This window comes from Schistocerca cancellata, chromosome 5 (assembly GCF_023864275.1).
Source record: "Schistocerca cancellata isolate TAMUIC-IGC-003103 chromosome 5, iqSchCanc2.1, whole genome shotgun sequence".
Lineage (NCBI taxonomy): Eukaryota > Metazoa > Arthropoda > Insecta > Orthoptera > Acrididae > Schistocerca > Schistocerca cancellata.
Window position 1 is genome coordinate 103200659 of NC_064630.1, and position 72089 is coordinate 103272747.

The 72089-nt window shown below is 43.7% G+C and overlaps 1 protein-coding gene, 1 long non-coding RNA gene and 1 other non-coding gene across 3 annotated transcripts; 2 read left to right on the forward strand and 1 right to left on the reverse strand.

Annotated features, from left to right (window-relative positions):
* Positions 1-27836: 27836 nt before the first annotated feature.
* LOC126188385 (uncharacterized) lies at positions 27837-50497 on the forward strand. Its single transcript, XM_049929985.1, has 6 exons — positions 27837-27866; positions 32972-33033; positions 36146-36193; positions 37108-37170; positions 44246-44293; positions 50434-50497. Exons 1-6 carry the CDS (start codon positions 27840-27842, stop codon positions 50495-50497), a joined length of 312 nt encoding a protein of 103 aa, XP_049785942.1. The 5' UTR covers positions 27837-27839.
* Positions 50498-52848: 2351 nt separating this feature from the next.
* Positions 52849-58781, forward strand: LOC126188931 (uncharacterized). The gene is made up of 3 exons (XR_007537879.1): positions 52849-52924; positions 55965-55997; positions 58700-58781. It is a non-coding gene; the product is annotated as an uncharacterized LOC126188931 (long non-coding RNA).
* Trnat-ugu (transfer RNA threonine (anticodon UGU)) lies at positions 53309-53382 on the reverse strand. The gene has a single exon. It is a non-coding gene; the product is annotated as a tRNA-Thr (tRNA).
* Positions 58782-72089: the final 13308 nt, after the last annotated feature.

Sequence of the window (72089 nt, forward strand, 5' to 3'; positions counted from 1 at the left end):
TTAAACCTAACTAACCTAAGGACATCACACACATCCATGCCCGAGGCAGGATTCGAACCTGCGACCGTAGCAGTCGCGCGGTTCCGGACTGAGCGCCTAGAACCGCGATACCACCGCGGCCGTCTGTATCTGCTTCAGAAATTACATACATTCGTAAAGCGAACATTGGAGAAGCAGTTCTGGTTGAAAAGGATTTGCTGCTGTGTACATCGACGAAACTGTTAAACGATTCTGGAAACATTTCCAGTGCTGTTCTTGGTGTAAGAACGCAAGGTAGATATGGAACAGGTGTAGTGGTAGAATGCGAGGTACGCTGATTTTAGGAATGCTAGTGTCTTACTCAGGCTGTACTGTGTTCACGTTTAGATTCATTGAAACACAAGCGAGAACAGTAAATGAGCGGCTTCGTCTGTCTGAGTTCTACGACGATTCAGTTGCCTTGGGTTAAAAATCCCCCGTTCACGAAGCGTCACAACTAGAAAACATCCGTCAGGAAGGTGGAGACTTGTAAGGGTATCGTTATCTCTACAGTTCCTCTGCCTGAATAGCATTATGCCTACCTGCAACAGCAGTAAAAGAAAAGTAATGATCATACAATTTTTAATCATCGACTGCTTTTACACAAAATATCGTTTGAAAGTACTACAGGACTGTACTAAATGTACCCATATTGTAAGCAATAAAACTTTATTGAAATTACTGTCCCACTAACTTACATTCTTCATGCATGAGTAACATTTATTTCTCTTCGTTGATGTACATTGTACTCACACGGAGATTGAAAGAAAGACGCTTCATTCAATCACCAGTGTGCATTTTCCTTCTGTTTGCGTTTGTTTACTGTCAAAACCCGCAACTAAACGAGGTTCCTCACTGAATTTACCTGCACTGTGTGCCAGCATAGGAGAGTCAAAGATTTGTGTTAAATTTTTAATGACATAGTGGCTCTCTGTGATACGAGTACGTATTGTAACAGGTTTTGAGGAGAGGAAGTAGATCACAGAATAAGAAGTATATGGTCCTATTTTAAAACGCGTAATGCTGTTCATATATTCGTAAAGAGCAAAGTTAAAAAAATTATTTAAACAGAAAACTTTAATATAACACGTTTATAAAACGGACATCCAGATTCCTAACTACATAGCGATAGTTGAAGTAAATGGTTGTAGCTCCGTCATAAGTTGCATTAAGAGGTGTCTTTCTTTATGGTGACTAGTTTAGAACAACTGTGTCCATTTTCAAACCATCCGTATAGTAAGTATGACAATACACGCATAGCCAACTTAACAACAGTAAATAGCCCACATAGGATGGACATTAGAGTTCTGTAATGTCCATGCTATGTGGTCTATTTAGTGTTGAGTAGGCCAAAGTGCCGCTTTGATCATCACTACAGGGTCACTTTTTGTACATACGCTGTCGCCTATACTGTCACACGATGGTTTGAAAATGGACACAGATATCTGAAACTAGTCACCATCAAGAAATAAGAAAAGTATTTCTCAATACAACTTATGAAGGAGCTGCAACCATTTATTTCAATCATAAATAAATTTGCGAACGTATTTTTCACCTGCACCATGTTGCAAGTTCGTACACAGCGATAGTCCTGAAAATCTGTGCTTCTACATTTTTAATACATATGACAATATTTGTAAAATTCAAAACAAAAAACGTGGGACGCGTTGTATAAATAATCGATGCAGGTATAGTTCACGTAATCACTAAAAGTTTCATTGCACTGCAAATGAGACGAACTCTTTTGTGATTTTTTTCAGCAACAGAGCTACTCTCTCTCTCTACACTCCTTACTACTATCTACTGCATGTGACCGATGAACTCGTTTTAATTTTATATGCTTTGTCACAGCTATTCAAAATTCACAGGCACAAGTTTGCTGGGCTATATGTACGGAGTGAGGAATCTCTATGTGGCTAGGAGAAATTATTTTATACTTTATAGTCAATTTTAAAAACATATTATATTTAAAAAGTTTTTTATGTAAGTAATTATTTTCTGATTTTTAGTCTTGTGTGAAATGTTTGAATCGATTTCAAATACTTTGACGAGTTTGCAACACAGACGTGTAGTGAATTTCAGGTTTGTTTCAGATTCTCTTCGTCTGAATCAACCACTACATTGCTTTCCAGTACGTGTACCTTTTGAAAAGACAGTGAAGTCAAACATTAGAGAGATTCTACCGCACGCGGAGGCTTACAAGCAATCGTTCTTGCCACTAAACATTCTGGACTGGAACAGAAAAAGCGGCAAATAGCATTAGTACACTAAGAACCCTCCACCAAACATTAGACATCTATTTCGTTGTCATCCAGTTATGAGCTATGTGGAAAGATTCCAGTTTCTAGCTTATCGGGAAGTTAGTTTAAAATCAGTTGCAAAATTTGGACTGAAGTGACAGACAGAGAAGAAAGCGACCTAATAAAAACATATTAGAATAATCACTCTGACTCATGTCCCCTATTTTACTTTTGGCAGAAAGGTTGTTTGAGGTGGTCAAGATAATGGCACTCTCTATACAGTGTACATACAGTAAGTAACATTTCGTTACTCACTACCCTTTCGAGTGTTGTTACTTTAATGGCTGGCAGTATCAATTATGATGAAGAGTGGGATCAATATGGCGCATGAAATTTCTTCCATGAAAGATTTCTCGTAGGTAACGCAGATTCTGTTTCGATTACCAGTCTGACCGACACTCTTAAATTGTTAAATGCAGTCAGCAAGTCATGTACACCGCAAAGAACTAAAACTTTCAGTCATTACAAGTTACAAAGTAAAACGTGATAAGGATATTACTTTGTACGCAGTAGTCACGTATGTGTCTCTGTCGTTCAAGACAAGACAGAGCTGACGTTTCTCGTTCTTTAAGAGCGGTTCTTCCTTTTCTGCATAGAGACGCCGAATTCTCATATTTACCTAGGCCTACATCAGCGAAGATGTAATGTGACCAGCTGTCGGTCCTGCTCTTACATTTTATCCGTACGGTTCCAATTACTGTCTCATTGAAGATGACAGAAATAGTTACATAGGTGGTACAGGACTCTAAAGTGAGTACTCTGAGATAAAAAAACTAAGAGTAGAAATGAATTCAGTTAGGTTGATCACTTCAAAAATACCCGGAATCGCTTAAGTTATTGTAAATTTGTTTTCACACAGATAAAATGTCAGAAAGTCCTTACTAAACGACATATAGTCTGTTTTAATACCTATATTAATTACAGAGATATCGTTTTTTAAATGGAGCTATATCAATTTATGTTGCTACTATTAAAGTTCTTCAAGAGACAAATTAAATGGCGTTTCACTCTTTAAAATTTGATCACTAGTTTCAGAGTAATTACGACGTTTAGAACTTAGGATTTATCCCTGTTGGACACAAAACCGATTGGTGTCTAATGCGTTCATGGTTTCGTACCCAAATAAGGAAGTATGTCACTTGGGATAAGAAGGAAAAAGAGTCTTGCACTACCAACATAAAAGGGACTCAGAGGAAGTTAGCTTTCGGTACCTCTACAAAAAATTAACCTCCTAAAGACAACGGCTCTATACTTTACCGCGAAACGTTATATCTAGGAATGCACATTAAACCTCCACAGATGGAGACCAAAAGTCAAATATCTGGGAGTAACTATGGACAGATAACTCTTATTCCATGACTACGTGCGAAGTCTGTGGTACGAAGCATTAGGGATGGCAATGCGACAGCTTCCCATTCTATAAGCACTGAGCATCCTACCTACGCAAATGTGCGATTATACCGGCGTGCTGTCCGATCGAAAATCTTGTATGATTGCACGTCCTGGGATCTGGTCAGCGACCACACAAAGGAGAGACATACAGGACGTGCAGAACAAGTGGACCCTGAGAGAATCCGGATACCCCAGAATAGTATATTCCCATGCAGAGACCAACGTGTGAACTTTAGACCACATGATACACCCAGCGAGACCCCTCGATATACCAAAGACTAGATCGTCTTAGGAATACAGCCAGACATGTCCAGAACGTCGGAGTAATCGTTGTAGTAACTTGGCACAGGTGTAAAATACCTCGTTCCCTGGTACAACAAGACAAAATACCAAAAAAAGGAAAATATACATAATTGAATAAAAAACAACATATGGTTAGACTTACGGAAGTCCTCAGGTATTAAAGTCCTCAAGAGACTAAGAAAAGAGGTTAAATCCCTTAACCTGCCACCTAGGAAGTATGGTTCACGGAAATGAAGGTACTTCCAACAATATTAAAAAAATGAAATCTAGACTTCATTTCGTCTGTGCGGTAAAAGAAAATAAAAGGAAAAAAAATAAAAGTATTACACAAACTAAATATTCTATTACATCAAGAAGGATGCGGAGTGTAGTGGTTCAAAATGTTAATTGAAGCCGGCCGAGGTGGCCGTGCGGTTCTAGGCGCTCAGTCCGGAACCGCGAGAGTGCTACGGACGCAGGTTCGAATCCTGCCTCGGGCATGGATGTGTGTGATGTCCTTAGATTAGTTAGGTTTAAGTAGTTCTAAGTTCTAGGGGACTGATGACTACAGATGTTAAGTGCCATAGTGCTCAGAGCCACTTGAATCATTTTTGTTAATTGGAACAACAACGTCTTTTGCCGTCTGAGCGACTTGAGGTAACTGACAACTAATTATTTGAATACATATTCTTAAGCATTGATCAATGTGTTAAAGAAATGTGCATTTTCTGTTTGTTACATTTCCAGCACACGAGCGCGTAACAACGCGGTCTGTTAGTTATCGATCGACGCGGCGTGCATCGCTACAAGGTATCAACCGACGACTAGCATCCGGAATAAGCCCACGATAGCTTGGTCAGGAACATCGACGCTTATTATTATCATCATCACCGTCGTCATCAGTGTTCTGTCCTAGGGCAGGTCTTCACGTCTAGTTCTCATACAATCCTGTCTTCGCTTTCTCTTAATTGTCTTCTATCCTTATATTACCGTCCATCTGGTATCATCTGGTATCATCATCATCATCATCATCATCATCATCTTCTTCTTCTTCTTCTTCTTTGATTCACTGATTCTTCCATAGCAACCATCAACAAACAATCTCTTCTCATTCAATATCCAAGCCATTTGAGTTTCTTCTTCCTGATTAAAATTTCTCTCTCTTCCTCCACTCTTCTCAACATCTCCTCCTTTCTCACTTCATCTACCCATTTCATCTCTCCCATTCTCCTCCAAATTGAATCTCAAATGCTTCTCTTACTGACTTTCCTATCCACGCACTGATAAAGAAGCCTCCTCGTCTTATTAAAACCTCCTTCACAGTCGCTATACGCGTTTTCACCTCCTGATTGCATCTCATGTCTGTCATTATGATTGCCAGATATTTGAAAGCGCTAACTTGTTCTTTATCATCCTGTCCTAACTTTATAGCTGTTCTTACTTTTGTTGAACTTATTATCTTAGATTTCGTCTTTTCTTATTAACTCTCATCCAGAAATTCCTCATTGGTCTTATTTAATTCTTTCAATACTCTAGCCATAGTTCTTTCTCTCTCTGCTGATAAGACTATATCATCCGCAAGTAGAATACATTCTATCCTCGTACCAACAAGCCGCACTCCTCTTTTACATTTCAAACATTTCTAAACAATATGTTCCAAATGTATCTTCAACAGTATTTGGGAAAGGCAGAGGGCTGACCTCATTCCCCCTCCAATTGTGCCTTCCTATGTTATATTATTATAATGAAATTATTTTAATTTTGTAAATAACGTTCCAGTTCTTTACGGGTCTTCGTCAAGTCTGTATGGTCTCTGTACCAAATGATTATACAGATATTACGAAGATATTGTACGTTAATGTGATGCTAATGATGCAGTGAATCTCGACTGCCGAGGAGGAAGTCAGCTGAAAATATTTTAAAGTTGGAGTATTCATTTATCCAGTAACGTATGATGTAATACTTTAAGATTAAACGTTTACTAATCTACTGCATATACAAAAAAGAAATGTCTGAAACATATTTGAGCCATGGTAAAATTTGCTGTTTTGAAGAGTGCGCTGCAGCGCGTAATGTGAAGCAGTCGCTCTCCGTGGCACCGCTGTGGCAATCGCAGCTTTGGTGTTTCCCTCTGGTGGGAAAGGGGAAAGGTAGCCTGTTCACGTGCATTTAAGGGGCGCTATGAGCTCGCTAGTTGGCCTCCTGCCCTGTCTTCCCTTTTCCTCTCCCGCCCCACGTGTCTCTTGCCTCTTCGTGAACCCACGGTTGCCCCTGCTCTCTTCATCCCGCCGCTTCCCCAGCTGCCCCATGCTCTCCCCTCCTTTTCCATCCTCTCTGACCTTTCCCTCGGCAGGTCCCACCTGGTAGTTTTACTCTTCGTCGTGTGTGCTCCAAGTGGGTTTTAAGTGTTTTGTTTCGGAGTGTTTTTAATACTGTGGCCAACTTTTAACCTGTGCATGCGCATTCAGTGTCTTCTCTGTGTTTCAAGAATCGCCAACTGTGTTTTTTAACTTTCTGGTAACTTTTTTAACTGTCCCCCATGAACGTCTACCTGTCGATGTATTTTTACCTCCATTTTCTCCCCTTACACTGTTTTATGTTCCCCTTTTTTATCTCCTTATGTATGTATCATTTTATTCTTGTTTTAGTTGTCGTGTCACTCGGCTGAAGAGCGGCGGATTGTGCCGCTGACAGCCCTCCCCTGCCCATATGCGGCAGGGGAATGAAATCACAATAAAGAAAAAAAAAACTCTCTAGTTGGCGAGTCTGGTCAGTTGGTCAGCCGGGTCAGTGTGGGGCAGTCAGTGTCTGTCTGTCGTCCGGAGTGCTAGTATGTGAGGCTGCCAGTCTGCTCGAGTTTGTTCAGGCAATGGTCATTGGCAGTTGGATCGATTGATCGGTTGGTCGGTCGCGCACTGGGACACAAGATGACTTGTCCGTCTTGAGCGTCGGCGCATGTGAGGTCGCCACGTCAGTCCAGTGGCCCGCGCTGTATAGCGAGGGGTAGTGGCTTCGCGGCCGACACGTGAGCAACAGGAGTCAACCCACGACATCGGTCTGGCCGGCGGGAGCTGCGACGCCGTGAGACGGGAGACCGGCACGCCATCCTGCGTCTGTTGAAGCGGCTGGCAGCGGACGGTTCGGGAGAGCGTTTTGGAGGTGCTGCACCAGGTCTTCACCAGACATCGCAGTTTATTAGAAGTGATTCATGATATGTTGTTGCACTTACTTGTTAAATTCTATTTGTTTTCTTGGTCAGTCTCTCGTCCCTAGCATGCTCGTCTGTCTCTCGTCCGCATTTGTTAGGCAGTTAGTGTCTGTCTGTCTATCGGTATGCGGTACGTTAATAGCTGCCTCTGTCATGTTTGTCGGATTCAGTGTTAATGAATTTATTGCTCAAGGTGTAAAGGCCGAATTCCTGAAATATGTTTTTATCTTGCCTATCATCTTGAGAGGCGGTATATGTGAAATGTAGAGTATGTTTGTATATTTTATGTAAGACTGCATTTCATGGGTTTTTATTTAAATGGTCATTTTAGTATATAAAGTCGCCACCCTTCCACCGTAAGAGTTTTTTTTTCTTTTTAAATCAAGTTGCACCTTCAGTGGCAAGTTAATTTTAATATTAGTGTTTGTACCATTTCCATCCCTCCTACGGGGTGCATAGTTTATGTGTTTGTGTGAGTTGTTAAAATTTTTAGTTTAAAGTAATCTCGTGTGTTGCAAATTTGCACCAGCGTAGTCTTTCAGAGGTGGTTGTGAGCGGTCGTGACTACGGCCGTGTTAAAAGGAAGTGGCAAGCTTCTCACCCCGAAAGCTCATACTGTTAAAAAAAATTATTATTTCTGTCTCTGAATAAATTGTAACTTGATATTTACAGGGTGCTTTCTGATTATAATTTTTAAATCTGTTTTTTTTTAATGGAAAGAGTTTTTAGGAATAAAATTTCCATTTGTTGAAATTTAATTTGTTTTCATTAGTTACCCACTGGCAACTACTTCCACACTCACATAGTGTGATTAAATGTGTTAATGTTCTTGATGAATCGTTAGTAAATAAATTAAATTCTTTAAGAAAAGATTTTGAAGGTAAATTCACGGTTCAATATTAATATTCACTCAAGAAACATCGCAAATAGTTCCAAGAATCAATATCGCTGGCAATGATATACGCTGACAGTGATGAATTGCACTGTCAATTTGTTCCACCAGTACGAGTATTTGAAGTCATAAGTCTTAAATATTAATATTAATGTCCTGTTTCGAATGGCAGTGCTAATCAGCCACAAAATGAAAGTTAATCGAAATGTAAACATACAAATTACACGAATTAACAGCAGAAAAGGGAAAAGTCATAGTTCCGATGTCTGTGGTGTTGCTGCTTATTGGAACGCACCGTTCTGCCAAAATTTCGAAGCAATCGGTAAAAAATGTTCGGAACTATATGATTTTGAATAAACTAACATTTATATTATTATTTGCCACTATTTCACTTTTGTAAGTAGACCCTCAGCTGCCTCGAGCTGAAGTGTTCCATCTGCCAGAGGTCACAGATCCGTATAATACGAACTTCCGTGTAAGTCACCAACCGATTTCGTGTTTCGTACAGATAAATGATTCTTTGCCATTCAGGACGAAAGCTTGCGAAAGAAAAAAAAAAAAACAAGTAAGTCTTAAGTTAGAAGCCGCAGTTTCTCCGTAACTACTAATCGGATTTTGAAGAGAGGAACGCCGATGAATTCGTCTTTCTTAGAATTACCACAAATCAGCAGAAAATTTTATAATTTGATCTGAAAAAGCGAAGTTGTCACCGGTATGTCTACAATTAATGTAGCTACGAAAAGAGGTTATACGCCATTTTGAAAGGACTCTTCTACCCCAGACGAAAAATGGCTCTGAGAACTATGAGACTTAACTTCTGAGGTCATCAGTCCCCTAGAACTTAGAATTACTTAAACCTAACTAACCTAAGGACATCACACACATCCATGCCCGAAGCAGGATTCGAACCTGCGACCGTAGCGGTCGCGCGGTTCCAGACTGTAGCGCCTAGAGCCGCTCGGCCACCCAGGCCGGCCCCGGACGAAACCGCGCGTAAAAAGCTAGTATATGCAGGGTGACCATAATTAAAGTTCCACTTTCAGAAAAGGAACGAAAATTTTACCAATAGGTGGCACTGTAAGCTGTCGGCTACAAATGACAGATAAATCACAGTACGAAGGCTATGGTTTCAGTTGCACGTAACATCGTCCGTACTGTTCAGCGTGCATGACTGCACAGGTTCAGCAGACAACAGTTGTGGCACTGTTAGTTAGGTAAGCCCATCCATAACGACATTATCGTCCCGCATCGGATCCTCAGGCAAAATGCCCATAAAATGCAAAATGACATCGGTTTCTAATTGTTGTGAGACTGGTGCAAGACATGTTCAATATGCTGTCTACCATTTTATGTCACAAATTGAAATCGAGAAACAGCATGCTTCACGAAAGTTCGGAGTGTCTTGGGGGTCACGTTTAGAGCGCATTGCGCAATGTGCACCTTCAGTTCAGTTACATTTGCAATTGGAACACTGAACACAACGTCTTTCAGATAACCCCGCAGCCAGGAGTCACACGGATTAAGATCAGGTAACCTGTACGGCGAGCTGTACGGAAATGACGACTGATAATACTAGCATTTCCGAAGTGTTTTTTGCAGCAGCCGCTTCACCGGCTATGCAATGTGCGGAGGAGCACCATCTTCCATAAATATGATCCTATCCACACACCCACGCTGTTGAAGGGTTGGGATGACGTCGGTGCGCAGAACACTCTCATAATGTTCATCTTTGACAGTAGAGGTAACAGTCCCCGGTAAACCATCAAGTGGAACTGTAGCCATACACGTTATACTTGAATAATGATGACAAAACCACGGGCTGTATTTGAATCTAACGTTGTTTATTCTTTTTTAAAACGTGCTGCCAGTTTCGCCCCACACAGTGTCTTCTTCAGGTCCCTGTATATGGAAACAAACATAACATGACAAGAGTATGAGAGTGCAGACAACATACCGTATTTACTCGAATCTAAGCCGCACATTTTTCCGGTTTTTGTAATCCAAAAAACCGCCTGCGGCTTAGAATCGAATGCAAAGTAAGCGGAAGTTCTGAAAAATGCCGCCACAACTAACTTCTGCCGTCGAATATATGTAGCGCTACACAGGCATGCTTTGCTGGCACAAAGATAAATACTGGCGACAAAACCTCTGCGTCAGTAAATAAATTAAAAAAAGGTGGAAGACGAGCTTTTTACCCCTCCCCGAGTTTCGACCACTGTATTTTCATACATTATCCAACGAAGTAAATACAAATTCAATGTTGTTCATCTTCGAATGTAGCAGCATTTCAATGTACAACGAAAATCCGACTGGCAAGACTATTTGGGATGTTTGTCAATATGGCCAGCTCTACGTTCTGAATTTTTTCCTACCTGTGAGAAGAGATGGTTGCTAATAGAAACTTTTATGAATTGCGAATCACATGCAGTATTCTCTTCAACATAAGAATAATACGAATATAAACATTTTGCCATGTATTCTTTCGTGTTTGCTGCTATCTCATTTAAATCCTGACTGCCTAATAATCTACGGAACTAGTGTGAGACAGCAGCAAGTACGGAAGAATATACATATCATGTCATGTTTATATTCGTATTATTCTTATGCCTAGAAATAAAGCACGGCAATTGACTAGATTTTAAAATCTAAGATGACTCAAATTTCTGTGCAGAATATAATGTACAAAAGAGGCGTCTGCAAAGATTTTTAAACGGAGAAAAATTTTAGCTAAATTCTCGTTCAGAACATCTATCATACACAGTCTATTATTTGGTTCTTGTTGATCATTAGCAAAGAAAGCAGCAGTGTAAGTAACAACAAATAGCAGCCTCTTGCCATTGTTTAGCTAATGAGACAATTCCTCTCTTTTTTTATTATTGTAAGCGGCGGTAACGCACACAAAAGCAAGCCATGCCACGAGCGGCGACAGGTCGTAAACACTTATTATCAGAATGCGACAAACAATGCATGACACAGTACAGTCACAGTCTAGCATAACAGTCGCGACACTTCGCCTCGATTTTGTTGCCTACCGCGCCAGGCAGCGCCCCAAGCGGTCAGTAACTTAAACTGAGTTCGGCGCGATCGTGACAGCGAATAGTGGTTGTTTATTTTGATTTCTACAATGGTTTTTACAAGCGGGAGCGTTTGTAGCGCAATAAATTGCAGCAACAACAGGAAGAAGACACAACAGTTGTCCTGTTTAGGTTTCCTAAGGATCCTGAGAGGTATATACCATCGTGTTACTAAACTCGTCAGGATTCACTTGCAAACTACATGTGTACTGATGATTAATGTTTCGTTTTAGGGGCAGAAAACGGCTGGTTAATAGCAGACGAGAAGACATTATGAAAAAAGACCCAGTTTACCTGCATAATAATATTAGGTTTTGTTCGCTACATTTCGAACAAAAACAGTTCCTGAACACAGACAATAATAAACTCGTGTGGAATGCAGTACCCACACTGTTTGACACCCCAAATAACCCACCTCAACTGACGATGAAGAGGAAACTGCCACAAAGATTCGACAATCCGTCTAAAGCTGTAAAACAGTCCTATGACACAGAAGCAGTATCAGTGCCAGATTCGTGTGAATCGTCAACACAGACCTGCTTTGATGATGAAGTGGTTAGATTGAGGGCAGTTATTCGTGTCTTACAAAAGCGTAATGTTTGGTATGTATTTCATTCACTTCTGTTGTAAGTCACTTAGTTTTCCTTGCTTCCTTCGTGTTCACCTTGTTCACTAACAGATTGTTTGAAAATTGTTCAAATATTTGGTTTTGGGTGAAATGTAATGTAATCAGCTCACTATAATGTTTTCAACGTATTACTCCCACTATTTGGCAGTTGCTTGTCCCACTTAGAATAATATAAAGATGAAGGTCGTACTTGTGGCAACAGGCGACAGAGACAAACACAGCAGGCCTACAGAACGATAAGTGAGCTGTCGATCGCCTTTGCATGTAGAGGTACATGTCTGTGCTCCTTACGTGTGAATCAGTGTGTTTATATTCTTATGGTATCACCGCGGTAAACTCCAATTCCATCCAACGTCACAAGTGTTTCTTCACGAGTGTGTTGTAGCTTGTTACTCGATTCATGGTTTTTGTCCATACTTGCACTTATTTTAGAATCATTGTTAGAAACATATATGCCTTCTGATACTATACAAACCCTTGGAGGCAAGAAAATAACTCAAATATTTCGTAAATTACGTAGGAAATGGATGCAAAACAAACATGCTTACGACGCGTCTGACGTTCACGTTACTCGCCGCTTGGAGCGCTAGCGTCGCTCCATCTGTCAAACGGTAACAACTTTAACAGCAGTGAGTGTCGCGACTGTTACGTTAGACTGTGGTACAGTAATGCATTTTCAGCCTAGAGTGACGTAAACATCTGTAACAAAGAGAACGGCACTAGTCAGATCAAAGAAAAATAAGCAATCGATTCAAACCAGACGAAGCACGCTTGACGCATAGCAATGGCTACCTGGTAAAGCTTAACTGCTAAGCTTACGACTCGAACCAAACTACTGTAGCTGTATCGTCATTTATCCTACCTAAATTGTGTCTCATATTACAATAGACCAACTTTGTTTCGATTTGGAGGTGCGGCCTAAAGCTTTTCTCTCCCCTTGAATTTCGAGTTTCATATTTCAGGTGCGGCTTAGATTCGGGAAAACTTTTTTTCCTTGATTTCAAGTCTCATTTCTCAGGTGCGGCTTAGAATCGAGCGCGGCTTAGATTCAAGTAAATACGGTAAATCATAGTTTGTGAGTAAAAGGAGATAATTCACATCATAAATTTAGATAAAAGAGATATGGTATTGTTATCCACACAAAACAAAATTAGCATCTGACTTATATTGCATTTTTTTATAGCAATGACATAAGGGACTTGAGAGGAACCCACACACACAAAGAGTTTTCGTAACTGTTTGTATGTGTAGGTTCCTCTCAAGGCCATTACGTCATTGGTGGAAAAAATTGCAATATAAGTTAGATGCTAATATTGTTTTGTGTGGATAGCAATACCAGATCTCTATTATGTAAATTTAAGATGCGGTTTATCATTTTTAGTCACTAACTTTGATTTATTTTGTCTGCGCTCTCATACTCTTCTGTCATGTTGCGTATGTTTCCATGTGCAGCAGCCTGAAGATGACACCATGTGGTGTCGAAACTGGCAGCACGTTTTAAAAAAGAATAAACGACGTTAGATTCAAATACAGCTGCTGGTTTTGTCATCATTATTCAATTAGTACAGGTAACAGGACCAGACGGACTCATCTCCTCGAAAAAATACCGCCCTCCTATAAACGATGCCGTCAACCCGCACCAGGCACTCAACTTTGCAAAATAAAGTGGTGGCGGTTGATGTGTGTACAGATTTTCCGTTGCCCGTATTCTGCAATTCTGCGTATTGACGTGTCTTTGCAAATGGGCTTCGCCTGTCCACAGAATGTTCCATGGCCAATCTTTGTCCACTACCATGCGATCAAGAAATTTCAGAGCGAACGTTTGTACGTCCGTCTTGTCGGCAGGTCAGCTGCAAGCAATTGCTGAACATGGGTGATTCTGTATGGATAGCAGTCCTGGACGTTTCGTAGCATTTTATGCAACGTGCTCTCAGGCATATCGAACGTTCGGGCGATTCCCCGTGCACTGCATTTTTCCACACTATCGCTCGATTCCTCCTGCTGTGCTGTGGTCTTGTATTCGACAGACATCGAATCAACAGCTTTCATCCCTCTGCCACATTGCACTTCGGAAGAACCTTTCTTTTTATGTAATCATTTTCTCCAGATCCTTAGGACACATCGGACCAGTGCCTTTTTTCATATCATTGAGTGCCCGGAACTTCTGCAGGACTACTGGCACACTGTCACTGTTCTTGTAATGGCTCTGAGCACTATGGGACTTAACATCTATGGTCATCAGTCCCCTAGAACTTAGAACTACTTAAACCTAACTAACCTAAGGACATCACACAACACCCAGTCATCACGAGGCAGAGAAAATCCCTGACCCCGCCGGGAATCGAACCCGGGAACCCGGGCGCGGGAAGCGAGAACGCTACCGCACGACCACGAGCTGCGGACTGTTCTTGTAAAAGAGCTTTGCTAGCAGCACGCGGTGCTTCATTGAGACAACCATGTTGGACGTCCCGTACGCAAACAGAGGAGCAGCTGTGTGCCGCGTGACTGTTGATGTGCAAATTTGACGCTTACAGGACCTTCTATTGATTAAATTTCCGTTTTTTTCTTTTTTTTTTTGTTATGTGACGTTTCACCTGCGTCAATAGTATGATGTTCAAATATGACGTCATTCGGAGCAGTGATTCTCTTTCTACAGTGTTTTGCAATCGGAACATTAACTATGGACACACTGTATACAGTAGTGGAAATCGGGACAAAGGCAGGGTTTCTCCAAAAGTAATAGTACAATGTCTGAAGCTTGTATGTAACGAATTTGTTAGTAAAGTAGTAGATACATGTAAGACAAACAATCATGACGGAATTACGTAGTTTCTTTCATAGCGCGAGTAACAAAATAAGGTGTTTGCTTTTCCTGGATGGAAATTGGTATAAACGCACCCACTGATCTGTTGTGTTAGTACAATGTTACTAGTTTGTCAAACCTCCTTTCCTCTTAATTATCTCAAAGATTCTCTTGGCAACTGATTTTGTTAGGGTCTGTAGTTCTTGCAGTGGAATTGTCGCCCATTCTTCACGTATCGCACTTCTCAGCTCACATATAGCCCTCCATTGCCTTCGGTGGCGGTAAGCACGCCTTGCAAGCCCCTAAATGTTTTCCACGGGGTTCAAACCTGGGCCAAGTGCAGGCCACGACCAGACGTCGATATTTTTATCTTCAAACCACTTTTTGGTTATAGCAGAAACATGCACAGATGCGCTACACTATGTGATCAAAAGTATCCAGACAACCCGAAATCACACGTTTTTCATATTAGGTGCACTGTGCTGCCACCTACTGCCAGGTACTCCACATCATCGACCTCAGTAGTCATTAGACTTCCAGAGAGAGCAGAATGCGGCGCTCCGCAGAACTCACGGACTACGAACGTGGTCAGGTGATTGGGTGTTACTTGTGTCATACGTCTGTACGCGAGATTTCCATACTCCTAAACATCCCTTGGTCCATTGTTTCCGATGTGATAGTGAAGTGGAAACGTGAAAGGATACGTACAGCACAAAAGCGCACAGGCCGATATCGTCTGTTGACTGACAGAGAACGCCGACAGTTGAAGAGGGTCGTTATGTGTAATAGGCAGACATATATTCAGACCATCACACAGGAATTCCAAACTGCATCAGTATCCAGTGCAAGTACTATGACAGTTAGGTGTGAGGTGAGAAAACTTGGATTTCATGGTCGAGCGGCTGTTCATGAGTCACACATCACGTCGGTAAAAGCCAAACGCCGCCTCACTTGGTGTAAGGAACGTAAACATTGGTCGGTTGAACAGTGTAAAAACGTTGTTTGGAGTGACGAATCACGGTACACAATGTGGCAATCACATGGCAGGGTGTGGGTATGGCGAATACCCGGTGAAGGGTTATGGTGTGGTCGTGTTTGCCTGTACAGCACAGGCCTACATTGATGTTTTAAGCACATTCTTGCTTCCCACTGTTGAAGAGCAATTCGGGAATGGCGACTGCACCTTTCAACACGATCGAGCACCTGTTCATAATGCACCGCCTGTGGCGGAGTGGTTACACGACAATAGCATATCTGTAATGGATTGGCCTGCAGAGAGTCCTGCCCTTAATCCTATAGAACACTTTTGAGGTTGGCTTGGAACGCCGACTTCGTGACAGGCCTCACCGACCAACATCGACACCGCTCCTCAATGCAGCACTCCGTGAAGAAGGGGCTGCTGTTCCCCAAGAAACTTTCCAGCACCTGGTTGAACGTATGCCTGTGAGAGTGGAAGCTGTCAGAAGGCTAAGGATGGGCCAACACCAAACTGAATTCCAGCATTACCGATGGAGGGCGCCACGAACTTGCCAAGTACTTTTGATCACATAATGTAACTTGTTAAAACCTTAGACTTTCGTGCAGTAGGTCATCATGAATTCTAATTAATTCTGTCTCTAGCATCTCATATACATGTTAGAGTACGTTCTAGTGTTCAACCAAGCAATTTGTGATTTACCTTTGGCGCAGAAGGCTACCCAAATCACACTTCCATCACCAAAATTTCTGCTCGTTGTGTCTTAGAGCCGATTTCTGATGTCATTTCTTGAATGCAAGATGTTTTTCATGTGACAAAATTTGTCTTACACACCTGGCAGTTACTAAATTAGGAATGGCCCTTGTTTTGCGTAATAGTAACTGTTTCGATGGATCAGACAATTCTCTGCTTTGTCCATACTTCCGTTATGTCCATATCGTGCGCCCAATCTAACGAAATTTTAAATCACTGCTCTTGAACGGTTCAACTTCTTGGCGGTTGACGTTTAGAGGGTCCCGTTTCCTTGTACGCACTTTATTTTTCCTTTTTCATCACGCAATAAATGTTTTCCACGTGGTAACAGTCGTTGTGTATGTACATGATAAGAACTGTCGCTAATGGTGTTTTCCTCTCATCTGCAGTAAACACGCGTACTCACACACTAACATAACCACAGAACCAACTGCTATTATATCGAGTTCCACCCTCTGCCTCTTAAATCGTCGATGTTTTGTAATATACTGCAATACTGAAATAAAATGCAATACCTCTTGACTGCATTTGTTTGTATACTGGAACACATAGTGCTGCATATACAGTGTGCAGAACTATTAAAACGGACAATGTTAATTTTCCACCAAATTTCCATGCTTTTACACTGATCCCCACTACTGTATAAATAATTATTTAAGTAAAAATATACTCTCGTCAGAATTTTTAAAATCAATCTAAAAATTTCACACACACATAACTAAAAAAGGAAAAATAATTATTTAAATAAAAATCAATTTTTAGTATAATTTTTATTTAAAACAGGGCAAAAATTATAAAACACTGCCTTATAAAAAAATAAAATATGTAAAAAAATAGTGCATCACAAAAATTCAGTAAATGAAGCAGGCAAAAAGGAATAGAAACGTCACAATAATGAGATCGACAGGAAGCGCAAAATGGCTAAGCAGGGATGGCTAGAAGACAAATGTAAGGATGTAGAGGCGCATATCACTAGAGGTAAGATAGATACTGCCCAACAGGAAAATTAAAGAGACCTTTGGAGAAAAGAGAACCACTTTCATGAATATCAAGAGCTCAGATGGAAACCCTGTTCTAAACAAAGAAGGGAAAGCAGAAAGGTGGAAGGAGTATATAGAAGGTTTATACAAGGGCCATGTTCTTGAGGACAATATTACAGAAATGGAAGAGAATGTAGATGTAGATGAAGATGAAATAGGTGATATTATACTGCGTGAAGAGTTTGACAGAGCACTGAAAGACCTAAGTCGAAACAAGGCCTCGGTAATAGAGAACATTCATTAGAACTACTGACAGCCTTGGGAGAGCCAGTTCTGACAAAACTCTACCATCTGGTGCTCAAGATGTATGAGACGGGCGAAATACCCTCAGACTTCAAGAAGAATATAATAATTCCAATCCTAAAAAAAGCAGGTGTTGACAGATGTGAAAATTACCGAATTATCAGTTTAATAAGTCACGGCTGCAAAATACTAACGCGAATTCTATACAGACGAATGGAAAAACTGGTAGAAGTCGACCTCGGGGAAGATCAGTTTGGATTCCGTAGAAATGTTGGAACACGTGAGGCAATACTGACCCTACGACTTATCTTAGAAAATAGATTAAGGAAAGGCAAACCTACGTTTCTAGCATTTGTAGACTTAGAGTAAGCTTTTGACAATATTGACTGGAATACTCTCTTTCAAATTCTGAAGGTGGCAGGGGTAAAATACAGGAGCGAAAGGCTATTTACAGTGTTTACAGAAACCAGATGGCACATCTTGACTAAAAGAAGGGATCGGCTGGTAGGGCATATTCTGAGGCATCAAGTGATCACCAGTTAAGTATTGGAGGGCAGCGTGGAGGGTAAAAATCGTAGAGGGAGACCAAGAGCCGGTCAGTGTGGCCGTGCGCTTCAGTCTGGAACCGCGTGACCGCTACGGTCGCAGGTTTGAATCCTGCCTCTGGCATGGATGTGTGTGATGTCCTTAGGTTAGTTAGGTTTAATTAGTTCTAAGTTCTAGGCGACTGATGACCTCAGAAGTTAAGTCGCATAGTGCTCAGAGCCATTTTTGAGACCAAGAGATGAATACACTAAACAGATTCAGAAGGGTGTAGGTTGCAGTAGATACTGCGAGATGAAGAACCTTGCACAGGATAGAGTAGCATGGAGAGCTGCATCAAACCAGTCTCTGGACTGAAGACCACAACAACAAGTTATCCTAACTCCATACAGAATTCTAATCAGATACGGATAGTCATGAAAATATGTGTTCGTTGATGTTTAATAGCTATGACAATAATTGTATGATTTATAACGAAAAACATGGGGTACTCGCAGTAGCTAATACCCTACTCAAAAGAATAAAGGGTCTCTTTTTTGAAACCCCGTAATTTCTCATTACTGCGACGCAGAAGCATAAAATTTGGTTCAAAGGTACCTAAAATTTTCCTCTGTAATAGTGCAGAAGCGTGGCCTCCAGCCACACCTCGACACTTCGAAGGGCAAAGCATCGACACATGTGAAAAAGAGGCCAGAACTCAGAAGTTCACGTGAGGCGTAAGCTATTGTGAATGTGTCACACGATGGGAAGGTCGTCGCACCGCCCTTAGCCACATCTCACCGCTTCCCTTGACGCTTTTTGCGATGATGGTCAGGACCGCGAGGTACAGCATTGGCATAAGGCCGTTTTATGATGTGTGACAGAGGAGAGGATTTAAGCTACACCGACGCTCAGAATCGACACGAAAAGGCCCCAGGAGGTGGCATACAGGGAGTCAATGAAACCACCTCTTCATTTTGGTCTTTCATTTACACATACTTTGCGGACAGTGTGGAGTGTGACGTGCAACAGAACGTCGTTGTTGACAACCTATAACGCTGCCGACACCCTCCGGATGATTCAACCCTTCTCTAAGGACATCGTGGGGCTGCAAGCACAATGAATGCGATCTGACCACTTAGGAGCATAGCGCGACCAGAGTGTTTATGTGGTGTACAGAGTGCAACCATAGAGACCGTTCAAAACCATTCGATGAAATATGAACGTGATGCAAAGTAGCAAGGAGAGTTTGTGCTTTTTCAATCCTCCTATTTTGCGCCCTTCTGTAGGGTGGTCAGAGTGCGGTGCTACATCGACACATGCATGAATAAAACGATAAAGGGTCTCTATAAGAGCTCCAATTCGGCAGTACCCTTGGTACCACCTGCGCACCTTTGTTGAGCTCTTTAGAAGTGTACCTGAACAGAGACAAGCTTTGCCTGATTCCCAGGAGCCTGCAGGTAGGCAACCTCTTAGACACCACTCAGATCTCACATGTCCAAAAGCAGGTGCTACGTTGTCAGTGTAGTGCCATTCAGTTGAACGGTTTCCAAGTGGTTGCCTGTTCACAGGTGTTCAGGAATCGATCAAGGATTATCTCTGTACATTTTTAAATACTAATATGGTGCCAAACTGAGGACTTGTGCCATTTTATTCATGCATAGGCCAATATCACACCCTCCTGTGGTCATGCAACATGAAGGTGTGAAAGAGGAGGGCTGTAAAGAAGCATAAAAACCTTCGTCGACTAGTTTTGAACGTATCAATATGAGAGAAGATAGGTTGATGTCGCGACTACTTAGATCTGAAGGTGATCCTGACTGATCGAAACATGTAATCTAATTAAAAATGTGCAACTGAGACAGAACAATAAATGCGAATTATCTTTTTGATAATGTTTCAACACGACTAACTCGTAATTCCCACTGATAAACAGCGTTGAGATTTCGTCAACCTTTGGTTCCATACTTTCCTTTACTCGACCAGCGTTTTACAGTGTTCGGACTTCTTTCGGACAGTTGCGGATTTTAGTCGCTACAGAGCTCGTTTCGCACAGTACAGCAAAGTACTTGGGACAGAGCATGCGAGAGATACACATGTGTAGACGTATGACAGCAACCGACTGTTACATCGAAATCACAGTTTCCAGCATTTTCTGTGATGATTAGTTCTCTTCCTCATTAACGAGGGTCAATTCTGCGTCAGCATTATAAATATTTTCCAAGCCAGTTTCATGTGTGGCAGTGCAGGAATATCTACATTATCATACACCGCTGAGATACAGAGAACAACACTGCTTCGATAAACCTGTTTTCAGAAAATGAAGACGAGACGACACAATGGTGAAATTCAGGAGTGGTTATGCTTCTGAATGTCAAAAACAGGACGTTTCGGTCGCACGGCATCAAATATGTGACTTCTACACGGATAGACACCTGTGTATCGCAAACCATCGTATTATCTGTGATTAAACACAGTATCCTCAAATTTTATCGTTGGGATCTTATATGGAAGGAGAATTTTTTAGATCTGCGGTTCTTCTTATAAAACAAATCAAGAATAAATTTTTAATGTAATTTCACAGAAATGAGTTGCAGAGAGTGAATAAATTACGGTACCAACTGAGAAACATCACACAATGCGTACAAACAGGATTAGTTACAGGCAGGTTCTCTATCACGGTTTGGATTACTACTTATCGAGCGCCTACTTCACCCAGAAATTTTGAATGTGCACCTCAAGTATATTTTAAGAAAGTACAAGTATGCATTCAAAGTGATGAATACATTTAATGCCCTGATAAAGCGATCTGACCTTTTTAAAACGATAAGAGGAAGCAAGCTCACGCAAAGTGCAATAAGGAGGATGTGGTGGTGAATGAGGGGGGGATTGGGGGGGGGGGTAGGTTACTCGGAAGCAAAACAACTGAACACTAAACACGTGTATGAACTTATTAAACATCTCTGTTATAACCAACACCTGTTGGAATCACATCTTATGGGTCCAATTCGTGCAAGGTAAGATGTCTTTATCAAGTGCTACCTACTTCGTCCAATAACCCATAAAATTTAGTCTGCTTGTTGAATGCAGTGATTCGCAATCACCTTGTCTCAGCACTCGCAGATCTCAGATTAATAGCTTCAACTGCGCATTGTTTGCTGAAAATTTTGATTTTGTCCATAACCGATGTGAGGTCATGGTTGTAAAAGTTAATGTTAAAATATCGACTCAATCACCTACTTTTTTACACTTCATCACATAAAAGCTGAATAGGGAATGCGTGTGCAATTTAACCGTGAATACAAGTTTAAGAGTAAGCAAGAAGCATACCACCGCTTGAAAAGCAATGAACATTCCATTATACTCGTAGATGTGAATACACGTGACGGAATGTGGTCTATCAGGAAAAAGTTAGTGAATACACTAGATCTAAATCTAATACACAAATCATATAATACAAACCATACAGTTGTCGCCAGAGTGGTGATACATGAACGTTGAGTAACAGAAGTTAACACTCCCTTCTAAGAAACATCTCAGGTTCACAGAGGAATAATACTGCAGACCCCCAAAAACTTGGAAACGAGTTTTAAGCAATTGACGTGGTTGGAAACCCAGGAACATTTTATTAATTATCATGAATTACTTTGAAATATTATTGTAAATTAAAATTAATAAAGGAATATTTATTTTGCAGGACTTCTGTATTGTATGCTCTTGAGTGCACATCAAAGGTGCGCAAAGGTCATACTGTGTCACTTACGTTATTTCTTATCTATGAATCATATCAACGTACACGGATACGGAATTGAATTTGATCAGCAACATCACATTTATTTAAAGTGACAATTTATGCAGTTCGTCTTACCTGAAAAGAATCACTGTTTGGAAAGAAATAATTGCTGTCCTATGAATTCAAGCAACTCCTAGTGTCAATAGCCTTCACATATAGTTACAGAACAATGGAGAATAGTGTTGTCTTTCAATAATCATTCACAATAAATCAGGTGTTTTTGCTTTTGGAATTAGCCAGTCGTCTTGCTGTGAGAATATAACTATTTTCTTGAGATTGTAATTTGGAACGGCAGCTACTACTTGCATTAACAGTGAATCAAGAGATAATTACGGAACGTAATACTAAAAATAATTTCTGGAAGTCATCGATACGTACATTTACGATAAAATTTGGCTGAACGGTTTTAAATTTTCTCAGCTCTTCTAAATTGGGAAAAAAGAATTTTCTCTTAAATTAGAGTTTTGGAGACTGATAATCAACTATTCATAAATATTTCTAGATGTACGACACTGAGATAACTCTAACGAATGTGCGTTTCCGACGTAGCGACACTCGGAAATCCAGTTAACCTAAACTGCCTGAATCCACTATATATCTGAAGATCAGAATTTGTTGTGAACACCGTACGAAATGAAGAGATTAGCATAGGACAGGGAAAGGTGGAAAAAGCATCAAACTAGTCGAGTGACTGAAAGACTTCCATGCGTCAGTCAGGGCTATACAGTTTCTAATAAACACAGAATTTATCTTCGAAAACGCTATGCACATATCCAAGGAGCACCTCCCAACACTTCGCCGTAGTCACATTTTAACATTTCAATGAATTCATTTCAAATAACTTAAGAAGCTATACGTAACGTTTATCCCGATAGTAAGGCTTAGATACAAAGACGATTTAAAAGACGGCCGTTTAAAGCGAGGTCCTTTCATTTATCGCAGGATTCCTCCACATTTGGCCAGTGATCTCTATATTATCTCAACATTGAACTCCAGCTGTGTGAACGTACCGGCCAAACGTGCTTGTATTTCGTTTCTTGCCTAATTACAACATGGCAGCACGAATTGTCACGAAAACGCAAAACAAAAACGCTTTTCTATTCTGCTCCCACATAACCGATTCATCGCATATTGATATACAGTTCAAAGCCAGAAATAAGTAAAGTTTTCTTTATCATGCGCAGACCGATGGAAATGTGTTTACCTAGTTACAACGTAGTGGACTATGCAGTAATCTGTAGGCATGTCGAAGTTTATTGCTCTGAGGTCAGAGATCTACAACCAGGTAGTAAGAGATGACTGCGCTCGACGCAAGTCACTTGTTTCAATTACATACATTCAGTCACGTTTCGCCTTTTTCCCATGGCCTCTTTCTGCCAGTACGAAGTATCGTTGACAAATCGAGAAAGTGCAGGACGCTCTTAGAGACAGCTAAGGGCTTTGAACGGCTTCGGTCAATGGAAACGCCGTGTGGCAGAATTCGTTCTGTTTACGCCCAGTCTTTCAAGTTTTCTTCGTCGTCCTGAGCTATGGCCTTGAGCACATTTTGTCTAGTGCGCATATGAGGGCATTTGACCAGCACGCATTGGTAAGATAGCAGCCTGCCGCAAGCCTTGTAAGTTAGCCTGTATAGCACCCTCAGAGCCATGTTAAAAATTCCTGCAAACTGTAGCAGATGTCTCACTATTTGGCCGCAGCGTTCTCTCCCCGTCTATATTTTAATCTTTGCTACAGTGGTTTATGGTTGTGAAAAGAGGACTGCGTTACACAACCATTGTTTTTCTTGTGTTAGACTCCTGCTTCCGTTTAATATTCTGTCGCAGGTTCTCGTTAATACATACTGCTGCAGTCGTTATGACACATTCCTGGGGTCAGATACATCACATGATCACACTGACAGAACCACAGGCACATAGACACAGGCAACAGAGTATGCACAATGTCGGCACTAGTACAGTGTATATCCACCTTTCGCAGCAATGCAGGCTGCTATTCTCCCATGGAGACGATCGTAGAGATGCTGGATGTAGTCCTGTGGAACGGCTTGCCATGCCATTTCAACCTGGCGCCTCAGTTGGACCAGCGTTCGAGCTGGACGTGCAGACCGCGTGAGACGACGCTTCATCCAGTCCCAAACATGCTCAATGGGGGACAGATCCGGAGATCTTGCTGGCCAGGGTAGTTGACTTACACCTTCTAGAGCACGTTGGGTGGCACGGGATACATGCGGACGTGCACTGTCCTGTTGGAACAGCAAGTTCCCTTGCCGGTCTAGGAATGGTAGAACGATGGGTTCGATGACGGTTTGGATGTACCGTGCACTATTCAGTGTCACCTCGACGATCACCAGTGGTGTACGGCCAGTGTAGGAGATCGCTCCCCACACCATGATGCCGGGTGTTGGCCCTGTGTGCCTCGGTCGTATGCAGTTCTGATTGTGGCGCTCACCTGCACGGCGCCAAACACGCATACGACCATCATTGGCACCAAGGCAGAAGCGACTCTCATCGCTGAAGACGACACGTCTCCATTCGTCCCTCCATTCACGCCTGTCGCGACACCACTGGAGGCGGGCTGCACGATGTTGGGGCGTGAGCGGAAGGCGGCCTAACGGTGTGCGGGACCGTAGCCCAGCTTCATGGAGACGGTTGCGAATGGTCCTCGCCGATACCCCAGGAGTAACAGTGTCCCTAATTTGCTGGGAAGTGGCGGTGCGGTCCCCTACGGCACTGCGTAGGATCCTACGGTCTTGGCGTGCATCCGTGCGTCGCTGCGGTCCGGTCCCAGGTCGACGGGCACGTGCACCTTCCGCCGACCACTGGCGACAACATCGATGTACTGTGGAGACCTCACGCCCCACGTGTTGAGCAATTCGGCGGTACGTCCACCCGGCCTCCCGCATGCCCACTATACGCCCTCGCTCAAAGTCCGTCAACTGCACATACGGTTCACGTCCACGCTGTCGCGGCATGCTACCAGTGTTAAAGACTGCGATGGAGCTCCGTATGCCACGGCAAACTGGCTGACACTGACGGCGGCGGTGCACAAATGCTGCGCAGCTAGCGCCATTCGACGGCTAACACCGCGGTTCCTGGTGTGTCCGCTGTGCCGTGCGTGTGATCATTGCTTGTACAGCCCTCTCGCAGTGTCCGGAGCAAGTATGGCGGGTCTGACACACCGGTGTCAATGTGTTCTTTTTTCCATTTCCAGGAGTGTACATCTCATAAATAGGGTTTTATTTAAATTGATTGCTGAAACAAGTGCCCTGTAGTTGGCTGTTTTCACATCAGGTCTCGAGTTCCATTACACAACGTATCTGTATGGTGCAAAAAGTGACAGTTGTCAGTCAACCACATGAGCAATAAAGGAATCCGCTAAAATTTCCGTTACACTGTAAATCATACAAGGTTATGAATTCAACAAAATACTTAGGGATTACAGTCACGAATAACTTATATCTGAATGACAGCCAACGGCCTTGCCTCAGTGGTAACACGGCTTCCCGTCACATCACCGACGTTAAGCGCTGTCGGGCTTGGATATCAACTGGATGGGTCACCGTCCGTGTCTGCTGTTGGTAAGAGGGGTGCACTCAGCCATCGTGAGGACAATTGAGGAACTACTTGATTGAGAAGTAGTAGCACAATGGCTGGGAGAGCATCTTTTGACGCCTAAGGGCTAAGGACGACACGGCGTCCCATTGGTACCGGTGGGCCTTTAAGGCCTGTTCAGATGGTGTTTGTTTTTTATATTGGAATGATCACATAGATAATCCTGTGAGGAAAGCGAACCAAAAACTGTGATTTATTGGCAGAATACTTACAGAACGCAACTAAAGAGACTACCTACACGCCTTTGTGCGTCCTCTTCTGGGTTCTTGTTGCACAGTGTGGGTTCCATATCAGACAGGACTGTCGGAAGACATCGAAAAAGTTAAAAAAATAGCAGCTTGTTTTCTATTACCGCTAAATAGGGGTAAGAGTGCCACAGATATGATAAGCAAACTGGGATGGCAGTAATTAAATCAAAGGCGTTTTTCATTATGGCATGGTTTTCTCACGAAATTTCAGTAATCAACTTTCTCCACTGAATGTGAAAATATTTTATTGCCGCCACGCTACATATGAAGGAACGATCATCATAATAAAATAAGAGAAGCCAGAGCTTGCAAGGGAAGATTTAAGCGTTCGTTTATCCCGCTTCTTTTCGAGAGTGGAACGGTAGAGAAGTACACAACTGGCCATTAAAATTGCTACACCAAGAAGAAATGCAGATGATAAACGGGTATTCATTGGACAAATGTATTATACTAGAACTGACATGTGATTACATTTTCACGCCATTTGGGTGCATAGATCCTGAGAAATCAGTACCCAGAACAACCACCTCTGGCCGTAATAACGGCCTTGATACGCCTGGGCATTGAGTCAAACAGAGCTTGGATGGTGTGTACAGGTACAGGTGCCAATGCAGCTTCAACACGATACCACAGTTCATCAAAAGTAGTGACTGGCGTATTGTGACGAGCCAGTTATTCGGCCATCATCGACCAGACGTTTTCAATTGGTGAGAGATGTGGAGAATGTGCTGGCCAGGGCAGCAGCCGAACATTTTCTGTATCCAGAAAGGCCCGTACACGATCTGCAACATGCGGTCGTGCATTATCCAGCTGAAATGTAGGGTTTCGCAGGGATCGAATGAAGGGTAGAGTCACGGGTCGTAACACGTGTGAAATGTAACGTCCACTGTTCAAAGTGCCGCTTCCAATGTGCGTTCACCGCGATGTCGCCAAGCACGGATGCGACCATCATGATGCTGTAAACAGAACCTGGATTCATCCGAAAAATTGACGTTTTGCCATTCGTGCACCCAGGTTCGTCGTTGGGTACACCATCGCAGGCGCTCCTGTCTGTGATGCAGCGTCAAGGGTAACCGCAGCCATGGTCTCCGAGCTGATAGTCCATGCTGCTGCAAACGTCGTCGAACTGTTCGTGCAGATGGTTGTTGTCTTGCAGACATCCCCATCTGTTGACTCAGGGATCGAGACGTGGCTGCACGATCCGTTACAGCCATGCGGATAAGATGCCTGTCATCTCGACCGCTAGTGATACGAGGCCGTTGGGATCCAGCACGGCGTTCCGTATTACTCTCCTGCACCTACCGATTCCATATTCTGCTAACAGTCATTGGATCTCGACCAACGCGAGCAGCAATGTCGCGATACGATAAACCGCAATCGCGATAGGCTACAATCCGTCCTTTATCAAAATCGGAAACGTGGTGGTACGCATTTCTCCTCCTTACACGAGGCATCAAAACAACGTTTCACCAGGCAACGCCGGTCAACTGCTGTTTGTCTATGAGAAATCGGTTGGAAACTTTCCTCGTGTCAGCACGTTGTAGGTGTTGCCACCGGCGCCAACCTTGTGTGAATGCTCTGAAAAGCGAATCATTTGCATATCACAGCATCTTCTTCCTGACGGTTAAATTTCGCGTCTGTAGCACGTCATCTTCGTGGTGTAGCAGTTTTAATGGCCAGTAGTGTAGCTTGAAGGTCGTGCGATGAACCCTTTACCAGACACTTAATTTTGAACTGCAGAGCAATAACGTAGATAGTGGAACAGATAGAGAAGCAGCTGGGGAACTGGAGCAGCTGTCGCAAACACTTGCAGAGAGGTGCCAGACCTTGGTGAGGGGCACAGGACAGGCATTTCAGAGGCCGGTGCCTGGTTCGTTAACGCCTCCCGTGTCTCGAACACGTAAGACAAGCAAGGCCACGCGTTAGCGCCCCGGTCGCAAATGCATGGGGCGGGCGCCGCCTGATACGTGGGTGTTCCCCACTGTCCAGGGACGGCGCGTGGAGCTATAAAAACCGTCGGCAGCCCAAAGCCAGCAGCACACCACTACTGGACAACATGGCTGCCACACGAGCTCTCCTTCTGGTAAGCGATACACCTATTCCTCATAGACTAACTATCTACATCTTCTGATCTACATTCCGCAAAGCCCGCTATGCAGGGCGAAGGTTACATTGTACATCGTGCCAGTATTATCGATTTTCTGTCTTGTTCCACTCGCGTACTGAGACGGGGAAAAATGACTATCTGCATGCATCTGTACGTGTCATCATCTCTCTTATTCTCATGGTGGCAGCTTGATGGTGCCAAATTCTTCTTCGAATACGCGTTCTCTAAATTCACTCAACAGAGAACTACGTCGTCTTTGTTCGAAGGATTCCAATTTAATTTCTCCGAGCATTTGTAACACTTTAGCGACCTGTTAAGGGCCTAGCAGCGCATCTTTAATTTCGATCGATGAAAAACCGGGACAATAGAAATGGTCACACAAGAGCAGCCTACATGATTTTCTTTACCGATGAATTGCGTTTCCCCAGAACCTTTGGAACAAATCTAAGTTTACCATTCTTTTTCCCTAATACTGATTTTACGTGATTTGATATCCCCTCTTAGTACTACCCCTGAATACTTGTACTGCGATGTGAAGTGTTTAAGATGTTCACTATTAATCATCTAATCCAACAGTAGTGGATTCCTTCTCTTGGTTACAGACATTATCTAAAATTAACCCACATTTAACATTCGTTACACCAAGTGAAAAATTTGGCCAATTTTTTCCTACAATTCCTTAGGATCGTACAACACCTTCATCAGCCAACAATCTTACAAGCCTAGTGCTCCTGGTGCCATCTGATAAATTATTTAAGCGGTCCTATTCTACGTCTGCATCTGTCCCGTTGAGGCGAGTGCCGACGACTACTTTATCAGTGTCATTTCCTGCTTTTCCTTTTCCCGTCGCATATAGTCGCGGAAAGGATTGCTCGTAACCGTCTATGTGGGCTGGAATCTTTCTAATTTTATTGCCGGCCGGTGTGGCCGAGCGGTTCTAGGCGCTTCAGTCTGGAACCGCGCGACCGCTACGGTCGCAGGTTCGAATCCTGCCTCGGGCATGGATGTGTGTGGTGTCCTTAGGTTAGTTAGGTTTAAGTAGTTCTAAGTTCTAGGGGACTGATGTCCTCACATGCTGACTCCCGTCTGCAGCTCTTGGTCGTGCGGTAGCGTTCTTGCTTCCCACGCCTGGGTTCCCACGTTCGATTCCCGGCGGGGTCAGGGATTTTCTCTGCCTCGTGATGACTGGGTGTTGTGTGATGTCCTTAGGTTAGTTAGGTTTAAGTAGTTCTAAGTTATAGGGGACTGATGGCCATAGATGTTAAGTCCCATAGTGCTCAGAGCCATTTGAATAATTTTATCTTGATGGTCTTTTCGCGAGATACACTTAGGAGGATGCAATATATTGGACGACTCTTATAGAAACGTACGCTCACGGAACTTGAACACTAGACCGTACTGTATGCAGAACGCCTCTCTTGCATCGTCTGGCACGTAGATGATGAACATCTCTGCGACGTTTTTGCGCTCACTAAATGAAACTGCATTTAAACTTGTTCCTCTTAGGAACCTTTAATTAAACATGCTGCTCTTCTTTGGATATCTGTTTCCTCTGCCAGTCCCATCTGACACTGATCTTTTACTGACAAGCAATATTCAAGTATTTGCCGAACGGGTGTTTTATGAGATAGTTGTTTGTTGATGGACTACATTTCCTGAGGACTCTTCTACTGAGTCTCTGTCTGGCATCTGCCTTACTCGTGATTAATTTTATGCAGCCATCCCATTTCAGATCGCTCCGTAAGCATAGTCCTAGGCTTTTTTTTATGGAAGTAACTGATTCCAGTCATTGTTCTACAGTTGTGTAATCATACAATAAAGCTTGTTTCTGCCTAAGTACCAGAAATACGTGCCACTTGTTGAGGTCCAGTCTGCACTCTCTGCAACAAGAGTCGACTCTCTGTAGGTCTTCCAGCACTTCGCTACAATTTTCTAACGTCGCGATTTCTCTGTATACAACAGCATCCCCGAAAAGCATCATGGGACTTCCTTGCGACAAACGTGATGTCACTTTCGTTTCCATGGAACATTCGCCGTCCATGGGAACTTATTGGACTGTGTTACTTAAATGTTTCTCGAGCCAATCAGATATTTGAGAAGATATCCTTTGTGGTCGTGTCTTAATTAGTAGTCGACGATATGGTACAATGTCGGGCGTCTTTCGAAAATCTAGGAACACGGGATCTGCTCGTTCAGCAACATTTACTATTTCCAAGGTGACGTGAATGAAGAAGCGTGTTGGCTTTTCTCTGAAACCGTGCTGATTCTATGGGACAAGCTTGTTTGCCTCCAGGAATGTTGTAATGTTTGAGCTTAGGATTCAGGAGCGCACATGGATGTAACCGATACTGGTCCGTAATTCTGTACATCTGATCTCCCTATACGGAGGCTCCTATACTAACACTGCAACAGTAAACTATAACTTAGACAGCAAACTGCAGCTGTGTTAGAGGCCCAGGTTACTGCGCCACGAGGTTATCACGGGGATTTACGAGGCGAACCAGAGCTCCAGCCACAAAATTTCTCAGGTTGTTCAGGGAAGTTTTTTCAGTATCATGGTATAGGCAACCAATGGTCTCCGGTACTTGTTGCAAAATAACTACATTTGACGTGGTTTCTTACCCCCATGTGTCTTAGAATATGTACTGCACTGAATATATCTGAAGAGCAGTGCAAATTCGAAGGTATGCGCTGTGTGTCATGCTCAGAAATAAACTTGTCCCATTCACTCACGGTATTTTCTGCTGAAAATATTAATGTCGACTCTACTTGCATTTGGTACTGCTCGGTTCTGTCTAGGGTTTGTTTTCGCGGCAGTGTTAGTTGTACGTTAACAATTATATACAGTAGGCCTACTACCGATAGAGTTGCTGATGAAGATTTGGCCTACAGCACCTCACGTCTACCTTCAACGAATCCACGCCGGCCGCTGTGGCCGATAGGTTCTAGGCGCTTCAGCTCGGAACCGCGCTGCTGCTACGATCGCAGGTTCGAATCCTACCTCGGACATGGCTGTGTGTGATGTCCTTAGGTTAGTTAGATTTAAGTAGTTCCAAGTCTAAGGGACTGATGACCACAGGTGTTAAGTCCCATAGTGCTCAGAGCCATTTGAACCATTTTGAATGAATCCACTGGAAGAAAGCTAAGCTTAACTGTTCCCACAGAGATGGACCCGCATCACAGTACTTTATCGTTTAGGGGTTGTTGCATTACTCTGTGTTGAGTTGTACGTTTTGGTGATAGCAGATTATATGCTTTTTCACAGAACCAAAGTTAACTGCCGCAACAAGCAGAAAAAATAATATTTACATTATTACTCTACAACGAGCCACCAGAGGCCACGGTCCCTAACACCAAAATACCAGAAAAGTCCCTGAACAACCTTAGAAATTTTGTCAGCGGATTTCGGGTTCACCCTGTACAATGGAATTGTGCGCTAATCCTTCGAGGCACCCTATCCAGTTAATACGCTTCATTAACACGACTCTCCAAGGAATCAGCTCTTGAATTCCCCTTATGAATGTCACTGAATGGTTGTTTAGGTGCTTGAGACTGGCAACTAGTTCTCTGAGAAGTGCCTAGTTGTATACTTCGTGAAACCTAAAACCGTGGCATGCTTCGAGTAGGATTAATGACTCATAATTAGAGACGGTCATGTGAAACACATGTTTGGGAGGGAACAATACGTAGGACTTGAATTAGAATGAGTTCATAAACTCCTTAATGGGTAAAGCAGGCTGCGATTTATGTGTAGGTTGCTGGAAAATTGTAGTTCGTTTACGAAAGACTGAAAACCTCTTGTACGACCTGTTACCTGATTACTGCTCACGTTTATTAGACCACAACAGATAGGAATAACAGTGAACATACAACGTACACGAAGAAGAACGATGGGAATGGTCAGAGGATTCTTCTCCTGGCGACAGCTTAAAACAGAAATGTTGAGAAATTTTTGTTGGTAAACATCTGAAAAAAGACAATCACACATCTCGGTACAACCTTGGTAAAAAACTTGAAGAAACCTTTTTCAAGGGAGAAAGTTTGAATATTATGCAGCGAGGACACTTTAATCTTCGGAGGCGACAGATGACCTTGATATTTAAATAAACTCTAGAATTCGTCCTCTTCATAGCATTTTAGTTCGTTTCAACAAGTAGCCGGTTTAGCTTATAAAGGTATCAGTTCTTTAAAAAAGTGGTTCAAATGGCTCTGAGCACAATGGGACTTAACATCGGAGGTCATCAGTCCCCTAGAACTTAGAACTACTAAAACTTAACTAACCTAAGGACATCACACACATCTATGCCCGAGGCAGGATTCGAACCTGCGACAGTAGGGCTCGCGCGGTTCCAGACTGAAGCGCCTAGAACCGCTCGGCCACACCGGCCGGCTATCAGTTCTTTTAAAAAATGTGACTTGAGTGGAAGACACAGGCGCGTCTGAAACCATTATTGCTGAAGACGTCTCTGTTGGGTGATGATCAAAGGTCCAAACTATCACTGGTAAGTGAAAAATATGTAAAATCACATATATGATGATTACGAGGAACAATTTAAAACTGCACCAGACAGGATAAGTGCATTTCGCTGAAAGCTACCAAGTCTTTATTTATTTATTTTTTCAATTTTTATACATTTATTTATCATTTGTATTGGCTGTCGGTACGTGCCAATACTGCCGTCTCAGTAGTGGAAAGACGAGACGACAGAGCTCTTCGACATTCGGAATATTCATAAAGGTCAAACGGTACCCTGGAACGAAGTCACATTTGCTTAGATTTCTCATATAATGCCATGCAGGCGATTTTCGTGTCACTTATATGGGATAGGAAGATAAGGGAAACAGACCACCAGTACCCGAGTGGAGAAAATGTACGACCCGGCCGGGAATCGACCCAGGCACCTTGATGATGGTGTTTGAGGCATATTCGGTTCCTCTATTGCCTGGGAACCGCCCACGAATGTCAGGACAAATCCCTCTACGAGGTCCCATAAGCACACAGTCAGAATTGTTCGCTAGAAATTGACACACCATGTACAGAGTAAGCAGTTTCATCACACCACGTGTGTATTTGTCCACAGGTGGCGATCGGCGTCGCGGCGGTTTGCTTACTGGCGACAGCTGCTCCCGCTGAGGAAACAAGGTCAGTCTATGCTATGCTCACTTTCAGTCATACGATGACGTAAGAGAGAAGCTAGGCATATAAAAAAGAAGCAAGTTATGAGTCATCGTAAGATTTGTTGACTGCAGATCTAAGAGTTATGGAAGAGTAGACACATATTTTATAGATAATAGCCCATCGAGACAGTACAAAGGCTCACCTAGAAACATAACAGTCCAATGGGGGTGGATACCATTGAGATTGGGCTTACCGCAGCCTAGGGCTTGTTCCCAGAGAGAGAACTTTGCAAATTACAACAAATACGAATATTCTCTTTAATATTAAAAAGAAAAACACTTCCTAGTGTTCTGTAAAATTATGTTTATCCGTTCACGAGCCGGCTTTTGGCTTCTCAGGCATCTTCAGGTGACAACTGAATGTAGCAAACACAGTGCGACTTATACAGATATTATTTTTACAAAAGATACAAAAACATCAGAGTGTTTACATAGGAAAGTATTACAAAATGTTCAAATGTGTGTGAATTGCTAAGGGACTAAACTGCTGAGGTCATCGGTCCCTACACTTACACACTACTTAAACTAACCTATGCTATGAACAACGTACACACCCAAGCCCGAGAGAGGACTCGAACCTCCGGCAGGAGGGGCCGCGCAATCAGTGACTTGGCGCCTCTAAACGGGTGGCCACTCTGCGCGGCAAGCTGTTACAATAATTACATCAACTGAAAAGGGCGTAAACAATGTTTCGCAGGAGATACATTTAACACACTTTGAATCTAATATTTGATGATCATTTAATACCAGGCTGGCATTCTGCGTCATGTGTTCCTCGATTTCCAGTATTTTCAATAGGGTCATCTTTCAGCTGTTCTTGACAGAATGGTTTCTACGTCATATGAATGGTTTTCTGCTAAAATATGATGAGCAAAGGTCCTTATTAATAGCCAGCTTCTCTCACATTCACGTAGCCTAATTACCACAGCTCTGACCTTTGGTGATCATCTTTTATCAGAAAACCATTCATATGATGTAGAATGTGAAGTTTTACATTATGTCAAGAAAAGTAGAAAGGCGACCTTCTGGAAATACAGGAAATCAACAAAAACATGACAGAGAAAGTCAGCCTAGTATTAATTGGTCATACTCAGTTTCCATTTACCCTGTGTTAAATTAAGGTTTCGTTACAGTTCAAAATGTTCAAATGTGTGTGAATTGCTAAGGGACCAAACTGCTAAGGTCATCAGTCCCTAAGCTTACACACTACTTAACCTAAATTATCCTAAAGCTTACACACTACTTAACCTAAATTATCCTAAGGACAAAAACACACACCCGTGCCCAAAGGAGGACTCGAACCTCCGCCGTAACTAGCTGCACAGTCCATGACTGCAGCGCCTAAGACCGCTCGGCTAATCCCGCGCGGCCGTTACAGTACTGTATTCAAACTGTGAATTAATCTTATTCCTCATCATCTGTTAAACGTATCTGCACGAAAATCATTTTTAGTTAATGTAACTATTGTAATGCTTTCCTAAGTAAGCACTCTGTCATTTTTGTATCTTTTGTACAGTCGTGGACAAAACGAGCGAGACCCCTCGCCTTTTCGTTATGCTGATCCGCACAGCTTTAAAGTCTGCTGCACAGTATAACAGGCAAGGCGACGAAGTGCTACCAACGTACCATGCACATGCGTGAAATTGACGAACTATCCAAAATTGTCAGACTCTTTTCAATCATATGTAAGACTATACGAGGGTTGGAACTTAAATAGTGGCAACTATTTATTCACAACCAGTACAAAAGAGTTACATGTTTGCACCTGTTACTGTCTTTCAAAGTAGTCACCAGCGTTGTGTAGAACCCGTTGCCGTTACTCGCTAATAACAGTATTTTGTTATTTCGATAAACATCCTGAATGATTGTCACATAAGCGGTGACATAAAGGTAGAAAATTCATATTTTAGAGTCCAGAAAGCTCTATGCAACAGAAACTGCAGATCATTTTGCCATTTTCATTGAGAAATTGCCGGCTTATTCTTGTCTGAGGTAATAATAGAGGGCTGTTTGCCTGGGTTGTATGCTAGCGTAGTGAAAGGTGTTTGCTATTGCAAGCGGGGTCTCGTTTGTTTTCGGTTCTAATCTCGACGGAGGCAGATAGACTATCAGTAAGGCAATTTTAAGAAATTCTCGCGCCCTCAATACGTTTTATTGCTACATTTATGCTGTACTGGCACCCTGTGGATGTTAATATGAAACTCTTGTAGAATTTCATACTTGGTACTGACTTCCTTTTTCCGCTTCTGTGAATAATTGAATTGACGTTCGCGAGGCACTGAATGATTTTTAACTGAATTTCGTTATGAATCTTCACGCATTGCTAAATTTGCACACTTTCGTGGTAGGTCAGCAACGGTAATCCACTATGACTAGTCTGAAAGTTGACACAAACCGTTTCGCGGCCGAATGCGCGAAATATTTTGCTAATTCATAACGATCTGGGGTACTATGTCTTACTAGAACAGTTGTGTTATCTCGATAAGTTGAAGTTCATTTTTATTAGTGCAGTTCAGACTAATTAGCGTTTCTTCTTTCATTTCTATCTTATATTTACGTGTTGTGTTAAATACACTAATGAGCATTAATATAGCCTTACACATGATTGAAAACAGTCTGACAAAGTTCGGATAGTGTTTCAATTTCACGCCTGTGCGTAGTATGTTGGTAGCACTTCGTCGCCTTGCCTGTTATGCTGTGCAGCAGACTTTAAAGCTGTGCAGATCAGCATAACGAAAAGGCGAGGGGTCTCGCTCGTTTTGTCCACGACTGTACAAATAATATCTGTTTAAGTCGCACTTCATCTTTATCTGTGTTTGTGACAGAGAATGATGCCTGAGAAGCCGAGAGTCAGTTCCCTGCCTCTCTTTATGGTCCTCAAATCTTAGTTTCAGGTACCTGATGATGCTAGTAGCCGAAACGACGTAACAAATGAAGAAAATTTTAATAGCTTTCGAGACGATTTTATTCACAAACTATTCCATCTCATTTGTGTTTGTGATATAGAACTGTATTGGCTGCTTTGTTTACGTGCATTGTCGGTCTAAGATGTGACAACCCCTCGTGTCGTGTTGCAGGCCGGCGGAGGCAAGTGGCCCAGCCCTGACCGCAGCGGCACCGCCACAGTAAGTATGCCCTCACTCTCTCAATTTACTTACATTGTGTCAGTCAAAATTCTTGCTACTTATTTCTTGCTACTCTCCACCTCACTATGACTTTTACTAAAATTGAAATCATTCACTTCTCGCCTTATTATCAATGCAACGCCGCGAAAGCACATCTTTGCTTCGGCCCGCACGTCTTACACCTCTGCGAAGCATGCGTTCCTGATATGCGACCTACTAACTGACCACGCTCTTCGTGGAAAAACAGTTTATCGGCTCACCCGGATCAACACACTGCTTTGTCGTATTAGTGAACATGGTTATTAATAAACCCCGCTAGCCTCGCTTTAATCCACGAGATAAGGTTAAATAAAGTCCCTGCGCAGTAGCAATCCGATCGCCCTCTGATAAATCCAAGATCAAACCGCTAATTCTAACACACTAGACATGTAACTTTCTCTGCTACAACTCGAACTGGCTCTCTGTAACTCTCTAGGCAATCTCAGCGAAAAGAAAAAGTCTTGTGGGTAATAGTACAACGATATGTTGATCGAAGGGTCACTCGAAAAACAAACATTAATTTTATCGAAAATAAAAAAAAGATTTACTGTCATTCGATTGGGACATAAAGTCGTAGAGTGTGCCTGCGATTATTTAGTGAATACTGTACACAACTTTTTCACCGCTTTTTGGTCTCTGACATCAGACCACTTTGTGTTAAAACTTTTTTATTCGCGCGTTTCGGGGAAAGCCCATAGTCAGAATATCAGATCCTGAATTGCAGATCGCAGAGTGTGCCATACAAATCCATTGATACAACCAAACTATCTGCCTTTTTCTACGCAACGCTCTGAAAAAGGTTTTTGTTGTAATACGGAATAAATGTGCATACTTTCTGGCGTTTGTGGTCTAAAGGAAGTAAATGTTTCTTTCAGGACCGCGGGCAAGACACAGGAAAGCGACGAGTCGAAAGAAAGCGACGAGGACAAGAAGACGAGGTAAGATCTCTCACAGTCTCATAGCTTTCTGTGGGTTATCTGATGGCGCCACTCTACGGAAGTGAAAGCAGCACAGAGAGAATACTGCAGCATGTTATGAGCCTAGAGACTGTACTGTACACTCAGACCGTGCGACGATTATGAGCAGAGAGCAACTAGTACTTCGCTACTGGTTAATACATCCGGTAGTTGCGTATTTCATTAACGAACATTACAAAAAAATGGTTCAAATGGCTCTGAGCACTATGGGACTCAACATCTTAGGTCATAAGTCCCCTAGAACTTAGAACTACTTAAACCTAACTAACCTAAGGACATCACACACACCCATGCCCGAGGCAGGATTCGAACCTGCGACCGTAGCAGTCCCGCGGTTCCGGACTGCAGCGCCAGAACCGCTAGACCACCGCGGCCGGCTAACGAACATTACATTCAAGTGCAATTGGTACTTGGCTACTGATCAACACATCCAGTATTTACGTATTTCATTAACGGACATTACACTCAGACGTATACAAATGACACTTCGTTAAAAAAAGTTCAAAATGGAAACAGTCATCATCATAGAGAATATCGATAGCAAGAACAGCAGCAGCAGTAGGAGGGGCAACGGTATTTTGACTTCCACAAACCACTGCTGGATAAAAACCTCTACATTTCTTTACCTGTACACATCCATCTTGCTCGTACATGTTCTATAATGCCATTCACAACTTTCTATTATGTATTCGTCTCGGTCTATTATTATCTTCTGCAGCACAGAAACAACTTTGTTGGTGAATCCTATCAATCGGTCTGTAGAATGTTATGAATCAACATATCACTTATTCAGCACCTCAGCTTATATAGAGTGATTTTTTCTAAATGCGGTCGAATTGCAGGAAACTGTGCCTTCGAGGATAAGGAGCAAAAATCTTTAAATGGACCCGTGGCCGGAAACGATTATCAAGGAAGGTAAACCCACCGTAAAGGTGGAAAGAAAAGATCTTTGATAATAACCCCGTAATCAGCACCAGACAAGTGACCCGCCAGTATGGGGTACGTCAGATGAACTTGTGGAACATTCTCCACGAACAATATCCCTATCTCTTAACAACGCGTGCATGCCTCATTACATATGCTACATGCCTGCTCAGCAACGCTTTTGTCGCTGGTTTGTCGCACATGCCACCGCAGTGCTGGGATATCTGTCATGTATCCTTGTCACAGAACAGGTTTACACGGGGCGTGCTACGGAGAGCCTCCTTGATGGCAGAGAAACATCAGTACCGGTTCACATTCATTGCATAGGCGGGGATTACCAGTGACCACCTCGCGGGAGCGGTCATTCTTCCACGAAACCTCACAGACGACACATATCTGCACTTCCTGTTGATGATCCTGTTTTCCCTTCTGGAAGAAGTGCCTTTGGTTGTGCGAAATGTAATGTGGATACTACTCGACGGAGCCCCATCTCACTGCCCTGTTGATTGCGAAGCTAAAACAATCGTACAGACAGAACATTCACACTTGCCGGTGTGTTCTCATGAGTGCTTTCAGTCACTGAAACATGCGCTGTCAAAGACCTTTTATCCTTACCTTCAAATGGGTGTTCCTCCCTTAGGGACAGATTTCCTTTCTTGCTCTGTATCGTCTCACGAATCCTATTCTACAGTTTGTCATTTAGGAAAATCATCCTTTATTGACGCCTTATAGCTTGAACGGATAGAGTAGTATGGAGAGCTGCATCAAACCAGTCTCAGGACTGATGACCACAACAACAACATGTTCAAATACCTTCCATACCAGCTCACAGATTGGATGGAAATGAATAACCGCTTATTGTGTATTCCTTCATGATTTCTCCGTAAAATTAATGCTTTATAAACTTTTACAGCCGAGGTATCACTATTCTGTTTAAACGATACTTCGACACCTTCCCTAGTTGTCTTCCTCGGGTGTCGAGTGTAGATTTCGTCGCTCGCAGCATGTATCGTTCAAAGTCGGGTTGGACAAATTCTGCGCTCGACGTCTGACGAAGACAACTGAGGAAGCTGTCGACATATCGTGTAAAGATAAAATGAGAACTCCGCCACAAATCCAGGAACACGTAAATCATCTGCTTATCGTGTCTGTACGAGTTGTTATTGGTATAATTTTATTATCACACTACCTACGAAAGTAAAAAGTACAGGCTAAAGGATGTTCGTTGATATCAACACAAATGGCGGCGGTTTAGGAATTTTTTAAGATGGTTTCGTGTAATATTGGGCTTTTTTCATTTCAAAATCAGCTATCACTTATCTTTGATTGTTTAGCAAATGATCATCTTTATGAGTGAAACTACTGGCAGGTTAAAACGAAATCGCCGGCCGAAGTGGCCGTGCGGTTAAAGGCGCTGCAGTCTGGAACCGCAAGACCGCTACGGTCGCAGGTTCGAACCCTGCCTCGGGCATGGATGTTTGTGATGTCCTTAGGTTAGTTAGGTTTAACTAGTTCTAAGTTCTAGGGGACTAATGACCTCAGCAGTTGAGTCCCATAGTGCTCAGAGCCATTTGAACCATTTTTTTAAAAACGAAATCGGGGCTTTTACCTTTCGCTGGCCATAACTCTACCGATTTTTCTTCCGCCGATTTTCGGTTCGTTCACTTTTGTCCGTTGCATTTGCTCTAGGCGCACGTCACGTGACACCTGTTAAATGTTTAGTTGATTACTTCCCTCAATTTTTTAGTTACAGAGACCAGCAATCTCTCTGACCAAACAGGCTGAGCTACTGTGATGCCGCCGTCTGAACTACCCAAACACGACTCACGACCCATCCTCACGGCTTTACTCCCGCCAGTACCTTGTCTTCTACTTTCCATACTTCATCTTTAAGAGTATTTGCCATCTTGTTCGTTTGATAATTTCGATACGCAATGCTGGTCACCAGTGGTGATTAGCTCTCAAAGCATCAATCTGACAACCTTTCGCCCGTTCCTCAACCAGTTGCAGGAAGTCCATACACATTGCTTTGTGACCAAAAAACATGAGGCGTATTCCGAAAGCAAGGTCCGATCGGTCGCGAAATGGAAATCACTGTGAAATTCAAAAATATTTTATTTGCAACAGTTAGCTGCAACTCCCAGCTACTTACCTACATAGTCGCCGATCCGACTTAGACGTTTGTCATAGGTTGTACCAACTTTCCAATGCTCTCGTTATAGAAGGCAGCCGCCCGTGCTTTCTGCCATTTCTCTACACTGGCCTACAGCTCGTTGTATGTCTCAAAATGTTGTCTTCATAGCTAGCGGTTCATGTGAGCAAAGATGAAACTCAGAGGGAGCCAATTACGGGTTGTATTGTGGGTAATCAACACTTCCCATTGAAAACGCTGCAGTTGCATCTTCATTGCCCCTGGAGAATGCGGCTCAGAATTGTCTTGAAAAAGAAAAAGCATGCAGTTATGTGATGTGGGCAGCATAGCTTCAGGCGAAATTTCTCACCAGGCCCTCGTACTTGGCTGGAAACACTATTTTCTAGGCATCTTTACGTTCTCACTGTGCGCTCAGAACTGAAACGAGCGACGTATTACGATCGACGGGCGTACTAGAGACACTGCTCAACACATCTGCGCAAAGCTTCATCGGATTTTCAGAATGGTTTCCATTTTGCGACCGATCGAACCTTACTTTCTGAATACGCCTCATAAATCTCTCTGGGGCATAAGTATTTATGTGCGCATATACCGTTATACAGGTACAGTCCTTTCGGTCTAAATGAGCAACGTGCTCCCAGTGAGTCAATTGCTAGGTAGAGCCGGTGGTCGGCACGAACAGCGCAGTGCTTTTTAGGCGTGGACCTATCATTGGTAGTAAGCACTTACCTTCCTCCAAAGGCGAACTGGCTTAGCCGACCACCACGGACGGCCCACATTTTAACGTGAACCCCGAACCATGGAGCAATTTAGCGTTTTTCACATTATCAAATCGTTGCCAACGGTGAATCAAGTGACACGTAACAGGACACCCTAGAACCTACTAGGGACCGAACCCCAGACCTTTAGATATATTGCCTTGCACCCAGCCACCGAGGCTAGACTTTAAATATCGGAAACGTAAGAGAAATAAATTTTCTACGACTGAACGCAAAACTTATCGGCATCTACATCTACATACATACACTCCTGGAAATGGAAAAAAGAACACATTGACACCGGTGTGTCAGACCCACCATACTTGCTCCGGACACTGCGAGAGGGCTGTACAAGCAATGATCACACGCACGGCACAGCGGACACACCAGGAACCGCGGTGTTGGCCGTTGAATGGCGCTAGCTGCGCAGCATTTGTGCACCGCCGCCGTCAGTGTCAGCCAGTTTGCCGTGGCATACGGAACTCCATCGCAGTCTTTAACACTGGTAGCATGCCGCGACAGCGTGGGCGTGAACCGTATGTGCAGTTGACGGACTTTGAGCGAAGGCGTATAGTGGGCATGCGGGAGGCTGGGTGGAAGTACCGCCGAATTGCTCAACACGTGGGGCGTGAGGTCTCCACAGTACATCGATGTTGTCGCCAGTGGTCGGCGGAAGGTGCACGTGCCCGTCGACCTGGGACCGGACCGCAGCGACGCACGGATGCACGCCAAGACCGTAGGATCCTACGCAGTGCCGTAGGGGACCGCACCGCCACTTCCCAGCAAATTAGGGACACTGTTGCTCCTGGGGTATCGGCGAGGACCATTCGAACCGTCTCCATGAAGCTGGGCTACGGTCCCGCACACCGTTAGGCCGTCTTCCGCTCACGCCCCAACATCGTGCAGCCCGCCTCCAGTGGTGTCGCGACAGGCGTGAATGGAGGGACGAATGGAGACGTGTCGTCTTCAGCGATGAGAGTCGCTTCTGCCTTGGTGCCAATGATGGTCGTATGCGTGTTTGGCGCCGTGCAGGTGAGCGCCACAATCAGGACTGCATACGACCGAGGCACACAGGGCCAACACCCGGCATCATGGTGTGGGGAGCGATCTCCTACACTGGCCGTACACCACTGGTGATCGTCGAGGGGACACTGAATAGTGCACGGTACATCCAAACCGTCATCGAACCCATCGTTCTACCATTCCTAGACCGGCAAGGGAACTTGCTGTTCCAACAGGACAATGCACGTCCGCATGTATCCCGTGCCACCCAACGTGCTCTAGAAGTTGTAAGTCAACTACCCTGGCCAGCAAGATCTCCGGATCTGTCCCCCATTGAGCATGTTTTGGACTGGATGAAGCGTCGTCTCACGCGGTCTGCACGTCCAGCACGAACGCTGGTCCAACTGAGGCGCCAGGTGGAAATGGCATGGCAAGCCGTTCCACAGGACTACATCCAGCATCTCTACGATCGTCTCCATGGGAGAATAGCAGCCTGCATTGCTGCGAAAGGCTGATATACACTGTACTAGTGCCGACATTGTGCATGCTCTGTTGCCTGTGTCTATGTGCCTGTGGTTCTGTCAGTGTGATCATGTGATGTATCTGACCCCAGGAATGTGTCAATAAAGTTTCCCCTTCCTGGGACAATGAATTCACGGTGTTCTTATTTCAATTTCCAGGAGTGTACTTCGCAATCCACCGTACGGTGCGCGGAGGAGGACAGTACGTCGTGCCACTACTACTTATTCCCCTTCCTGTTCCACTCGCAGATAGAACGAGGAAAAAATAGCTGTTTGTAGGCATGCGTAGCAGCCCTAACTTCTGTATCTTACGTTCGTGGTCCTTACAGAAATGTACGTTGGCGGCAGTAGAATTGTTCTGCAGTCAGCCTCAAATGCCACTTCTCAATAGCGTTCCTCAAAAAGAACATGATCCTCCCCCGAGGGACTCCCATTTTAGTTCTTGAGTCACTTCCGCAATACTTGTATCGGTCAACGTGGAGATGCACAATATTATACGTTGTCAGCAAAGTGAGAATTCTCTTTCTGATACTGTTATACACTGCTTGACATTGAAACTGCAAGACCAGGAAGAATAGATAATGTTGCTGAGTGTACAGTATTGTAGGAAAAATAGATTAGTAATATCTACATCGTTGCATGACGCCACGCCAGATTTCATCAACGTAGTGGCTCCAGAGCGGTGATGATGCAGTCTCTCGGAAACAAAACTAGGAAGATCAAGGATTAAGGTCCCGTTGACAGTGAGGTCATTAGAGACGGAGCACGAGCTCAGTTGTTTCAAGGATGGGGAGAAATAGGCCGTGCGCTTTCAAAGGAACAAAATGGTTCAAATGGCTCTGAGCACTATGGGACTCAACATCTATGGTCATAAGTCCCTTAGATCTTAGAACTACTTAAACCTAACTAACCTAAGGACAGCTCACAACACCCAGCCATCACGAGGCAGAGAAAATCCCTGACCCCGCCGGGAATCGAACCCGGGAACCCGGGCGTGGGAAGCGAGAATGCTACCGCACGACCACGAGATGCGGGCGAAAGGAACCATACCGGTATTTGCCTGGGGTGATTTAGGGAAATCGCAGAAACCTAAATGTGGATGGCCGGACGTGGATTTGAACCGTCGCGCCCTCTAATGCGAGTCGAGTGTGCTAACCACTGCGTCACCTAACTCTGCTGTTTTTAATGAATGAGAGATAGGGAGTATCTCTTGGGCAGAGCAAGAGGCCAAAGCCACTGTATTGAGGTAAATTAGGGTAGCATAGGCAATACGCGACCCTGCGTTATCTTGCTGAAAGATACCTTCACGGAGACGTGAAAACGTACGACCTAGCCATCGGCTTTGACACGTTAGAAGTGTAGCGGCTGCTGGCTGTGGGCTAAGCAATGTAGAGGTGGTCGTGTTCTGTACCCATAGATATCTGTAACTATCGCCGCCGCCGCTGGACTAATATATCGATAACAAATGCAAGCTCACGATGTTCGCTCTCTTTAGAGGTCTCCGCCCCCCTACCACCAACGCCGCGTACACACACGGACATGTTCATCGTTATCCCTGAAGTCGACACTATCGTTTTTTTCTGCTTTTCGGTTGTAGAAAATGTACTGTCAGATAGGGAGAAAATAGTGCATCACCTCCCTCCTCAGACTCAAACTAAAGTATTGTTGTTTGTTTGCAGGAGAGCAGCGGGCGACGATGGCGATGACGACGATGACAGGAGAAAGAGGTGAGTGGTTGAAAGTCACCCTGCAGCTGCTTCTTAATCTATTATCTGTAAATCACTGGTACGTACATAGGGGCTGATGCCATTTATTGTATCATATCTGAAAATTTCTTCCATACCAGCTCACTGATTGGATGGGAATGAATAAATGCTTATTGTGTGTTTTTTCAAGATCCCTTTGCGGAATTAATGCTTTACAATCTCTCACAGCCGAGGTGTCATTTTCTGTTCACAAAACACTTCGACACCTTCACTAGCTGTCTTCCGCAGGTGTCGAGTGTAGGTTTTGTGGCTCGCAGGTGTATAGTTTAAAGTCCGGTTGGACGAATTGTACGCTCGGCATCTGACGAAGACAACTGGGGAAATCGTCAACATATCATGTAAAGATAAAAATGATAGCTCGGCTTCAAATGCAGGAGCATTTGAACCATCTGCTTATCGTGTGTGTACGAGCTGTTATTGGTGTAATTTTATTTCTACACTGCCTGCGAAAACAAGAAGTACAGGCTAAAGGATATTCGTATATATAAACATGAATGTCGCGGTTATGAACTTTTCACGATGGTTCGCGTAATATTAGGATGTTTATTTCGAAATCAGCTATCACTCATCTTTGATTTTTGGCAAATGATCTTCCTTATGAGCGAAACTTCCTGGCAGATAAAAACGGTGTGTCGGACAGTTACTCGAACTCGAGACTTTTGCCTTTGCCGACCAGTACTCCACCGACTTTTATCCCCTCTTTCAGTTTGTTCACTTTTGTTCGTTACATTTGGTCTGGGTGGAGATCAGATGACTCTGCTCAATTCATAGTTGATCCCTTCCCTCAGTTCTTTTGTTACAGAGACCAGCAAGCCCTCTGACCGAACACGCTGAGCTACAGTGTCAGCGCCTACTGAACTACTGAAGCACGACTCATGAAGCGTCTGCACAGCTTTGTATCGTACGAAGGTGTTTCACAGTTCGTATTACGGGCTTCTAGCGGTTGTAGATGTGACTTCGGAAAAAGTTTCCATGAACAACTTGTGTCCGTAAACGTACCGTCTGGACATAAAGTTTGATGGTAGGATCACGTTTAAATCGCTTGTGTCACGCTACGCACACAAACTAAGATGGTGCTGTCGTCACTCCTTGTTGTAATTATGACATCTCTTACGATTTTCGTCCGACTACAACAACGGCTGCGACAATCTAGTTCGTTCGCAGCTGGATGTGTTGACTGTGATGCTTCACCGACACCTCGCACTCTCGATTTCCTTTCCCAATTATGGGCATGTTTAGTGCTCTGGTTTATAGGGCAGTACTGCTGCGAAGATAGTCTGCTGAAAGAAATTATACACTTAGAGGTTTTGAAGAAACGGAAATGTTCCACAACAAATCCACAACAAAACATGAAGTAGATTTACAAACTGACGAAGATTAAGCACAGAGGTTCAAATCCATGGCTTTTGTACCACAGTTAAGAAGTCGTTTCTCAAAGATAGCTGGATCGTTACCGAATACCACGTCAAAGTTTTTTTTTTTGCCCCATCGAAGGCGGCAACGTTTCTTGGTATCGTAAAGGACAACTGGATCAAAAGGTTGACGGCTGCAGGATGCCCTGCAAGAGTGTTCTTTCATGCATAGGGTGAGCTAAGCCAGTTATTCATGAGATGCATGGAACATCGACGTGTACAAAGCTCTCATAATCCGATAACTCGGCTGTGGTAGAACATTGCAGCGACGCCTACTGTTCTATGGCGTATACAATCGTCAGAATTCTGGTATTAACTTCATTATTTCGGGATTCGGTTGCATAAGAAATGAAACACTAGGAATTCGTTTGGTGAAGGGTTTAATTAATTGCAAAGAATGTTTCAGACTGGACAAGTCATTAACCTGACTGTTTCTTTGGTTAGCTCTAAGAGAGTCGATCTGACCACTTTTTGTGCTCCTCAACTAGTAGCAACAAGTGTATCTATACTTCTTTGCCATCTCACAAACAAATATCTTTGGGGCGTAAGACCCGTGTCCACAGGCACCATGGCGGGGCACGGTCCTTAGACTCAAAGTGGGCGGACGTGCAATCCAGTGCATCAGGCGCTCGGCAATGCTTTTCTAGCCGTGGTCCGAACTTTGAACTAACTTACTGAGCCATTACGGTCGAACCGAAATTCTAGTGTGAACTCCGAATCTTGGCACAACTTTGCATTTTTCACACTAACAAACCGCTCTCACAAGTGAAACAAGTGACAAGTGAGAGGAAATGCTAGAACTAACTAGGGACAGATTCCCAGAGGTTTGAAATTTAGAGCCTGGCACCTAGTCACCTAGGCCAGAAATTAAATATCGGAAATATAAGAAAAAGTAAATTTTATGACTGGACGCAAATCTAAGCTACACTCCTGGAAATTGAAATAAGAACACCGTGAATTCATTGTCCCAGGAAGGGGAAACTTTATTGACACATACCTGGGGTCAGATACATCACATGATCACACTGACAGAACCACAGGCACATAGACACAGGCAACAAAGCATGCACAATGTCGGCACTAGTACAGTGTATATCCACCTTTCGCAGCAATGCAGGCTGCTATTCTCCCATGGAGACGATCGTAGAGATGCTGTATGTAGTCCTGTGGAACGGCTTGCCTTGCCATTTCCACCTGGCGCCTCAGTTGGACCAGCGTTCGTGCTGGACTTGCAGACCGCGTGAGACGACGCTTCATCCAGTCCCAAACATGCTCAATGGGGGACAGATCCGGAGATCTTGCTGGCCAGGGTAGTTGACTTACACCTTCTAGAGCACGTTGGGTGGCACGGCATTGTCCTGTTGGAACAGCAAGTTCCCTTGCCGGTCTAGGAATGGTAGAACGATGGGTTCGATGACGGTTTGGATGTACCGTGCACTATTCAGTGTCCCCTCGACGATCACCAGTGGTGTACGGCCAGTGTAGGAGATCGCTCCCCACACCATGATGCCGGGTGTTGGCCGTGTGTGCCTCGGTCGTATGCAGTCCTGATTGTGGCGCTCACCTGCACGGCGCCAAACACGCATACGACCATCATTGGCACCAAGGCAGAAGCGACTCTCATCGCTGAAGACGACACGTCTCCATTCGTCCCTCCATTCACGCCTGTCGCGACACCACTGGAGGCGGGCTGCACGATGTTGGGGCGTGAGCGGAAGACGGCCTAACGGTGTGCGGGACCGTAGCCCAGCTTCATGGAGACGGTTGCGAATGGTCCTCGCCGATACCCCAGGAGCAACAGTGTCCCTAATTTGCTGGGAAGTGGCGGTGCGGTCCCCTACGGCACTGCGTAGGATCCTACGGTCTTGGCGTGCATCCGTGCGTCGCTGCGGTCCGGTCCCAGGTCGACGGGCACGTGCACCTTCCGCCGACCACTGGTGACAACATCGATGTACTGTGGAGACCTCACGCCCCACGTGTTGAGCAATTCGGCGGTACGTCCACCCGGCCTCCCGCATGCCCACTATACGCCCTCGCTCAAAGTTCGTCAACTGCACATACGGTTCACGTCCACGCTGTCGTGGCATGCTACCAGTGTTAAAGACTGCGATGGAGCTCCGTATGCCACGGCAAACTGGCAGACACTGACGGCGGCGGTGCACAAATGCTGCGCAGCTAGCGCAATTCGACGGCCAACACCGCGGTTCCTGGTGTGTCCGCTGTGCTGTGCGTGTGATCATTGCTTGTACAGCCCTCTCGCAGTGTCCGGAGCAAGTATGGTGGGTCTGACACACCGGTGTCAATGTGTTCTTTTTTCCATTTCCAGGAGTGTATATCTACATAAATACTCTGTAAGCCACAGTACGGTGCGTGGCGAAAGGTACATTGTACCACTACCAGTCATTTCCCTTCCTGATCCATTCGCAAATAGGAGGTAAAAACAGCTGTCTACATGTCTGCATACGAGCGATAATTTCCCTTGTTTTATGCTTGTCGTCCTTCCACGAAATGTACTTTGACGCCACTACGATCGTTCTGCAGTCAGGTTCAACTGCCGGCTCTCTAAATTTTCGCAATTGCATTCGTCAAGAAGATTGTCGCCTTCCCACCATTTCGGTTCCTTAAGCATCTCTGTAATCATCTCTGTAATCTTCTATTGTCACAGACAACCAGCATTCAATGCCATTTAGGAACCCTCTGTGCAATCTTCCCCTATGTACGGAATGTAGGTAGCGTTTATGCGGCTACACTAGAAAGCTAATCATGTGATTATCCAAGCATGTAGTGCATTTCACGCCAATTTGACATTTGTTACATGTCACTTTCATGACGATGCAATTTCAGTGGCCAGCAGTGAATAAGGAAAGCGAATTTTGATAAAGGTTTTTGACATGTTCTACTGGTATATGTGTTGGAGTTCTCACCACGAAGGTTACTCGTACTTCACCACTGGCCATTAAAATTGCTACACCACGAATATGACGTGCTACAGACGCGAAATTTAATCGACAGCAAGAAGATGCTGTGATATGCAAATGATTAGCTTTTCAGAGCATTCACACAAGGTTGGCACCGGTGGAGACACCTACAACGTGCTGACATGAGGAAAGTTTCCAGCCGAGTTCTCATACACAAACAGGAGTTGACCCGCGTTGACTGGTGAAAAAGCCGGCCTGAGTGGCCGAGCGGTTCTAGGCGCTACAGTCTGGAACCGCGCGACCGCTACGGTCGCAGGTTCGAATCCTGCCTCGGGCGTGGATGTGTGTGATGTCCTTAGGTTAGTTAGGTTTAAGCAGTTCTAAGTTCTAGGGGACTGATGACCTCTGAAATTAAGTCCCATAGTGCTCAGAGCCATTTGAACCAGTTTTTGATTTGACTGGTGAAACGTTGTTGTGATGCCTCGTGTAAGGAGGAGAAATGCGTATCATCACGTTTCCGACTTTGATAAAGGTCGGATTGTAGCCTATCGCGATTGCGGTTTATCGTATCGCGACATTGCTGTTCGCGTTGGTCGAGATCCAATTACTGTTAGCAGGATATGGAATCCGTGGGTTCAGGAGGGTAATACAGAACGCAGTGCTGGATCCCAACGGCCTCGTATCACTAGCAGTCGAGATGACAGGCATCTTATCCGCATGGCTGTAACGGATCGTGCAGCCACGTCTCAATCCCTGAGTCAACAGATGGGGACGTTTGCAAGACAACAACCATCTGCACGAACAGTTCCACGACGTTTGCAGCAGCTTGGACTATCAGCTCGGAGACTGTGGCTGCGGTTACCCGTGACGCTGCATCACAGACAGGAGCGCCTCAACGACGAAACTGGTTGCACGAATGGCAAAACGTCATTTTTTCAGATGAATCCAGTTTCTGTTTACAGCATCATGATGGTCGCATCCGTGTTTGGCCACATCGTTGTGAACGCACATTGGAAGCGTGTTTCGTCATCGTCAAACTGGCGTATCACCCGGCGTGATGGTATGGGGTGCCATTGGTTACACGTCTCGGCCACCTCTTGTTCGCATTGACGGCACTTTGAACAGGGGAAGTTACATTTCAGATGTGTTACGACCCGTGGCTCTACCCTTCATTCGATCCCTGCGAAACCCTACATTTCAGCAGGATAATACACGACCGCATGTTGCAGGTCCTGTACGGGCCTTTCTGGATAGAGAAAATGTGCGGCTGCTGCCCTGGCCAGCACATTCTCCACATCTCTCACCAATTGAAAACGTCTGGTCAATGGTGGCCGAGCAACTGGCTTGTCACAATACGCCAGTCACTACTCTTGATGAACTGTGGTATCGTGTTGAAGCTGCATGGGCAGCTGTATTTGTACACGCCATCCAAGCTCAGTTGACTCAATGCCCAGGCGTATCAAGGCCTGAGGTGGTTGTTCTGGGTACTGATTTCTTAGTATCCATGTACCCAAATTGCGTGGAAATGTAATCACATGTCAGTTCTAGTATAATATATTTGTCCAATGAATACCCGTTTATCATCTGCATTTCTTCTTGGTGTAGCAATTTTAATGGCCAGTAGTGTAAATTACTACAGAACATGTTATCCGTACCACTGTAGTGAAGCAGTATTTCCACTATACGTCACCGCAGTGTCTTAATGCTGCGTAGCCGTTGGGAGAGCGAGGCCTCTAATGATGTAGCACATGATCTTTTTTTGTGTTTACAGGGAGGCGGCTCCCGTGAAACCCGGCGACGATGACGACAACGAGAGGAGGAAGAGGAGCTGGTGAGTAGGCCTGCGGCGCATGCGAGTCGACAGTCCTCTGCTGAGCCCGTTCATAGGGGCCATCGTCTGCAACTGCGCGTCTGAAATAATTCAGTGCATCAGCTTATTTCGGATGAGCTCCGACAATTGACGGTTTCTTCAAACATCTCTCTCGATAATATCATAGTACACAAGCTTTGTTACTCCTACTTTAATAAGGCCACATAATGGGGAGATCGTGGATTCCACCCCCACTTTGGACATTGTCGGATGATTTGAACGTTTATAAATTTGTTGCTCATTGTCTTCCACAGATTTTATAAATTTTAGAAACGACATTATGTGAAATCTTAAGCTGCTGTTCAATTTATTCTTTACTGTGGGTCTGTTTTCAGTCAGAAACCTTTTTCCAGCACAAATTTTTGTTAACAGCTCTCTCTCTCTCTCTCTCTCTCTCTCTCTCTCTCTCAATCACACACGCACACCCACACAGACACACATTCATTTTACATACATTACACACGATATAGTGGATATAAGTGCAGATATTTCTGTTGGTGACTGAGTATGGTGTACTGAACAATATTACATCAGTACTTACGTCATTTACAGACTAATAATTATAGCTATTACTAGCTGTATGTTTTTAGGTTGCTTAGTACCTCCAAGTACATGGGGCCAGAGCAAGCCCTTATCGCTAATTTACCCCTGGGCAGCAGGTCAGGTGCTGAAGTGTGGCTGCTTCCACACAAAACAGTCTATGCTGCCAGGTGTGGTCTACTTAGTGGTGTAGCTACGACCATACGGAAAACATCGGGTAGTAAATTATGTAGTGTGTTTGTGGGAAGACAGTTCAACACAGAGAAAAAACTACCAACTCACTGATGAGTGTACATAACAAGGTACCACATATAAAAGTATCTGCACTTCTATCCTTTGCACCCTATATATATATTTTGTCAAAAATATAATATTTATAAGTTATGTTTAGTCATGTAGAGATAGATGCATCTGTGAAAATTTGTGTAGATTTTTTCAGCTACTACTCTACTCCATTACAGATGAGTGCATCATCTGCAAAAATCTGAGATAACTGTTAGTATTGTCTGCCGAGTTGTTAGTATGGAACATGTATGCAAGGGTGCAGACACTTTCCCCTGCGGCATGCCTTTAGCTATGTGGGACGTTAGTGTTGACTATCGCCTGCCCTACCGTTCATGCAGTAGGGTGTGACGACTGTTTTTGTCCAAACATTTGGCACAATTTCTTGTCCATCCGGCCCTGGAGCGCTGTTTTTCAAAGTCACTGCCAATAAAATCCTTGTCACTCATCTTTGCAGTGGCGCGCCAGTTAGACTGGAGTTGTAGTTCCGTATCTTCAACTTCTTTAAATAAATCCCCATCCAAGATAACATTTTGCGTCTTCCCTACCAAGAAATCTCAAAGCAGCCACGAATTTTGTTTGATTCTTCATACGATGCTGCTTTTTCTTAACAGACGATGGCATGGTACTGAGCCAAATGCTTTTTGGTAGTCGATACATAGTGCAGCCACCTGATTAGCTTGATGCGTCGCTTTCAGGATATCATGTGAGAGAAATGCGGGTTGGGTTTCGCGTGACTGTTTGTCTGTTTTCCATGGGGGATATAAATGTATTCGAGATACTCATTATGTCTGAACCCAGAATATGTACTATACTTCTAGAGCACTGACCATTGTCAGTCTTCAGCAATCGACTTCGGCGCGCTGTTTCAACTAGGGTAGTAGTTGACATCTTGGATATTCGGGAATCCAGCCGGATGTTCGCGTCGTTCTCGCACGATATTTCAACAGCGTGCCTCGCTGTCTTCTTCAGGTGCTACCTGAGACTGGTCCTTGGGTCGACCGAGTCTAGTATTTACGCCTGGGAGCATATGACAACCACAACCGTTGAGGACGGCCAAAACGGGCGCCGACGGCAGTCGGAACATCCGCGACTGGAGGGGTCCGATGAAGCCGAGTCTGGCGGCCGCGGACCACTGATGGAAAACTCGACTCGACGCGGACCGAATAGGGAACTCCCAGCTCCTCCCAGGCATAAATACTCGACTCGATCTACCCAAGGACCAGTCTCAGGTAGCACCTGAAGAAGACAGCGAGGCACGCTGTTGAAATACCGTGCGAGAACGACGCGAACATCCGGCTGGATTCCCGAATATCCAAGATGTCGACAGATCGCCGAGAAAGCATGAAGAATTACAGAGTAGTAGTTCTTCCTTTGTAAAAGAGTATTTGAAAGAGGAGTTCTTGTCATTTGTTTCGTATCACGAAAACTGAAAAAAGGAGCGCTGCGACGCACGAAGTGGATCGCTGTGTAACGGCTGTCCGTCTCTCCACAGGTCGGCAGAGAGCGGCGAGGACCTGTCCGACTCCAGGGACCTCGATGACAGTGACGAAGCTGGTGCCAGGAAGAGGTGAGTCCAGTCCGACAAGCTTCGCTGACCACACACTGTATGTTACCCGGGAACAGTAAACGGTGAACAGGGTGAAGGCTGGGGAGCAATCGGTAATGAATTACTTCACGTTTGGGACTCCCACTGTCCACATCCATGATTATGAGTGATCGTTCCAACGATGTTTACAGAAAACACAAGTATCATAACAGATATTTAGAGAAAAAAATCAACAGCGGAACGATGTTTCAAAATATATATACGAAGACAGTAACTCTGTTCTCGAAAGAACAGTTACTGTTGATGACCGTGCAGCTTTTCCATGGAATAAATGATGACTAACTGAAAACCTCGGCTGCTGACAGGTGTTGTTGATATACCTCGATGTGGACAGCTGAAAATGTGTGCCCCGACCGGGATTCGAACCCGGGATCTCCTGCTTACATGGCAGACGCTCTATCTATCTGAGCCACCGAGGACACAGATGAATAGCGCGACTGCAGGGACTTATCCCTTGCACGCTTCCCGTGAGACTCACATTCCCAACTGTACACAATTCTACATATGTATTGTACCTTACAGACATTTGCCCAACTACTCATTACTCGCGCACGCTTTGGCGGTTCCCGTAAGAGTTTTGGCAACCTGTGCGCATTCGCACAGACGAAGGTCAATGGCTGGGTAGCCTTTAACTACATATTCGAAGACAGTAACTTTGTTCTCGAAAGAACAGTTACTGTTGATGACCGTGCAGCTTTTCCCTGGAATAAATGATGACTAACTGAAAACCTCAGCTGCTGACAGGTGTTGTTGATATACCTCAATGTGGACAGCTGAAAATGTGTGCCCCGACCGGGACTCGAACCCGGGATCTCCTGCTTACATGTTTCAAAAGATTTACTAAAGTTTCTGCCACTTAATTTCGAAAAGTAATAGCCCAATCTTCAATTATCTACAGCAATTGCTTAAACATCAATGCTAAATAAAGCTAATGGATACAGGTCTAACAAGGGGAGGCGACGACGTTGGGATCACGGATTTACTTCAAACTTGCACACCTTTAGTAGGCCATTAAAACAACGTAATGTGCAAGTAGTAAGGTGCGCTACTCTGGGAATTCCGAGAAAATTGCAAGAGAAGTTTTACCCGTCTATTATGTAACTGATGTATCTGTGCGTAGGTGCCGAACATTACAGTCAAGTCGTTAGCGTTTGAGCTTCATAAGACGAACGAGTACGAGGTGACCGTTCGGCTCCCCCCTCAAACTTTCAATTTTGTACTGCAAGTGTAAATTCTGTGATATTAAAAAAATTTGCACCTACACTATTCGTTCTGGCTACATTATCAGCCTCTCACCGCTGTGCAGGTTACGGGTACTTTACCAGACTACATGTGTAAGGGATTTAGCAAATCACGACAGGCACACATTTTCGGGAAAACTCTATCCATTTCTTCATTTACTTGTCGTTATGTTTGGTGTAGTAATTAAATTCAGTTATAAGGGGTAAGCGGTCAAATAACATGAAATTCATTAAAACTTCCTCCAAATACACGCAGTTTTTTAAATTATATTACCTCTCAAATGACATATAAATTAAGAAAAAAACACGACCGGTATGAAAAAATGTAGATTAAAAATTAAGTTTGTGTAGGAGTCGAACCGTCGCCTGATATACTATTCGTTATTGCTACATTAGCAACTTCCCACTGCTACGCAGGTTAATTGTCAAATGGGACCTACATCTGTCTCCCCAGCTCGAAGTCTTACGAAGCTCGAACGCTAACCACTTGACCACCATGAACTCTATGACATTTGGCACTGACGCACAGATACATCAGTTACAATGTTACATAATAGACGCGTAAAACGGCTCCTGCTATTTTCTCGGAACTGTCAGAGTAGCGCCCCTTTCTACTTACACGTTATATTGTTTTAATGGCATATTAAAGGTGTGCAAAGTTTGAAGTTAATCTGTAATCCCGACGTCGTGCCTCGCCTTGTAAATTAATTACACCTTGCACAGATGATGGCTAGACCTCTGACGCAATAATGTGGAACCGTTTGCATCCTTTGTATAGATGGTTTGCGTCTCTCGTTAGGTGCTGTCTATTTACAGACTAATAGAGAGCACGGGGGCTTAAATCTCCCAAAGTGAGCATACTAATCTCTGCCACTACCCGGGATGCAGAAGAAACACGGATTTGCTGCGCCAGCTCTCAGAGCTTTTATCTGTTTGAATAAAGCGGTGCACTGTTTATGACGGATTTCATTTTCGAATTAATCTACCACAAATTAAAATGAATATGAACATCTCCAATTACAATACTTGTAGGAGAAAATACCCATCGTTAACGTTACAAAAGATTCACATGAAAAGTGGAGAAATGTGCTACTAAAAATTTACTTAACAAAACACAAAATTGGAGGAAGACAGTGAGGGTAAATTTAAAAACACACTGAAAATGACCTTTACAAGTCATTCCGCACAATGGACGAATGTTGATATGCAAATTTGCAACATCCGTACCTAGCAATGGAATAAGATACTGCTGTTCTTAAGCTAGAGTTTTTCTCACTGTCGTACATCCCCATACCCACACGTGTAAATTAATAGCATATAGACTGCGTCTTTCCACATAATAACGATACAGTATGTGAGTAACTGGCAGGTCGTGTAACTGTCAAATCATACCGCTAACGAGTATTCCAAGGTTGCGCACTGGTTATAATAACGACACAACTACGAGTCATAGGGAGTTTTTTCTGGTCCATTAGTAAAATATATCCTAGAAAGGCATTTAGGGATTTCCTTTCAAAACAGTTTATTACTGTTCCTAATTTTCAGCATAAATCCGTAAAGTACCATAGGTCTCGTGTAAAATTGTGCTCATTCATTAGCAATTCTACTCCACTATACAAAAGAGAGAAGGAAAACGAGGCACAAAAAAATCTGATTTTCGCGTAATTAATGCTTATATTTACATAAGTGGAGCAGTCTTACTTAGCAGTAAATCCGATTCAGATTCATTAAACTAAAACGAACTTTCTCATTTGTTCCAGGCGTGGAGCAGAAAAGCCCGAAAAGAAACACAAGTGAGTATATTCTGTGTGTGTGCCTGTGTGTGTGTGTGTGTGTGTGTGTGTGTGTCAAGTTAGATGATTCTACACTCATTTGAACTTAATCTTCGTATAAGTTTTGTGTTTGGTTACTACATTAAAACGTACTTGTTTGTGAGATGTAAAGTATGACTTTTGCACTGTTTTCATAACAATCGCTGAAACTTTACAAACTTTCTCATTCCCCACTTTTAAAATCCGTTCACGTAAGTCTTTGCCTGAAGATGACGAGCAGCAAACTCGTCGAAACGTTGCGGTAACACGACGCTACTACTCGACTGATAATCCAAGAACGTCTCATCAACAAATTTATAAACTGCATAGTCTTGTGATCTGTGGGCCTGATTCGAAAATTATCCTGCGGCTCAGAGGGAAATTAATGACAGAAGTAACATTTTCTTCATTGTGCAAAATACTCCCCATTTTGGACGCCTGATGGTGAAACTAGTGCAGTTCGGAAGTTTCTGAACTGTTGCCTTAAAAACAACGAAATTGCAGATTCCATTTTCATTAGTTTATCATTTTGAGTCCAGTTGCAGATGGTTTTTTAAATAGTATCTTCGTTTACAGCTTGAGCGTTTTTAAATATGATTGTGTCAGAGCTACATTGTGTTCCTACTGAACTGTCGATAGAAATTTATGTTTGTCCTGTACATTTTTTGCCACATTTTGGAGCATTATAACGATTCCTTAAAGATATACAGAGTAGCCATCACGAAAAAAAATACAAGAACTAAATGAGCTCTAAACGAATGGTCCAAAAGTTGATAACTCTGCATGGGCATCTAACGTCATGCAGTGTGCAGCGTTGTTCAAATGACCATGAGCCATTCACAAAGGGATGAGACAACAATGTGGTCCAGTAGATTAGATTCGACTGCATTAATGTGCGGGGATTCTGAGGGTTTTGAAAGGACTAAGTTGTGTCAATCGCACTCTTCCAACTGTTTGTGAACATTTCTAACAGTATTATGGAAGACAGTTACGGTGTGCATGTGAACGTTACCTTCCAGGAGGGATTCGTAACCATTTTAACCAAGTAATCATTCCATACTTTTTAATGGCACCAGAGTACATCACGAAAACAATCGCTAGAGAAGTGACGCAGTCTGTACCAGTGAAACAGGCTTTTAGGAGACTGACATATGGTGCGTGGGTATTTTACCAAGTGTTCTGTTGGGATAAGGACACATTTTACGTGAACTGCAACTATCTCAGTCTATTCCTGAAGTGGGTAAACTTAGTGAATTTCACGAAATAAGTCCTATTGTCTGTACTTTCAATGATCATACTATTGAACAATGCGTTTTTAGTTTTACACGCTCTCGATCACCACTAATGTTCCACGATTACCAGTTTCGGCTTATTGTACCATCGCCAGAACTGCACTATGAAAGATAAATATACGCTATGCTACTATTACACAACTGAAACTGTCGTATAGAGCGCTTTATCAACTACGTTTACTCTATGGAAAATACTTGTAATTGCATGAGAATATTGAAAATAAACTGTCTAGGCTTGCGTCGCCAATGGATGACATTTCCTGTTCCATAGGCATTATTTGACGTTGGCATTGTAGTGAGAAACATCTGAGAACAACCTCTGTGGTAACATGCAAATCTGGGAATAGAGATGGAACCTAGGTCCTATGTTCGTTAGGTGTAGGACCATTAAAACAAGTGAAATATGTTCTTGGCCGGTTTCGTTTTGAATCTATAATTAGAGATGACGTTAAAACATAGTGATTGTTGTCCATCTTAGACTGGATTAGATTGAATTAGATTAGATTACATTGTATCAACTTGTTCCTTAGCCCCATAGTGAAATGATCTTCAACAAACTTTGACTTAAGCTAATTTCTAGACCTTTGTAGCCGAGCGACATGGAAACAAGTACACTTTTCAAGGTTATACAAACATACCGCGTTACAGCTCTGACGCTGTGCTGAAACCAGGTGTTACGTAGCATCATTCTTACTTGGTATGGTTGATAATATATGTATCAGTTCATTTTAATAATTGTACGTTATTAGTAGCTAAACTTTTTACGGTTTCTGATAAGTTCTTTCAGGTGTACGTTCCTGAATAATGAATACCTATCTGACCAAGATAGGCTAAGTACTTCCGAAGACTGGTCTTCTTTAAACCATTGATTCCATGAAATGAGTTGTTGGATGACAAACTACGTCAAGGAATGAATGCATTTATATGAACGAATTTCTCCAAGTAGTTCTTCAAATCACACCACGAACAAAATGTATTACACGCTTCTGATTTCGGAAAATTTTAACTTGAGCCTTGTTGAATCTCTGGAAGTACCTGTAAAATGTTTGAAGCGCATGGTCATGAGTTTCGGGCACTCCATGCCCCTCAGATCTCTACTTCTTAAGATAGTCAAACATCTGTCACGCAGTTTCGAATGCCTTGTTATAACTTCGGTAGTGCTGTGAGCAAAGTGACTGCGGCATGAAAGCAGGATCGATTACCACAGTGGTGCGACAGGCTAGTCAAGAGTTTGTGACCTGATGACAGAGTCATATGTCGTACTGTTGTTATAGTTTAACTAAATGTTTATTACGGTACTGATGATGGGGTCCAGTGCAGAAGCGTTGTGTTATATTTGACAAATGTCTGTGACCTGACGATCGGGTCATGAATCATCGTGTTGTGTTGCAGGCGGGCAGCGGCCTCTGACGATTCTGATTCAGACTCCGATTCTGACGAAAGCGACTAGGATGCCGCCATGACGGACCACGCTATCACCACCACCACCACCACCTCATCATCCCATGCCACGCCTACTGAATCTCATCATATGACGTCCCAGCAAACAACTGGTCACAAGGACTGAGAAGAAACAATTCATTAGAACTTGTTTACTATTTTATTGTACAGTATTATTGTTTAGTGCACAGCATCAATAAAACAGCACTTTCGCAAAGCTGGTCTCCATTTTGTTGTTATTCCATAACCAACTGAGCGTTTCAAAATCAAAAGTTAACTAATATGAAAATTGTGCTACTTACAGTAGTGACCTTAGCATTAAAGAATGGAATCGATTAATTGAGTCTGAGTTAAAAGTACAACATTTATACATCTATTGACCACAAGGATAGAAAATGAATATTTATTTGAACAAAAAACTATCCAAATAACTGAATTCGTAATTTAGCACAGCAATCAATTATTTATAAAACTCAGATCCAATAAAACTTAAATCGGTTTAGTACGACACTAAAACAAACACAAACAACTTGAAGCCATCCACTACCAATTCTTACTGAGTTTAAAAGTTATATATTTAAAAGATACTTTAACCAGAGCCATTGAAATGGCAATCAGTTATTTACCCAAGACTCAAATTAATTACAATTTAAATAAACATGAGTAAGAAACATCATTCAAAAAACGGTCAGACAAAGCAGTCAGCAAAATTTGAATTTATATAAACCAGAATGTTCGAAACAACTGTAGCTTCCCTTGTGGAGTTCACAGCTCTCAGCTACTGCTTTCTCCCATAACGTGTATCTTGGCATTTAAATATCAGTCTACCTCAGCATATACAGATACCAAGAAATCCCGCTGACTGACCTGAAACCAACTTTTCTTATTCTTCTAAAAAACATATTCTATTTCTACTGCCGACTTCCAATCATATAGCACTATTAGTCACAATGTACAAAAACATCTAGGCAACTGACTGTCAGCTTAATCACACACCAACAGAAGAAAATCTGTATCGCTTACAGCAGCATAATACATTGAGCGCAGCTAACTTAATTTTTTTTTCACATTTATTTGACTTCAGCGCAGTAGTCAAGCAACGTTGTTGTTGTTGTGGTCTACAGTCCAGAGACAGGTTTGATGCAGCTCTCCATGCTACTCTATCCTGTGCAAGCTGCTTCTTCTAGTCAAGTTGGGCCACAAATTCCTTTCCCCATTCCATTCAGTACCTCCTCATTAGTTATGTGATCTATCCATCTTCAGCGTTCTTCTCTAGCACCACATTTCGAAAGCTTCTATTCTCTTCTTGTTTAAACTATTTATCGTTCACGTTTCATTGCCATACATGGCTACAATCCGTACAAATACTTTCAGAAAAGACTTCCTGACACTTAAATCTATATTCGATATCAACAAATTTCTCTTCTTCAGAAACGCCTTCCTTGCCATAGCCAGTCTACATTTTATATCCTTTCTACGACGACCATCATCAGTTACTTTGCTCTCCAAATAGCAAAACTCATCTATTACTTTAAGTGTCTCATTCCCTCAGCATCACTTGATTTAATTCGACTACATTCCATTATCCTCGTACTGCTTTTGTTGATGTTCCTCTTATGCCCTCCTTTCAAGACACTGTCCGTTCCGTTCAACTGTTCTTCCAGGTTCTTTGGTGTCTCTGACAGAATTACAATGTTGTCGGAAAACCTCCAAATCTTTATGTCTTCTCGATCGATTTTAATTCCTACTCTAAATTTTTCTTTTTTTTCCTTTACTGCTTCCTCAGTATACAGATTGAATAACACTGGGGATAGGCTACAACCCTGTCTCACTCCCTTCTCAACCACCGCTTCCCTTTCGCGCCCCTCGGCTCTTATAACTGCCATCTGGTTTCTGTACAAATTGCAAATAGCCTTTCGCTCCCTCTTTTTGACCCCTGCCACCTTCAGAATTTGAAAGACAGTATTCCAGTCAACATTATCAAAAGCTTCAACTAATTCTTCAAATGCTACAAATGTAGGTTTGTCTTTCCTTAACCTGTCTTCCAAGATATGTTGCAGGGTCAGTATTGCCTCGCGTGTTCCAGCATTTCTACGGCATTTGAACTGATCTTCCCCGAGGTCGGCTTCTACCAGTATTCCCATTCATCTGTCGTCTGTAAAGAATTAGCGTCAGTATTTTGCAACTATGACTTATTAAACTGGTAGTTCGGTAATTTTCACATCCGTCAATACCTGTTTTCTTTGGGATTGGAATTATCATATTCGTCTTGAAATCTGAGGATATTTAGCCTGTCTCAAACACCTTGCAAACCAGATGGAAGAGTTTTGTCATGGCTGGCTCTCCCAAGGATATCAGTAGTTCTAGTAGAATATTGTCTACTTCCGGGACCGTATTTCAACTTAGTTCTTTCAGTGCTCTGTGAAATTCTTCACGCAGTATCATATCTACCATTTTATCTTTATCTAAGTCCTCATCCATTTCAATAATATTGCCTCCAAGTAGATCGTCCTTGCACACTCTCTGCATACTCCTGCCACCTTTCTGCTTTCCCTTGTTTGCTTAGGACTAGTTTTCCATCTGAGCACTTGATATGCATACAGGTGGTTCTCTTTTCTCCAGAGGTCTCTTTAATTTTCCTGTAAGCAGTATCTATCTTACCTCTGGTGATACAAGTTTCTACAGCCTTGCATTCGTCCTCTAGCCATCACTGCTTGGCCCTTTTGCAGTTCTTCTTGGTCTTCCTGTCAAGCCATAGTCGCAGTAAATTACAGAAAGTTTACATGACTAGTTTCGGTGAAGCTCATTCACCATTATCATATGTGACAAGTATGAAATAGGTCTGCTATTAATTATGAGAACCTGAAATACACTCCTGGAAATTGTAATAAGAACACCGTGAATTCATTGTCCCAGGAAGGGGAAACTTAATTGACACATTCCTGGGGTCAGATACATCACATGATCACACTGACAGAACCACAGGCACATAGACACAGCCAACAGAGCATGCACAATGTCGGCACTAGTACAGCGTATATCCACTTTTCGCAGCAATGCACGCTGCTATTCTCCCATGGAGACGATCGTAGAGATGCTGGATGTAGTCCTGTGGAACGGCTTGCCATGCCATTTCTACCTGGCGCCTCAGTTGGACCAGCGTTTGTGCTGGACGTGCAGACCGCGTGAGACGACGCTTCATCCAGTCCCAAACATGCTCAATGGGGGACAGATCCGGAGATCTTGCTGGCCAGGGTAGTTGACTTACACCTCCTAGAGCACGTTGGGTGGCACGGGATACATGCGGACGTGCATTGTCCTGTTGGAACAGCAAGTTCCCTTGCCGGTCTAGGAATGGTAGAACGATGGGTTCGATGACGGTTTGGATGTACCGTGCACTATTCAGTGTCCCCTCGACGATCACCAGTGGTGTACGGCCAGTGTAGGAGATCGCTCCCCACACCATGATGCCGGGTGTTGGCCCTGTGTGCCTCGGTCGTATGCAGTCCTGATTGTGGCGCTCACCTGCACGGCGCCAAACACGCATACGACCATCATTGGCACCAAGGCAGAAGCGACTCTCATCGCTGAAGACGACACGTCTCCATTCGTCCCTCCATTCACGCCTGTCGCTACACCACTGGAGGCGGGCTGCACGATGTTGGGGCGTGAGCGGAAGACGGCCTAACGGTGTGCGGGACCGTAGCCCAGCTTCATGGAGACGGTTGCGAATGGTCCTCGCCGATACCCCAGGAGCAACAGTGTCCCTAATTTGCTGGGAAGTGGCGGTGCGGTCCCCTACGGCACTGCGTAGGATCCTACGGTCTTGGCGTGCATCCGTGCATCGCTGCGGTCCGGTCCCAGGTCGACGGGCACGTGCACCTTCCGCCGACCACTGGCGACAACATCGATGTACTGTGGAGACCTCACGCCCCACGTGTTGAGCAATTCGGCGGTACGTCCACCCGGCCTCCCGCATGCCCACTATACGCCCTCGCTCAAAGTCCGTCAACTGCACATACGGTTCACGTCCACGCTGTCGCGGCATGCTACCAGTGTTAAAGACTGCGATGGAGCTCCGTATGCCACGGCAAACTGGCTGACACTGACGGCGGCGGTGCACAAATGCTGCGCAGCTAGCGCCATTCGACGGCCAACACCGCGGTTCCTGGTGTGTCCGCTGTGCCGTGCGTGTGATCATTGCTTGTACAGCCCTCTAGCAGTTTCCGGAGCAAGTATGGTGGGTCTGACACACCGGTGTCAATGTGTTCTTTTTTCCATTTCCAGGAGTGTATAAGTAGCATCTGAGCACAACTGCTTTTTGTCATAGGAAGCAATACTGTGAATTTATCAGTATTGTTTCCTAAGACAAAGATGTTGTGGTTAGACATTACTTATATTTCAGGTTCTCATATTTTAATAGCAGTCTTATTTCATACTTGTTAAATTTGATAATGGTGACTGACCTTCACCGAAACTAGTTATGTAAACTACCTGTAATTTACTGCGACAATGGCTTGTCTATTGTACTGAAGTCAAATAAAATTGAAAAAAACTTACAACTAGGCGCGCTCTTTAAGACAATGATGTATAACTACAAAGCTAACTTAATGTGTTCAGCTCAAACTCAGTCTAGGGATACACTGTCGGAAAATGCTGATTTATTAAGAAGCAAATTACAGTACCCGTTCAGGATAAAACGGTCACTAGCCGAGATAGCCACGTACACAACGTATGTCCAATATCGTAAATATATCTGACATAGTAGCAGAATTGACTCACTATGATAGGTCCCTACAGCTTAATTCTGCTCAGACGAGCCAGCGCCGTCACCGGCATATGTACGGCTACAGCAGACAAACATGCCCAGCTCTAGGCTAGCGGCCATGTTTCTATCTTCGACCAGCACCATGCTGTCTTCTCGCTCCGCTGACGGTTTTTCTTCCTCCTTGCTGTCGGTACACGCCACCAGATAAACACTTTCCCAACCAGAAAGTTCCTGCACACAAGGTAGTGGGAACGACAGATAGTGGCCAGACAGTGCGAACTTCGCACTACCTTCCTCCGCCCCAGCTCCTCCAAATTCCTAATAAAGACATTGTCGCAACTGGGTAATTATATCGCCTCCATGCCATATTATAGCATATGGCTTCCTTCTTATGAGTCTCCCAAATATTCCTCTTAGTTAACATTCATTGCACAGGTTGAATCTTACAAGGAAGAAAACATCAACCTGCCAGTAATGCTATGCTGTTTGTTTACGTAAATAGCACTGTTATCGGTTTCGAACCAACAGGTTCGCCTTTAGACGGGTCTTCACGTCTAGATACAATTTGACGATGGTGACATTAGGTTTCGGTTCTTTAGTCTCCCTTGTTGTGAAAATTCAGTGATGTCGTGGGGTCCTACAGTAAATATGGTGTTATAAACGATATAGTGAAACATAACTATCCCTAATATAATGTCTGAACACAAAGTAAACCAATCCTTGAAGTCGAGATGTTGTAGTTATAGTTTATTTATGTCAAAAATCCTGCATCATCATGTTGCAATGTTGTTTGCTTGCGCTCAAAAAATACTGAAGAGTATATAGAGCTTTTATTTGATGTATACTAAACATACAAACGTCAAAAAAAAACTTTTGCAACACCTAGGTTCCCAGAGTTCCGGAACCCGTACAGAAAATTGGAATAGAGATCAGTATAAACATCATTCCGCCCTTTTTATTGCTAATGAAACTGCGTGTTGTACCACCATACAGCGAGACCTTCGGAGGTGGTGGACCATATTGCTGCACACACCGTTACCTCTAACACCCAGTAGCACGTCCTCTTGCATTGATGCATGCCTGTATTCATGGTGGCATACTATCCACAAGTTCATCAGGGCACTGTTGGTCCAGATTGTCTCACTCTTCAACGGCGATTTGGCATATATCCCTCAGAGTGGTTGGTGGGTCACGTCGTCCACAAACAGCCCTTTTCAATCTGTCCCAGGCACGTTCGATAGGGTTCATGTCTGGAGAACATGCTGGCCACTCTTGTCGAGCGATGTCGTTATCCAGAAGTAAGTCATTCACGAGGTGGGCACGAGGGGGGAACAAATTGTCGTCCATGAAGACGAGTGCCTCGCAAATATACTGCCGAAATAGTTGCACTATTGATCGGAGGATGGCATTCAAGTATCGTACAGCCGTTACGGCGCCTTCCATGACCACCAGCGGCGTACGTCGGCCCCACATAATGCCACCCCAAAACATCAGGGAACATCGTTGCACTCGCTTGAAAGTGTGTTTAAGGCGTTCAGCCTGACCGGGTTGCCTCCAAACAACGTCTTCGACGATTGTCTAGCTGAAGGCATATGCGACACCCATCGGTGAAGAGAACGTGATGCCAGTCCTGAGCGGTCAATTCGGCATGTTGTTGGGCCCATCTGTACCGCGCTGCATGGTGTCTCGTGGCTGCAAAGATGGACCTCGCCATGGACGTCTGGAGTGAAGTTGCGCATCATATAGCCTATTGCGCACAGTTTGAGTCGTAACACGACGTCCTGTGGCTGCACGAAAAGCATTATTCAACACGGTGGCGTTGCGGTCAGGGTTCCTCCAAACCACAGTCCATAGGTGGCGATCATCCACTGAAGTAGTAGACCTTGGGCAGCCTGAGCGAGGCTTATCATCGGCAGCTGCTGTCTCTCTGTATCTCCTCCATGTCAGAACAACATCGCTTTGGTTCACTATGAGACGCCTGGACACTTTCCTTGTTGAGAGCCCTTCCTGGCACAAAGTAGGCGAACAATGCGGACGCGATCGAACCGCGTTATTGGTCTTCTAGGCATGGTCGAACTGCAGACAACATGAGCCGCGTACGTCCTTCCTAGTGGATGGACTAGAACTGATCGGCAGTCGGACGCCCTCCGTCTAATAGTCACTGCTCATGCACGGTTGTTTACATCTTTCGGCGGGTTTAGTAATATGTCTGACCAGTCAAAGGAACTGCGTCTGTGATACAATATCCACAGTCAACGTTATTTAAGTAATGACATATGTGATGTTGTGGCTTAAACTGTTTTAACCCTAATCCGTGAAGACCGAATGTGATTGAAAACGGTAGATTTTTGGGTTTTAAATTAAATTTCAGCTGATGGTCAAACGTACATTTTATACATTACTTGACGGCTGTGAACAGCCACCTTCCAAAAATGTTTAAAACATATACACTCCTGGAAATTGAAATAAGAACACCGTGAATTCATTGTCCCAGGAAGGGGAAACTTTATTGACACATTCCTGGGGTCAGATACATCACATGATCACACTGACAGAACCACAGGCACATAGACACAGCCAACAGAGCATGCACAATGTCGGCACTAGTACAGTGTATATCCACCTTTCGCAGCAATGCAGGCTGCTATTCTCCCATGGAGACGATCGTAGAGATGCTGGATGTAGTCCTGTGGAACGGCTTGCCATGCCATTTCCACCTGGCGCCTCAGTTGGACCAGCGTTCGTGCTGGACGTGCAGACCGCGTGAGACGACGCTTCATCCAGTCCCAAACATGCTCAATGGGGGACAGATCCGGAGATCTTGCTGGCCAGGGTAGTTGACTTACACCTCCTAGAGCACGTTGGGTGGCACGGGATACATGCGGACGTGCATTGTCCTGTTGGAACAGCAAGTTCTCTTGCCGGTCTAGGAATGGTAGGACGATGGGTTCGATGACGGTTTGGATGTACCGTGCACTATTCAGTGTCCCCTCGACGATCACCAGTGGTGTACGGCCAGTGTAGGAGATCGCTCCCCACACCATGATGGCGGGTGTTGGCCCTGTGTGCCTCGGTCGTATGCAGTCCTGATTGTGGCGCTCACCTGCACGGCGCCAAACACGCATACGACTATCATTGGCACCAAGGCAGAAGCGACTCTCATCGCTGAAGACGACACGTCTCCATTCGTCCATCCATTCACGCCTGTCGCGACACCACTGGAGGCGGGCTGCACGATGTTGGGGCGTGAGCGGAAGACGGCCTAACGGTGTGCGGGACCGTAGCCCAGCTTCATGGAGACGGTTGCGAATGGTCCTCGCCGATACCCCAGGAGCAACAGTGTCCCTAATTTGCTGGGAAGTGGCGGTGCGGTCCCCTACGGCACTGCGTAGGATCCTACGGTCTTGGCGTGCATCCGTGCGTCGCTGCGGTCTGGTCCCAGGTCGACGGGCACGTGCACCTTCCGCCGACCACTGGCGACAACATCGATGTACTGTGGAGACCTCACGCCCCACGTGTTGAGCAATTCGGCGGTACGTCCACCCGGCCTCCCGCATGCCCACTATATGCCCTCGCTCAAAGTCCGTCAACTGCACATACGGTTCACGTCCACGCTGTCGCGGCATGCTACCAGTGTTAAAGACTGCGATGGAGCTCCGTATGCCACGGCAAACTGGCTGACACTGACGGCGGCGGTGCACAAATGCTGCGCAGCTAGCGCCATTCGACGGCCAACACCGCGGTTCCTGGTGTGTCCGCTGTGCCGTGCGTGTGATCATTGCTTGTACAGCCCTCTCGCAGTGTCCGGAGCAAGTATGGTGGGTCTGACACACCGGTGTCAATGTGTTCTTTTTCCCATTTCCAGGAGTGTATTTCCTTCTCTTCGAGTAGAGTCATAAGGCCATTTTTCTTAGCATGATGTAGTATCTGTACGTGCTGCAATGTCTTTTACTCCATTCTGTTGAGAATTGTGCGGATTATAAATTTAGATTTTGGTATGTTGTTAAAATATGTTGGTACCTAAATGTTCCTTGAATCGGATCTCGAAGATTCTCGCAATTTTTGCTATATGGTAGGAGAGGAAAGTGGGTGTATGTAACTGGTCTTTCGTATGAGGGGTTGTCATTTCTTAAGTTATGACTGGATACCCGCTCAAGTTTGTTATCTCTGTGGGCGCTTAGGTTTAAGTTGGTATTTCTAAACGGATTGCTTATTTTGTATGATATGCTCTTTAGGAAAGGTATTGTAACATATTCTGTGCTGTTTTCTAGTGTCTTTCGTGCTAACTGCATTGGGGTCTGTTGTGAAGCTTTGTTTTCTGATCTTTTTATTATCTGTGATATTTTTATCTATCATGTGAGGACTACATCCGTCGTTTGAAGTTATGCTTATTTTGATAGTAATCTCTTTACGTTGTTCAACTATTTAAAGTGGAATTTTATGTAGGTGATTCAACACTGACGTAAAATGTAGCAACCTACTTTGGTTCGGATGACAAGATGAGGTGTTGATGCAAACGTCAGTGGTTGTTTATTTTCCACAAATTTCAAAATGATGTTTGTAGTTATTGCTGGAGATTTTTAAGTCTAAGTAGTAAATGTTCTCAATTGTCTCACATTCAACAGTGGATCTAATTTTTTTGTGGATGCTGCTCAGATTTGTAGCTAATGTGTCGATTTCCTCATTGATGACAACACAAAGAATGACTGCATCGTTCATATAATTTTTATAGTAGATGACATGGTTGTTGATGTGCCTGTTAGCTTTTAAAAATGTTTGCTCTATTTGGTTTAGGTACATATTTACTGACATTTCAGCTAGTCAGCTATCCATTGCCAACCCATATTTCGGTTTGTATGTTTTGTTATTAAAATGCGAAGATTAATGTTGGTTACAGCATCTCTAAAATAGCATATTAATACTACTCGTTCCCTTTCCTGTTTCAATCTCAAACTGAGCAATGGGAGAAATATTATGTGCTTCCATAGTTAAGTATTCTCTACCAAGTGGATTTGTTTATGTTGTGAGGACGTCATCTAGTGCGTACACAGAGCTTATATGTGCTTCTGCAAAAGATCTGGATACTACAGTCAAGCTGATTTTACTTTAAAAAATGGATCTAAGGCCTTCTGGATGGTGTTACAATACCATGTCATGTGAACTGTTAGTTCTGCATTCTCACCGTGTGCATATGTAGAATTCAACAGGGAACGTTTTCATCTGGATATATGTCACTCAAGAAAGGCGTAGACTCGCCTAACGATTCAAAAACGTCTTACTCACTTTCAATCTATCATGGCAGTGTTCTACCCATGTCACTGTATTGTGTGCAAAAGCTTGCAGTATTCCAACAGCTGACACATATTCCTGACACAGTGCCAGAACGGGAGCATCTGCAGTGTAATAAACTCGGAATAAAAACTCCAAAATACCAAAGTCGCTAGTAAAGCATTTATTTTGATAACAGATTTGGATAAGATCCAAAGCTGGTAATGTAGTGTTAGCGAAACCGATTATCGAAATATGTGCTTTACTAGCGATCTTCTGAGTTTATCGACTGACTTAGTCGTCTTTTTAAAGCATTCTGACGTGGTGTGATCGTCTCTGTGTCACTACGAGTTTCTAAAAGAAGCACCTACCTGTATTCAGCTACGTCTTCTGCTGGCAGTTTCATAGAGCTACAGAGGTTTCCCATTCCTCATTTGAGTTCTCAGAGTATCCCTCATACACCTCAATATGAGTACATTGACTTGTTTTGATCCTAGTTGCCCGTCCCTAAACCCTATCAAATCTGCATAGTAACGACTCCAAGCCAGCAAATGAAGACTCTAAAACTGAGTAGATGAAGAAACTGGTGTCACAAACGTTGCACTTTGTCGATTTCGGCGAATTTTCATTGTAAACACATTAGCAGTCGGTTATATGACTGCAATCCTTTCGAATTTTGTATGGTCATAGCTGCTACACACTCTTCAGGGGTGCTGGCATCCGTGTAAGTAATAGCAGCATTGGACATGGTGTGGCGCAGGCAAGGTGGCAGTGGCAGCAGAGTTGCTGTGGCCAGCAACTATGATCTGGTGTGGTGTGGCACTGGGATTACTGTGTCTAAAAACAAAACACAAGTGCACACCTATTCCAGTCCTATACCACTGTTGCACATGACACTGACAAGGATTTGACAACTTTGTATGTTGCACCAATCAGCTACAATATTTTGAAGTTAGGGTAAGTCATTTAGTTCTGACAATCAGAGGGTTTTCATCGTTTTAAACTTGGGGTAAGTGAATTTATCACCATTCAAAACTGACGACAAGAGAATTTGGGATTTCCCACTATTTTAAACTTAGGAGAAGTGAACTCCAGGGTTAGGATGAAGTAAATTGTTTGAAGTATGACATTAGAGAGGAGGGAGAAACTGTTAAATTGTAATGTCAGAGGGGTAGCGGAATTGCTTATCCTTCCCCAGAAATTGTTGATTCAGGACATGTAAGATCCAAGTTTAGGGTGAGAATTATTTAAACTGTCAGGTAACAATCGTTGTTGGTGTAAGAACTACCTACCTTACACAGTTCGAGAGATATGAGGTCATATGTCGCTAAATGCTCCTAAAAATTATATCATAGTTCAGTCACATATTTCAGGACATGCGACGTCATAAACACTGACATACATGAAAAACTGCCGCTCTGTATGGAGTTAAATATTTATTACTTCTTTGGTACTAACTCTATTCGCAACATATTTTGCAGGCGGTATCGATATATGCCACTGAATGTCCCTACACAAATATATAACTGTATGACCCATAGTTCAAGAGCTATGACGTCATAAACACGAAGATGTGTGAAAAAATGGTGCAACATCAGTAGAGTTTTAATGCGTTTTTCTTTACTAATAAGACGCTCTTAGTATCGACTCTGCTTAAGGAAATCCCTGACACCTAGAAATACTTTTGACAGCTTTCAACTGTGAAGTTCAAACAGCTGTAGGCGAAAACAGTTGCTATCTACAGAGCTATGAAGAGGTGTTACGGTAGAGATGTTTACAACATTATGTTTCAGCTGCACCCAGCATACAGAAACTGTCTGGGATCAACTCACAATGAGTCTATTGCATAATCTCACAGGTGTCTTCATGAATACATGAAAATGAAATTTTTTCGTTTTTACAGCACAAACACAGTTCATTTTTTTTGTTTTTTGTTTTCGTTTCTAATAGAAAACTGACAAAGTGAGTACGTGTGCAAGGCCATGTTTGTCAGCTAGTGCGTTATACATGTGTGTATAAAGCAGGGTTTATGTGCATATGTCTGGAATATTCTCCAAAATCCTTGAATCAGTTTCAGTGAAATCTGGCACAGAAACAGTAGGCCACATGAGTATCAACACTGTGATGTTTATAGCCTCCTAGCTCCTACAGAAGTAGAGATATGGGCAAAAACATGTTTCTTTGAGCCCCTGGCATATAGCATCCCTTACATGAGAAATACGTTGTGTGGGAACCACATCAGATTGCCAAATCAAGTTGCTTTGCATGGCAGCCTATACATCAGGGGCAAGAAAAGGTTTTCTGGGCCCCAACATGTAGGTTGCCCTGCACGACAGGTGTGTTGCGTTTTTGTAGTATTGGTCAACTTCATCAACCCGCTTTGTATGGAAGCCTCTACATCAGAAGCAAATAAATGATTTTCAAGTGCCAGACCCATAGCTTGCCCTGCAGTATAGGCATGTTGTGGCAGTCGTTTTTGCCTGCATCATTGAATTGCATCGCAAACCAGGTTACACATGGGGGGCATGGAAATCATTTATTTGCCCCTGACATACAGGCCGCCACGCAAAGCAGGTTGATAAAGCTAGCTGATACTACTGCAGCACAACACTCCAGTCCTGCATGGCAGCTTACATGTCAGGTACAGGAAACAGATTCTTTTTTGCAACATATTTGGCAGATAGTATCGACGTATAGTATGTCGTTGTACAACACATAGCCGGCTGGGGTGGCTGAGCGGTTCTAGGCGCTACAGTCTAGAACCATGCGACCGATACAGTCGCAGGTTCGAATCCTGACTCGGGCATTGATGTCTGTGATGTCCTTAGGGTAGTTAGGTTTAAGTAGTTCTAAGTCCTAGGGGACTGATGACCTCAGCAGTTAAGTCCCATAGTGCACAGAGCCATTTGAACCATTTTTTTTTACAACAGATAGCTCAGGAGATATGAAAATATGTTTCAAATATGTTTCAAATGAAACTGCAGGGCAAAACTCGCTATAGATATAGGTACAATATGTGCACATTCATGTGTAACATATAATGGAAACCCAGTTCTAAGCAAAGAAGGGAAAGCAGAAAGGTGGAAGGGGTATATAGAGGATCTATACAAGGGCAATGTTCTTGAGGACAATATTATGGAAATGGAAGAGGATGTAGATGAAGATGAAATGGGAGATATGATACTGAGTGAAGAGTTTGACAGAGCACTGAAAGACCTGAGTAGCAACAAAGCTCTGGGAGTAGACAACATTCCATTAGAACTACTGACGGCCTTGGGAAACCCAGTCCTGACAAAACTCTACCAT

Coding starts and splice junctions, on each gene's coding strand:
- LOC126188385 (XM_049929985.1), top strand. CDS start 27,840: ATGGCTGCCACACGAGCTCTCCTTCTG. Junction 33,034..36,145: donor GCTCCCGCTGAGGAAACAAG/GTCAGTCTATGC, acceptor GTCGTGTTGCAG/GCCGGCGGAGGCAAGTGGCC. Junction 37,171..44,245: donor GACGAGGACAAGAAGACGAG/GTAAGATCTCTC, acceptor GTTTGTTTGCAG/GAGAGCAGCGGGCGACGATG.